The sequence below is a fragment of the Camellia sinensis genome, chromosome 10 (genome assembly GCF_055761805.1).
Source record: "Camellia sinensis isolate YWXY chromosome 10, ASM5576180v1, whole genome shotgun sequence".
Classification (NCBI taxonomy): domain Eukaryota; kingdom Viridiplantae; phylum Streptophyta; class Magnoliopsida; order Ericales; family Theaceae; genus Camellia; species Camellia sinensis.
Window position 1 is genome coordinate 58,176,993 of NC_138970.1, and position 60,948 is coordinate 58,237,940.

The 60,948-nt window shown below is 34.8% G+C and overlaps 1 protein-coding gene and 1 pseudogene across 18 annotated transcripts; one reads left to right on the plus strand and one right to left on the minus strand.

The window, feature by feature from the left end:
• Positions 1-22,764: 22,764 nt before the first annotated feature.
• LOC114300101 (uncharacterized) lies at positions 22,765-39,908 on the minus strand. Of its 18 annotated transcripts, none has more exons than XR_014342050.1 (10): positions 39,614-39,908; positions 38,486-38,683; positions 34,768-36,754; positions 34,331-34,638; positions 34,184-34,249; positions 33,890-34,088; positions 33,647-33,740; positions 26,400-26,619; positions 24,456-24,589; positions 22,765-24,085 (listed from the first exon to the last, which is right to left on the minus strand). XR_014342050.1 is itself a non-coding variant. In XM_082891450.1 (9 exons), exons 3-8 carry the CDS (start codon positions 38,486-38,488, stop codon positions 33,670-33,672), a joined length of 2,628 nt encoding a protein of 875 aa, XP_082747576.1. In that variant the 5' UTR covers positions 38,489-38,683; positions 39,333-39,492; positions 39,614-39,828; the 3' UTR covers positions 26,357-26,619; positions 33,647-33,669. The 18 variants fall into 18 exon arrangements, 9 of the variants coding, with proteins under 9 accessions (XP_082747576.1, XP_082747574.1, XP_028100750.2 ...); XR_003642543.2 differs by having other exon boundaries at positions 34,184-34,252; XR_014342052.1 differs by adding an exon at positions 39,333-39,492 and having other exon boundaries at positions 22,765-24,589; positions 34,184-34,252; positions 34,768-36,745; positions 39,614-39,828.
• Positions 39,909-58,096: 18,188 nt separating this feature from the next.
• Positions 58,097-58,915, plus strand: LOC145800411 (sodium/calcium exchanger NCL pseudogene; annotated as a pseudogene).
• The last annotated feature ends 2,033 nt before the right edge of the window (positions 58,916-60,948 follow it).

Sequence of the window (60,948 nt, forward strand, 5' to 3'; positions counted from 1 at the left end):
TTACACTAGCCAGGTTAGCCAAGGCATCGGCATGGTTGTTGTCATCTCGGCTAACCTGCTGTAGTTGGCAATCCTGAAATAAGGCTAGCAGCCTAACAACTTCTTTAACATAGGCTATCATTCTTTCATCTCGGGCTGCATACTCGCCTGTTGCCTTGTTCACAATAAGTTGGGAGTCACGAAAGACTACCACCTCGTCGACTTCCATTGTTGCTGCTAACTTCAATCCTACGATCAGTACTTCATATTCTGTTTCATTGTTTGCGGCCTTGAACTCCAAATGAATAGATTGTTCCAACATTCGCCCATCTGGTGATACCAACACTACTCCTGCCCCTGCTCCTTGACAGTTTGAACTCCCATCAACAAACAGGCGGAAGAAGTCGCCAATGTAAATATCGCAGGGCTTGGGTTTCTCTTCTTTCCTCTGTTCTGCTGTGGGGTTTTTCATTCCCAATTGGGTCTCTTCTTGTTCCCCTGGACACCCTAAGTCGTGGCTCACCGGAGCCCGACGTGGGATTGCACCAGGTGTGAACTCGGCCACAAAGTCGACCAGAACCTGACCTTTGATTACTGTTCTGGGCCTAAACTCTAAGTCATACTAACCCAAGACCACTGCCCATCTAGCTACCCTGCTTGTCAGATCTCCTTGCTGCAACAGGGACTTCAAGGGATGCTCAGTCAATACCACAATCTTGTGGGCTTGGAAGTAATGATTCAATTTTTTAGAAGCCATCACTAAGGCCAGTGTCAATTTCTCCAAGGGTAAGTACCTGGTCTATGCGTCTATTAGGGTTTTACTCACATAGTATACTACCTTTCGTTCTCCATTCTCTTCTCTGATTACGACCGCTCTCACTGCATGCTCTGAAACGGCCAAGTATAAGAATAACTTCTCTCCAAGTATTGGATTTGACAGAACTGGAGCTGTTGTCAGGTACTTCTTCAAGTCGGCCAAGACGACTTCGCACTCTTTTGTCCACAAAAAATCTGTGGCCTTCTTTAATAAACTGAAAAATGGTTTACATTTATCTGAACTTCTACTTATAAACCTATTGAGGGCTGCGGCCCTTCCTGTTAACATCTGCACTTGTTTTGCCGACGTTGGGCTTTTCAAGTCCAGGGTAGCCTTGATTTGATTTGGGCTTGCCTCAATGCCCTTTCTGGTAACCAAGTATCCTCGGAACTTACCAGACCCAACTCCAAATGAACATTTTGAAGCATTGAGTCGGAGCCGATATGTTCTAAGGATATCGAAAACTGCCTTCAAGTCGGCCGGGTGACTCTCATGTCCTTTGGTCTTCACGACCATTTCATCAATGTATACTTCCACTGTTTTACCAATTAGATGTCTGAACATCTTGGTCACCAACCTCTAGTAGGTTGCTCCTGCATTTTCAACCTGAAAGGCATCACTTTATAGCAATACAGCCCTTTTAGTGTGATAAATGCCGTCTTCTCCTCATTAGGGGGGTACATTGCTATCTGATGGTACCCCCTGTAAACGTCCAGGAAGCTCATCCTTCCATGCCCTGAAGTGGCATCCACCAATTGATCGATCTTGGGGAGTGAGAAACTATCTTTGGGACAAGTCTTATTCTGGCTAGTGAAGTCTACGCAGACCCTCCACTTCTCATTCTTCTTTTTCACAACAACTGTGTTTGACAACCAAGTTAGTTAGTTTACCTCACGAATGGCTCCAGGTCGACTACCTCCACATCGACCAACATCGGCCTCCTTGCTCGCTGAATGACAAGTTTGGCTGACCTGTCTACATTTAGTCTATGGCAAGTGACCTTGGGATCAATGTCAGACATCTCGTATGGCGTCCAGGCAAACACCTCTATGTTTGCTCGTAAGAATGACTCTAACTCCTCCTCCTCATCTTCTTCCTCCTCCTCGGCCAAACCTGAGCCAAGAAAGAAGAAGCGTTCTTCATCCCCTTGTTGGACCAGGATCTTCTTTAAGGCGTCCTCGCTTTTGTCGGCCAACTCTTTACCGACATCATCCAGGAGCTCCATGTCCTCGTCCTCAATCTCTATTGTTTCTGCTTCTCGTACATTGCATGTGGATTTCATTGTTGCCATGGAGCAATTCTTTACTTGCACTTGATCCCCTCTGACCTCCTCAATTCCATGCTCTGTTGGGAACCGCAACAGCTGGTGCAGTGTTGAGGAACAGCCCTTACTGCGTGCAATCATGGCCTTCCCAAGATAACATTATACGGGGAGGGGGTATCAATTACTATGAACTCTGTGCCTACTTTTTTGGTGCCTGCTTGCACCTCCAAATTTATTGCTCCTAGGGGCCATGTCGGCATTTCATTGAACCCGACCATTGGGCTATTGGACTGCTCCAAATCATCTCGATGAAGGCCGAGCTCCTTGTAACATCTGACATACATTATGTCACAAGAGCTGCCTTGGTCAATCAGAATATGCCTTACCTAGCATTCTCCAATCTTGAGGGATACCACCAGAGCATCGTTGTGTAGATGTTGTACCATGTCCAGATCAGCTTCCGTAAAGGACACCATTGGTCCCTGGTACTCGTCTGTCCTAGGCCTCTTTTGCTAGACCTGATACACGTGCTGTAAGTGCTTCACCCTCTGAGTCTTCCCACGTACCTCGTTCTCATTGACCCTCGAGTGAATCACATTGATCACTCAAGGTCTGTCTGCTTGCGGTTGTGTCGCTGGTGGAGGTGGTGCTGTCGGTGCCTGGGGCAGCCTTGCCTACTCTTTCCTCATTCTGGCTTTATCTACTAGATCTCTTAAGTGACTTTGTCTAACCAGATCTTCCGGATGCTTCTTCAGGGCTCTGCACCCCTGAGTCAGGTGCCCATACTCATTGTGGTAGGCACAGTGCTTCCCAAGGCTTCTTTCCATAAATTAGCCAGGAATCTTCTCTGGTGCTCTATAATATGGTTAGTTCCTGATTCTTTCCAAGACCTTATACACTGGGATCCGGAACATAGTGGTGACTGTCTGTGTAGCCCTCAGTCCTATTTCTTATCTACTAAAATTTGTATTACCTCGGCCTCGCTTCGGTGAGCCGTTCCTCTTCTCTTGCTTTGACACCTTTGTTCCTAGCGTATCCTCTTCTGCTCTGGCATATTTCTCGATCCTTGCCATGACTTCTTCTATACCCTTTGGCAGCGTCTTCGCCAGTGACTTTTGAAGCATGCAGTCATCCTCCAGGCCATTCTTAAAAGATACAACCGCTAACTCCTAGTTGCATCCTGGTATTCGATTGAACACCTCATAATACCTTTTGCATAAGCCCTAAGGCTTTCACCTTCTCCAATTTTCTAAGCCATTAAGGAGTCCACCCTCAATGGCTGCAGTTTGTTTATAACAAACCTGGCCACGAACATCTCAGCTAGGCCTTCCTAACTTTTCACAATTCCTTTCAGCAACTTATGAAACCAATCTGATGCAATTTCCTTAAAGGATGAGGGGAACACCTTGCAGAGCAATGGTTTGTTCCCGGTATATAGTGCCATTGAATTCAAATATAAGCCAACATGAAAGTTTGGATCGGACTTACCGTTACATATCTGGAACCTCGGCATGTGAAACCTTTTTGGGGCCTCAAACTTATCCAACCCTACTGAGAACGACGTTCTTGGCTTGACCAGAGATGTGACCTCAGCATCTTGTCACTTCCTCTAGAGGTAGTCCCTCAAATCCTCCTTAGTTCGACCAGGAGCTCGGCTATCAACAGATTTCAGCCTTTTTGGTGCGCTACTTCCGGTGTCATTATGAGTCCTCTTGGACCTCCCTTCATTCGTCATGTCAAAACAAAACTCATTCCCTTAAACATGCCGATATTCCTTTACATAAGTTCCCTTGGCATGAGGTGTCCTCTAAGACTCTCCTTTCATTAACTCTCTTTGCCCGACCTCCCACGAAGGCCAGTGAGAATGTTCCTTTGTCCTATCATGCTGAGGGACTGTAGGGACTGCTTTCTGCCCCCCTTTCTGGGCATCATTCTTGGCCGCTGGAATTGGCATGTCCTTCAATGGAAACGGTGGTTGTATAACGTTATTCTGCATCATGAAGTTGACAACCGATTGTAGGTCTGCCAACTTGTTTGCCATTCCCTTCATCTCGCCGTCCCTCCTTAGGCATCTATCTTTCCATACCTGGGGGTTGCTTTCGTTGTAATACTCGCCTTGGCCTACTTTCTTTGGTACGTCTCCCTGTTAACCGACGCCCTTTTCCCCGAGATTCTGATCCCGAGGTTCTTCATTACAGTTTTCCTACTCAATGTTAGGATCGGCGTGTTTACCACTCCCACTAGGGATGTCGTCCATAATCTTCTCTTTTTGCCCGCCATTGGCCATCTATTCTCCTTACGATTCCCACAGACGGCGCCAAATTGTGGGTGTTGATTTTTGACCACACAACCAAACAGAGAATACTCAGCAGGAGAGCACCAGCAGAATAGATTAAGCCCGAACAACCTTTCACAGAAAGATAAGAATCTGGCGGTGGTTCGTCCACCCGGGGGCACTCCAACGATCAAGTTAGTGCCTTACTTTTATAGCCAGCACTAAATTGATCCCTATAGAAGCCTAGCTTCAATGGATTTTGGTTCAATGCTCATCTTGGACTCCCAGCTAGATAGAGATAAACTCTCTAAGACCTCTATCTTTATCCAAACTGAGGTCCTACCCTATTCTAGGACGCTTGTCCCCTATCCGAATATCCTAAATTCCGATATCTCCGCAGATAACCTCGGCCTAGCCGAGATCACCTCGGCATCATGACCACGCCACGTGGCACCTCGGCTGATTCTTCAGCATCACCTTAGCCACGTGCTGTCACTCTCAAAATATGTCCCCACATTATGTTTTAAACCTTCAACAAGTAAAATATTTTCTATAATAGGAGAAGGATTTTTACCAATACTATCTGCACCAATGATTTTTCCTTTACTATTATCGCCGAAGGTTACATATCTGCCAGCCTTTTATTAAAGTATGGCGAACATAACTTTATTTCTGGTCATGTGCCTTGAGCATACACTGTCGAGATATCATCTATCGTTACTGAATTTTGTCTTGAAACATATCTACAAAAATTTGATTTTTCTATTGGTACCCATATTTTCTTGGGTCCGTAAAAGTTTGAATTTGACAGAGTTGAAATATCTTTAGGTACCCACATCTTTTTTATTTTAGCAAAGGGATTTCTTTTAATAGGACATGATGGTAAAATATGACCTTTTGTACCATAAAAATGCATGTGAGATGAGAAACACTAGAAGATGCATGCACAAAACCATTTTTGGCAGTTTTTACTTTTGAAAAAAGTTTATATCCAATTTCGGCTCAACCAAAAGTACGATTTTGATTTTTAAAATTTTTATCTAAAGTCTCTCTACCTTGAGTGAATTTTGAAAGAATATTTTTCAAGTCTTTGATATTTTCTTTCAAAACAATTTGCTCCTTTTTTAGACTCATTTTCTTCTTGCAATACAACTAATCGTTTCTCGAAAATTGAAGGCTCTTTTCGAGTTAAAATATCATTTTCCTTTTTCATTTTCATAGCTTCATTTTCTAAAGCATTTATCTTTGAAGTTAAGGATTCATTTTCTTTTGATAAACTTGAAATCACTTTCTTTTGATAGATACTTTTCAAACTAAGTTTTTTAATTTCAACATGTAATTCATCAAAAACTGATTGTAATTCATCAAACATAAAAGATTCGTCATTTACCTTATCTTCGTTTCCGAGTGCCATTAAGCATAGATTAGTAACGTCGTTTTTGCAAACTTTGGTTTCTAAGTCGCTTTCATCGCTATCTTCTTCCCATACTACAATCATGGCTTCTTCTTGTCCTTCTTGAATTGTTTGTTAAGTTCCGGACATTCTGTTTTGTAGTATCCAGGTTTGTTGCATTCGTAGCAAGTAACTTCAGACTTTTTGTGATTTTCTCCCCTTTGAAAATCCCTATTGTTGAAGTCTTTTCTGAAAAAATTTTGCATGCAATGTTTCTTTTTCACAAACCTTTTGAACTTCCTAGTGATGAATGTCATTTCCTCATCATCATCCGAATCATCTTCCTCATCCTCTTGATGTTTCGAAGTGGATTTGAAGGCTATTTCTTTCTTCTTGTTGTTGTCCTACTCTTCCTTTCCTTCTTGTATTATAAACTCATGAGTTAAGAGAGATCCTATTAACTCATCTAGACTTAGCTTTGATAAATCCTTGGCTTCAGTAGTGGCAATGACTTTTGTCTCCTAACTTTTTGGCAATGACCTAAGCACTTTTCTTATAATCTCAGCATTAGTATATATTTTGCCAAGAGAAGTTAAACCACTAATAATATCAGTAAAGCGAGTAAACATTTGAAGAATAGTTTCATCAGGCTTCATTTTAAAGAGTCCATAATTATGGACTAGCAAACTGACTCTAGATTCTTTAACTTGTTCAGTTCTCTCATGAGTCACTATAAGCTTATCCCAAATTTATTTTGCAGTTTTACATGTGAAAATTCTGTTGAACTCGTTGGCATCTAAGGTGCAGTACAAAATGTTTATGGGTTTGAGATTAATTTGGGTCATTCTAGAATCTGATTCATTCCACTCATCTTCAGGTTTTGGTACCTTAAGGCCATTTTGTAACAGCGCCCGCGGGCCTCATGCTACAGTTCGGACTCGATTTGTGTCACGGTTCTTAATCTGAACCAAAGAGTCCAAATCTGGCAAATCGTTTTGAGAAACAGATTTTTGAAAAAATAGTGCCAAACATGGACTGCTTTGCCAGATACAGAGTCGCCACCTAAATATTTTTTTTATGGGAGAATTTAGGAAACCCTGACTCGGTGCCGAAGGCCACATGTCCGTCATCACTGGAGTTGTCTCGGCTCGGGAGCTTGGGTACGATCGGGGAAGGTCAGCTATGAGCACCCCCTTTCGCCCGGTCCGAAGACCGGCCTCTACTAACCGTGATATCCAATTTTGAAAACGTTACGTGTTCTTAAACCGGTTATTAGCCTAGAATTACTATGTTGTGCGCGCAGCAAACAAGTATAGACCAAATCACCCAAATTGGAACAAAACATTTCATGTTTGTTTTGAAAATGGTTTGCTACTCGCAAGTAGGCTAAAATGCAGATTTTGCCACCCTCAAGTGGGCTTTTAGAAAAGATGATTTTGCCACTATCTAGTGGGCTTAAAACTCACAGTTTTAATGCATTATTCCAATTTAGGTAATTCAACCTCCATCCACAGGCATTCAAGCAGTTATATCACATAAGCAGCTGGCCTCATGGTAATCATACTGTCATGGCAACACTCACACGCATGCGATATGCTAAAGCATAAAAGCTTACCTAGTACTTCGTGCCAAAATAATAAACTAGTTAGCAAACATGCATGTCCTAGTTCATGTTAGATTGACTAATGCAACACATACGGGATGCAATTGAAGTAGGCTCGGCTAACCTAAGCATAGCATGTGAGATGCAATCAATTGATGCACATATTCAATTTTGAAATTAAAGTACAAATGCAGTTAGCATGATGTTCCGAGCCTGATGCATGTCAACAAATGCATGAATGCACGCATGCATAGCATAAGGTATGCTAAAATAAATGTGCCCTAATCTACCATCATAAGCAGGTAAATAAAAGGGAAGAAAGAAGTGGGATTGGAAGGCGTACATCACACGCACGCACACTTATTACAAATATGCCCTCACTCGGAGGGACCAAATAAATATTACAAATTAATTAACTACGCAAGCTAATTAAATATTACAAATTAATTAATTAATTAACAAATTAACTAATCTAGGAAAACAGGTAAACCACCTCGGGAAATGCGCCGCCATACATAGGCTGCCTCTGTTTTCTTTCCTCTGCTCCTCTAAAGGCTACCAAAACCTCAGGACTGCTTCCTTGGACACTGAGGAGTGCCACCGGCTGAGTAGAATTGCCACCGGCACTGAGATGTTGCCACCGGCACAAAATTGAAGCTGTCGGCAGAGAAAAGATTGCCGGCCGGCACCTTACACTGCCGGTCGGCAGAGTATTCCTGCAGAACCTGCAACCCACAGCAACAGAGGACAAGGCAAAGCATGGCAGCACATTTCAAGGCATATATGCACCAATCATGTCTCTTATCACTGTAATGACTCAAAGGGACATGTGCCTCGATTCTCGGACCACCAATCACGCATTTCCATGCATGATGGCCCAAAGAACCAAGTATGCAACTTTGATTTCAAATGCAATGCAAACCAAATAAACACACAAGGAGGCCTAACCTCTATCATACTCATCTCAAGAGGCAAGGTGATGCATGCAAGATGCAATGCAACTTAGGCATACGAGCTAAGGATGCAACATGCCGATACAAGCAAACATGCAAGATGAGCATGCCAATAAGCAAAGGATGGTCTTAAACATGAATTAGGCAGCTCTAGTTAGGCCCAAAACAGTGGCCATAATATGAAAATGAAGTGCCTCGAAACGCGTGCACACGGGCACGCAAACCGAGGCAATGGCATATGCAATGCAATGGCTAAAACGGCATATAGAATGCAACATGGACTTATACTAACATGAGAGAGCCTCAGCCACACTCACATAAGAGGCCGATGAATGAAAATGGAGTGCCTCGAAATGCGTGCACACGGGCACGCAAACCGAGGCAATGGCATACGCAATGCAATAGCATGGAAATGGCATGCAATCATGCTAATGGAATTTCAGCACTGAAATGTGGGGGAAAACAGCCCCGAAATGAGGCGAAAACACAACCGATACATGGAATAGTCCCGAAACATGGACTTTTGGCACCCGAAATGGCTTACAGCTATACAAAGCATGCACAATATGGACATGGAGCATGAAGACAGAAGAAAAACAGCTTCAAAATAAGCATTTTTATAGTACAAGTCATGGCCAAACAACAAGCAAAGATAGGGCAACAATGGCATGCAAAAATGGCCCTAAACATAAGGTTATGAAGCAACTCACGGATGCTAACTCCGAACAGGTTAGGGCCCTTCAACAACATTGAAGAGGGGACCAAAATAAGACTATTTACAGTTTATGGCAGCCCCAAAAACAGTATACAAATATATTAGAAATGCAATGCAAAAATGAGGCTCAAAAGTGGCTATAACATGAGGTATACAAAACATTCACCAAACAGCCAAAGACCCTTAATAAAACATGTTAAGAAGGTCAAAATAAAGCCACTTTTAGTTCGGACCAAGGTCCAAAAACAGAAACATCAGGGGCTGCCAAGACATACAAAAATGGGACCAAAAAGAGGATATAAAGGGAAGTACAATATGGAAGTCCCAAACAGTGTTGATCCCTTCTTCAATGTTGAAGAGGGGCTCAAAATAAGCCTATTTTCAGTTTACATCAGGCTCTAAAACAGATCACACGCAAGACAAAAATTCTATGCAAGATTATGGCATTCAAGGAGGATATTGAAGCAAGTGCAAGCTACTGTCCTCAAACAGCAAGAGGTCCTCAATCAAACATGAAGAGGACCTCAAAATATGATGATTTGAAGTTTAGGTCGGAGCCCAAAAGTGCAAGAAACTATGGCTTAGATATAGGCCAAAAAAATGCGCAAAAGAGGAAAAATGAGACTCACCCTTGTAGAACCAAACTTTAGCAACCTTTGGACTGAGTTTGGGAGCTTTTAACCTCTGGAGGACAGCCTCAAGCTGCTGGAATGGGCGTTGGATGCCTTGTGCTATGAGTTGATGAAGAAATGGCCCAAGAACAAGGGTATTTGATCACTATAACACTCCCAAATGTAGAGAGAGAGGGAGATATAGAGAGAGAGGGTGATATATATGTTATATGTATGTATTAGGTCTGGTTTTGCTGAACCAAAACAAAGGAGGAGGATGGCTTCCTTATATAGGCAATACTAAGCTTCCAAGACAAGCTTCAAAGGGTCAAAGGGGTTTAAAAGGGAGGTCAAGGCTTATTGGAGAAGCTTGGACAGCTGGTAGGCTTCTTGAGGAAGCCAAGATAAGGGGTCAAGGCTTCCTCAAGAAGCCTTGAGCAAAGGGTGCAAGAAAAGGGGCCAAAGGGTGTGCAAAGGCTCAAAATAGCCACATATATGCACGTGGAGTAGGGTCTGTGCATCCCAGCTGGCACAGCTGGGATGCACCAGGCTTGGAGGGTGCAAATGGCGCAAACCGGCCAGAAAATTTGGTCGTCGGCCAAAATAAAGTGCCGGTCGGCATAATATTTTGCCGGTCGGCATAATATTTTGCCGGTCGGCAAAATAGATTGCCGATAGATGATGTCAAGGTCAAAAAAATGCCGGTGGGTGTCCAAATTGAAGCCCCGGAAGTTAGCTTTCCAATGGCGCAAACCTTGCATTAAAATTTCTCCTGTGGAAAAAGTTATGCCCTTTTCCGTGAAGCCGCGCAGATTCGATCCAACCGGGATGATGCCCAACTTCAACCAATCATATCTCCCCCACCCGGACTTGGCTTTAAGAGATTCTTGAGTGCAAAATGAAGCCCCGGAAGTAATCTTTCCGACGGTGGTGGCCCCATAGCTAAACTCCAAGTGTACAGATAGATAAGCCCGATTCAGCGAGGGATGCTCGACTCGCTTCTACCCGGATTCATGCCGAACTTCTCCCAAACTAGTTTTCTCCTCTCCTTTCCTCTTTTCTTCAACTCCAAAACCCTAAACAAAGTGTTTTGAAAGATTTGCCTCTCTTCTAGCTGAAGAAACTGATTCTTTGCCCTGCACATCTCTCAACACCGAGCAAACCATCAGTAGTGCCCAAGTCTTAAGGGCGGTCAAAAATGGGGTGTCTACACATTTACAGTTTTAGTAGAAATTTTTAGACCATTGCAAATAATTTTTCAGCATTCATAATCATTAAATTGAACATATAGGGTCATCGTCATCCTAGTTTTCCAATAGCTAAAATTTGTGCTGCTAAATAGTGGTGGCGTATTGGATGTTTGTCCCTCAAGTAAGAAATAACTAGGGGTTGTCATGATCTACTCTAAGACAGTTAAGTCACACAGACTAGAGTTTTGGCTCTGATACCAATTGTTATCCCAGGTAGGCAATCTAACAGGGAGGTGAATTGGGTTATTAAAAAAGTTTACAATATTAAAAAATAATAAACACAATATTCAAAATAAAAAACAAAACAATAATTATCAATATAAAAGTAAGAGAGATAGGGAGAGAAAATCAAACACTAAGATTTATAGTGGTTCGGCATGCCGGGTCTACGTCCACTCCCCAAGGAACCTTCTTGAGAATTTCTTCGCTATCAAAATGAATCAATACACGACCAAGGCTTCATCCAGCTTGTGGATTTTACACAGGTCTTATTTTTATCTATTGAGCCTCACTCAATAATAAATGTCTTACCCTTACAAAATTTTCTCACAAAATAATGAATAAAAATAAAAGGTACTTTAACCCTCTTTTATAATAATTCTCTCACAAAGAGTAGATATAAAAGTGTAAGAACAAAGACTGCATTTAGATCTGAAAGTGAAAGAGCAAAATACAATACACTCAAAATTTTGGAGCATACAGAATTTTTTTTTTTTTTCTTCAAGTTCTTAATTTTTCTCCACACACAATACTTCTATTTATACCCAAAAATATATATCTGTTAGAGGAGGTGACGCTCTTCTTCTGACTTTGGAGTCCCTTCACATGGGTTTGCAGCTGGGGCATGCTCAATATATGGCTACATCTTTTCAAAAAGAATAGCAGCTGGTTGTTGGTGCTTTTCAATTTTCAAAAAACAAATCAAACACTTTGAATAAAAGGCTATGGGTTGCTATCAATGAATAGTAATAACTCATTTTAAAACATTTCACATAAGAAACAAAAAAAAAAAAATGCACAGTGATTGCATAGTAATTTTTATATTAAAGCATTTGAATGTACATTGTTGTTTTTAATAAAATATTTGTATGTATAGTACAATCCCTTTTGAAAAAATATTTATATTAGACATACAAATATATACCCTTTTCTAAAAGTTTTGTAATTATTGAAGAGATTATAAATAAACTCAAATAAAAATAACCAATCATCCCATGTGAGTATATCAAAAGGAAACAATTCATCAATATCACATTTGTCAAAATAATACAATCAATTAATCAATTTTAAATTGATCAAAAAGTGAATAATGATAGCCAACCAATCAATCAATTTTGTCAAAATAATACAACTAATTAATTTTAAATTTGTCAAAAAGTGAATAGTAATATTTTCAAAATATTTCCATTTAGATAATATTTATAACAAATATATCACACAACCTATATTTTAAACATATAATATTTTGTGTCAAATAATATAGAATATGTATATTAAAAAAATCTAAAATTTTTAAATAATATTTTAGATATCATCAAAATTAAACAACATGATTAACACCATTAAATAGGAGAAATTACAAAACAAAATTTCATTCAAAAAACAAGCTAAGCAAAATTTGAAAATTTGAAAACTTGAAAATTCATTTTTCACTTCTATCAATTTCATCATTGAATAATATATATTTTATCTTTGACATATAAAGGCGCTGTTTGGGAAGCCTCTTGAGAGGCTATTGTAGCCTATTTTCAGAAAATAGCCCAAAAGTAGTTGCCAACTTTTTCAAAAAAAAAAATATATATATATATATAGTCTGCTGCCCGGACAGTGTAGGCTGTGTGCCTACACTGTCACAGCCGACAGTGTGACAGCAAGGGCAAATTACCATTTTGCCCCTTTATATCAATTTTAAAAAATAAAAAGTTAAGGATAAATCTGTCATTTTAAATTTAAACATCATTTCAACACACTTTTCAATACAATAACTCAACTAAAAAATCATCTCATCTTCCCAAACACAAAAACTAAAATAGCCACTAAAATAGCCAAAAAGCCAAATAGCCTACTAAAATAGCCACTTCCCAAACGAGGCCAAAGTTAATGATTTGCAATTTTAAGTAAATAAGAACTCTCTAATAAATTAAATGTACATGCACCAATGTCCCATAACTTTGTGTACTCCCAATGTGCCATAAAGTATCCACGAAGTAACTATGGAGTACCCAACTACCAAAGATCATATAAAAAGTACTTGGTACGTATTTCAAGTATTTGGTACGCATGCAGTCTTATCAGTACAAGTACCAATACCCCATAAGTGGTCGGTATGACTACGACACAATCGTAATCTCAAATTCGACACAATCGCCCGAGCAATGAGCTATAATACAAGAGTATGATTTTCAACAATCTTCTCTAGTCACTCATGTCAATTCACTCAAACTTAGCCGCTTTCCTAGACATGGTTCTCTGGATCGTATTCATTGTGACCCCTGGATGACATACTAAAGTAGCGACATCAAATCATCACTTCATGACATAGTTCCACATTCAAGTGCATAGTGTAGGCCTATTATTAGCCTAACAAGACTCACATAGTGCTAGAGCAAGGATCCATCTAGCCACTCCCTTAAGTAGTCGACGGTAGCACATACAGTATGATATGTATGTTACAGGGAAGCACCCACTAAATTGGGTCTGCCACTCTTTAACGCCATACAAATCTTAGTCTAGTTGCTATACAAGCGCCTAACTTGAGTCTCTTAGCATATTCGCTTATCAAGCGCCAATCTAAGATCTAACATTCGGCTATATTCAAGCTTCATAAAGTTGTGGATAACTTCATGTTTGACTTTTTAAAGTCTCATCTTAGCCAACGCTAAGGTGAAATCTAATAATAAATCAGTTTTGTTCACTTCTCAAGTTACAAAACATTTACCTTGCTCACTCTCTAAGCGCCAAGATAATTAATGTCTCATCTCACTCGCTCTATAAGCGCTAGGATGATAGCCTGTGAAAAGGCTGATCTAAGCCTGGTGACATCATATACAATGTGTGCTAATAGTATCAATTACGCCATAAAACCACATGAATAAATAATTATGTATAAGATACTCAAAAAAAAAAAAATCCAACAAAGTCAATGAGGTATCCAAAAAATACATCAAATCCTACGAAGTCCTAAACTCCTAACATGAGTTTGGAAAACATCTCTAACAGTGGCTTTATTAGGTGGATCAGCCACCATCATGGTAATGGAGATATGCTGTAGGACTACCTCCCATTGTACAATCACACCTCGAATAAAGTGAAAATGAATGTCAATGTGTTTGGTCCTACCAAGACACTTAGGATCCTTAGAATATGTCAAAGCTGCCATACTATCAATATGGATATAACGATTTCATTTGTAAGAGCCATGATCCCTAGATGCTATAGGAATCTCCTCAACCAAACAGCCTCAACTACTGTTGCTGAACAAGCAGCGTACTCTAACTCCATCATGACCAAAGACGGAGAAAAAAAATACTCTTCACTGCTTGCCAGTGAACAAGTCTTGTGTTAGTCTAGTAACAGCTGACCACACCCACTACAAAGCATATGTCCAGTCAAGTACACACCATAGTGTACATCAGACTACCAACTGCACTCGCACAGGGAACCATTGTCATTTGTTTGTTTTCCTCATCTATTTTTAGGGCAAGAGTCAATGCCCAGATTACGTCCCTTCTCAATCAAATTGTCAATAGATTTGGAATAGTGCATCTAAGACCATTCTAAGATCCTTTTATGTAAGTCTCTTGAGACAAACATAGAAGTCTCTTAGAGCGATCTCTCAAGATCTTAACTCCGAGCACATAATTTGCCTCTCCCATATCCTTTATTTCAAAGGTAGAGAACAACCACTTCTGAGTGGCAACAATCATCTCCATGTCATTTCCAACTAACAATATGTCGTCAGCATACAACGATACAATGGTCTTTCTCCATCATCTCAAATCCAATCAAAACGATAGTTTTTATGGAATCTAAATACCATTATTTAGACGATTGTTATAGGCCAAAAATGGAACGTTTGGGTCGACATGCTTTGTGCTTTTGTCTATTGATAAGGGTGTAAAAATGGCCCAAGGCCCGTAGGTGGCCCGAAGCCCTCCCGTGGCCCAAGGTGGCCCCAACCCATTTCAACCCAATCAGGCCTAAGCCTGAGGCCAGCCCAATCCCTTGGGCCAGCCCAATCCCTTGGGCCATGGCCTTCCAATTTTGGCCCGGCCCGTTAGCCCAGCCTGGTCCAAAAAAATTTCAAGCCCCGGCCTGGCCCATCCATCTAGCCCTCTCTCTACCAATATTCAAATTTCAAAAAATAAAAATAAAAAACAACTTGCAACAGTTAAATAATTAAAAATAATAATAAATAAAATAAATAAAAAGATTGATCTTATAAAAATAAAAAAAACAAAGACAAAATAACATAATAGTTAATAGTTAATAATTTGTACAATTATCTCTAATTGAATTACAAGAATTGAAATTTATATAATTAAATAAATAACATTAATAATCTAAAAATAAAACAAAAAATAATAATAGTTATTAAATTAGAATCAAATTAACTTTGTTTTTTTTTTCTCTAGCCAGCCACAAGAACAAGAGATGAGAGAGAGAGAGAGAGAGAGAGAGAGAGAGAGAGAAATGGAGTGTGGGAGTGGGACCCACTAGCTGCTGTAACAGTCGAAATGACATTGCATTGAAGAAAAGAAGAGCCTGTCGTTGCGGCGCTGCCCCACCCCTGCTAGCCTAGCCTACTCTGGTCTGTTGCATCTCATTAATCACTCAACTCACACTCTTCTTCATTCATTGAAAAAAAAAAAAAAAATTCAAACGGTCATAAATTAGTAGAGACGGACAGTCATAAAAAAACTCAAACGATAATATATATATAAACGGTCATAATTCAAATGGTAATATATATATATATATATATATATATAAATTGATTTCACTCTTTAAAACTACTATAAATATCCTTTATTTTTCAAAATAAAACTCACAAATAATTCTCTCTCTCTCTCTCTCTCTCTCTCTCTTAAACTATCTCAATCTCTCTTAAACTCTCAATCTCTCTCGACTCTCAATTAATTTTGAAGTGTCATCCCTAAGTGATAATTGCAATTGTGCAACAAGAAACTTTTATCAAAAGAAGTTAATTTCTGTATTGCATTCGCCAGTCAATAACATTAATGAGTTTAATTTAATTTATTAGCTACTCATTTTTTTCATTAATTATTTGTGCATGTATATTAATTATTATTTTTTACTGATTGTATTTACACATTATTTAAATTAATTGTTAATTTTTATATATTGTTTTACATACATTACTATGGATCCTAATATTTCTAATGTTTATGTCGATGTTGACACATATATTACACAACATGAATCTGTTGATTCTCCTTCTAATATCCCTCTTCTAACAATTGGATCATCATCTAGAAGCAGAAGTAGTAGTGTTTAGAAACATTTTGAAAACATATCTATAAATAATTCTAATGGTATAATTACATTTAAAGAAAAATGTAAATATTGTGTACATTTACTTTTACTTAGTGTTGCATCTGCAGGGGGTACTAGTCATCTAAAAAGACATACTAACAAACATTTACAAAGTCAACAACCTGATATTCGAAGTCAAATGCAATTAAGGGTTTCATCAACTGATAATTTGTAAATATTTTTATATGATTCTATACCTTCACAAAATTCTGTAGTTGATTATATTATTAAAAAAGAACAACCTTTTACTACTAGTGAATGTCCGATTTTACCGAAATGGTTCACGAAAATTTTGCCCCACAATCTCAAAATTTTTCAAGAAATACTACTAGAAACAAGATTTTAAAGAAATTTGAGAATATTAAAAGTGAATTATTTGACATATTTAAAAAATTGAATGTAAAAGTTTGTTTAACATCTGATCTGTGGTCAAATAATGGTTTTAAATATCAATGTATCACAGCACATTTTATTAATAATGATTGGAAATTAAATAAAAGAATTATTTCATTTAAATTAGTTGAACTTCCATACACTAGTCATTCGCTTGGTGTAGAAACAAGAAATGTATTATATGAGTGGGCTTTACAAAATAAAACATTTACGATTAGTTTAGATAATGCAACATATTATAATCAAACTGTAGCTTATTTAAAGCCAACTTTACAAATACTTATTTATAGTGATTTATTCCATGTTCGTTGTTGTGCCCATATTTTAAATTTGATTGTTAAAGAAGCTATGCATGTATACGAGACTTCTGCACTTGTAATAAAAAATATAGTTGTTACTATTATGTCTTTTGGTAATCGAATTTCGGAATATAGAAAAATTTGTCAACGAGAAAATATGTCATTTAGAAAATTAATTTTAGATGTAGATAGTAGGTGGAATTCAACATATAATATGTTAAAAATAGCTTGTAAACAAAAAATAATAATAGATTTATTTTTTGCAACAACATCAACAGGAGGAGTACTAACTCCCACAGAACTTAATTAGCGCCAAGTAGCCTTATATAAAGATTTTTTAAAAGTTTTCGATACTTCAACAAAATTATTTTCTTATATATATATATATATATATATTCCTACTTCACCATTTGTTTTACATATGCTAGCAAAAATAATTAAAATTTTCGTAAAATATATGGGTAATGAATATTATGTAACTATTATTACTTCAATGAAAGTAAAATTTGATAAATATTTTGATCATTTGCCTCATCTATTAGGTTTAGCCATAATAATTGATCCTAAGTGTAAAGAAATTGGTTTACAAGAATTTTTAGAGCGTCTTTTCATTAATCAAACACAGTTTGCCCCTACTATGCAAACATGCAACGGATTATTTGAAAAATATAGGACAGCTGCATCCATAAATACACCTATACACACTGCACTAGCAGTCTCATCTTGAGGCAAGAGATTAAGTATTTTTTCAGCAATAAAAAGTAGAAGAATATCTCAACATACAAGTGTAAGTAGTTCTGAACTACAATATTATTTGAAAAGCCTGTCAGTGGATGATTCTCATAATTATGACATTTTGGAATAGTGGAAATAAAATGAAACTATGTGGCCTGTGGTTTCACAGATGGCCCATGATATACTAATTGTTCATATTTCTACAATTGCTTTAGAAACAGCTTTTAGTGTAGCTGGATGGATGCTAAGCGATTACCGGAGCAGACTTTCACCCCAAATGGTTGAGGCACTGATAATATCCAAAGATCCTATGCATGCGCTTACAAAAAAATAAAATTATAGTAAAAATGAGTGAATTCAAAATGATTTGGATAACATATCCTCGAGCAACACGACTGAAATATCTGTCTCCTCTGATAATTGATCAACAATTTATTTTTTACTATTTCATTTCATTTCTTTTTTCTTTTTCTTTTTTTTGTATTATATTATTGAGGTGGAGTATAATGCAAATGATTGGTAGACTAGTAGGTGCCAACCTAGTTGGGATGTGTTTGACCTATAATAATGCAATTGTTGTACCATCATCAATAATCTACATCTATTTTATTAATAATATCAATTTTTGTAATATTTTATTTCATTTTGAAATAAAAATTATTCATTCAATAAATGTTATATAAATAATTTAATATTGTAATATTGAAGTTTCATTTTTCATATATATAAAATTATGCATTTCGAAAGAAAAAAAATTACATAATTGCATACTTTTTTAGTTATAAGTTCATAATTAAAAAAATATAAGTCATACATAATTAAATTTAAATATCACCATGAAACATAACCAAACAAAACATCTTATTAATTTTAACTAAAATAATCTAGTATAAATTTTTTTTCTAATATTAAAAAAAATTAAAAAAGGCCCGACTAGGCCCGGCCCGCAACCCAAGCCCTAGACCCCATTATGAGTAGGCTTGGGTCCCACTTTTTGGCCCATGAGTCAGCCCGGCCCGGCCCACTAAAAATGAGTGAGCCAACAAGGCCCACTTGGGCCGGGTCAGGCTATTATTACATCCCTATCTATTGATCTCAAAGCCTGCTGGTTGATCCCTATAAATCTCCTCGTCTAATTCTCCATTGAGAAATACAATCATAACATCTATTTGGAAAAGTTCCAAATCCAAATGTGCAATAATAGCTAGAATGAGGGTAGATCTCACCACTGGGCAAAATGCCTATAGAATGTCTAAATCCTCTCTTTGGTTATAACCCCTCGCCATGAGACGAACTTGGACTCATCAACCTTGCGCTTAACTTTTAAGACCCATTTGTTGTCAATAGTCTTGCGCCAAGGTAAAAAGTCAACCAACTCCCAAACTTGATTCCGAGTCATAGCACTCATTTCATCCTTCATAGCAATCATCCACTCCATAACATTCGGTGAAACTAACGCTTCCTCATAAGAAGTAGGCTCATCATAATCCAATAGAGCACACATGAAACATTTCCCCTCAATCTCATAAGACGACAATAAATGATTTTTCGTTCACCTCTACCTAACTAGGATCCTCATTGAGTCATTTTCTAGTGAAACACTCTCATTAGAAGGTAAATCACTCCTACTATCTTTGGCGATTTCAGGATGAGTCTCTAATTCTCCACCCTCGCCAAAAGATGGTGTGACTTTCTCAGATTCCTACAACTCAAATAGCGCAAGATCTTTCTTTACTTCACTAATACTAGGAAATTCACTATCAATGAAATTGACATCTCACGACTTACCTTCAGTCATTCCACTATCAGGATGTTCACTATACTTTACATAACCCTTTGAGCATTCTAAGCATCTAACAAACACTTGTTTGTTTGCTCTAGAGCCTAACTTTATATGCCTATGAGAAGTACTGTGAACAAAACCGACACAACTCCAAGGCCGCAGATGCTCCAAATCAGGTTTTGCGCCTTTCATAATTCATATGGAGTCGTTGGAACTGACTTTGAAGGCACATGGTTAAGGATGTAAGCAACAATCATAAAAGCATCCCCCAAAAAAGATATAGGGAGGTTGACTTGCATCATCGATCTAACCATTTCAAGCAAAGTGTGATTCCGTCTTTCCACTACACTATTCTGTTATGAAGTGCCTGGAATTGTTAACTGCTTGCATGTCCCATTTTCCTCACACAGTCCCTAGAAGTGATGTGATAAATATTCACACCCTCGATCTGTTCGAAGGATGCTCAATTTCCTGTTTGTCTAATTCTTAACCAGTACAATAAAGCGCTTAAAGCAATCCAATACCTCAAACCGATGTGAGATCAAATAGACATAATTGAACTGTGAATAGTCATTAACAAATGTAAGGAAATAAGAAGCATCATAGCGTGCCTTTACATTTATAGGTCCACAAATATCATAATGGACTAACTCTAGAGGATATAAAGCCCTAGGTGCCTTTCCTACAAGCCTTCTTGCCAAACAAGACACACACATAGGAAGACTTACATTAACAAGATGCCCCAACAGGCCTTCTTTAGCTAGTCTAGCCATTCTATCTTATCCTATGTGACCAAGTCTAGTATGCCAATCAACAGAATTTTTTAAATCTATCATTATCACAAGAAACATAAGGATATGAGGAAAAATCCAAATCTAGCATAAATAAACCATTGGAAAGAAAAACTTATCCATACAAGCCCTTATTCAAATAGGAATCCAATTGACTACCACTAAAACCAAAACCTAGCAAAGTAATAACTGAAAAAAATTACATTAGACACCAAGAGTATAAAACACATCATGGAGGGGTAAAGTGCGCCCCGAACGTGTCTTGAGCTGATAAGAATCAACTCTAAGGACATCCTCTCGAGTTCCATTACCCAAAGTAACGTACTGCTTGCCCACAAGTATCTTTCTGTAATCCACGAGCTCAACTCTTTCTTTAACTATGTGGCGGGTTACTTCTGAGTTCTACAATCTAACCATTGAGAGAATTAGCAACACATACATGTGAACAAACACAAGTATTTAAATAGTTATGTGAAAGGTCTACCATCTTTGCATCAAGGCATTCTCAAACAAAGTGACCTCGCTTCCCACAGTTATAGCACTTGACTTTGCTCTTCCTTTTATTTCCAGCGCGCTTGCCTCGATGACTCTTTCCCATACTACACCTCTTAGGACCAAGATTACCAGTTGTACCACCATGTTTTCCTTGTCTGTTGCGCTTAGGCCTAAATGCTGACGCTGCCCTGCTTGGGCGACCAGGACAGTGCTGCGATGCAACCCCAAGCGCTCTGTTTTAAGCCCAAATTGCTCAAATTTCAAAATAAGAGCATGCAGCTCAGTTGTAGGTGTGGTCCCATAGGTAATATTCAGTTGATTCCACAATGAGCAATGGGGCTTGTTTCAAATGCCCCCGTGAGATCATTGTGCATGCTACTAAGCATAGTATAGCGCTCGCATCGATCTCCCTTGGCCCAATTCTGATGGATCTCCGTGTCACGATAATGTTGGGCAATGGTCTTTTCTTCAAATCGGATCTCAAGGGTGGTCAATTTTTTTATGACTTCTTATTCATTAATCATATATTGGATTTCGATTTTGGAGGTTGTTTGGGATATCCTAAATAAGTGCACTTTTTTACTTTTTAGACTAAAATGTAGAGAAAAAAAATATGGTTATTTGGGATAACTTTTTTACTTTTTATGAAAAAATGTGTATTAAAATGTTGTATAAAATAGCAACATTTCCATTTTACCACTACTATAATGAATTGCCTACTGACTTGGATTGTCCAAGAAGTCAGACGGTGAGAGGAAACAAGTATAGGAGCAGATTGCCTACAGTCCGAGATCGGACTGGACGGTACTGTTCGACCCGTGGGGGCCCACCACGGGTCCCGTTTTGATAATCGAAACCGTTCAATATGTAGAACTCATCGAGTATTATATGCTTATAAAAAATCATGTTGATCGGATATCGATAGCTATCTGATCAAATTAATTTTTTGTCAACCGTTAATTTCTTCACCGTTCATTTTATTTTACAAAACTGATTTGATCATATAGTTATCGATATCTAATCAATGTGATTTTTTATAGGCATTTAGTACTCGACGAGTTCTACACATTAACGGTTCAGATTATTAAAACCAGACCCGTGATCTCCATAGGCGAACAGCACCATCCTATGCAAAATTTTTTATACACCCGCATGACTTGGCTTGCGTACTTGGCCTATGTACCATCACTTCAATACTGATCAGATGACTTGTATTTGGCCTGTGTAAAGGGATTTTTTTTTTTGTGAATATTGATAACTTTTTTACTTTTTTAATAACTTTTTGACTTTTTGTATTTTTTTGTGTATGCCAAACCAGGCCTTGGTGAGGTCAGTAACAACATTCTTAGAAGCCATTTCACGACATTTATTACATAGAGTTTAACATTAGCACACTTTAAAAAATTTATTCCCAAAAACATAATTGGCACACAATATTTCTACTTACATAGAGAGATCAAAAATTTTGCTAAACTCATAATCATCTCCCCCTATGTGAGCCAAAATATGACACTCAATTAACAACATTCTTAGAAGCCATTTCACGACATTGATTGCATAGAGTTTAACATTAGCACACTTTAAAAATTTTATTCCCAAAAACATAATTGATACACAATATTTCTACTTACATAGAGAGATCGAAAATTTTGCTAAACTCATAATCATCTCCCTCTATGTCTCCCTCTATGTGAGCCAAAATATGACACTCAAAATTATTTAAAAGGCAAAATCATCTCTTAATTCCGCAACATCAAATTATGCATAATATATATAAGTCCAAAAAAAATACACCATATAATTTTGCGCGGGGGCTCCACTTGAAGCCCTACTGGTAATATGGTGCAACATGTTAAGGTAACCTTGAAATATATTGATGACGGGGAAACACATCCCCTTACATGGCTACAAAAAAAAATACATCCAAAAAATAAATAAATAATTACAACCCAAAAGAATCCTAACACATTGAATCTAATAAATAAATAAAAAATAACATCAGGATACCACCTCACCAATAAATTTGTAGGGTCTATCTCTAATAACACAAAAATAAATAAATAAACACATGCACAAAAAATTATCAACATTACCTCCATCCATCCAAATATACATCAACAATAAATAAATGGTCAAAAGATGGGGGTCAACCTACAATTCCTACTAAGGAAAAAAATTATAGTAATGAAGATCTAGGACTAAAAATATATATATTAGTTCTCAACTAACATATACTAAACAATTAATAAATTAATTCCACAATTTAATAGCACAAAAATAAATATCAAAACAACCAAAAGGAATTAATAAATTATGCATGATAATTAATATAACAGAAAAATAATTTTCCAAAATTTTCTTAATCTTTTTGCAATTTTCAAGCTTACACTTCTAATTTTATGTAATTGTCAGAATTAAAATATATATATAAATATGTGAGAATATCTAAAAAAAAAATTAATATAATTAATACTAAAAAATAGTGGCAAACAGATTCCAGAAAAATAACCTTACTTGTTTTCACTTTTCAAAAAACACTTTTCAAAAAATTTTACTTTCTTATTTTTTGTGTTTTTTTGTTTTTACTGAATTTTTTTTAATATTTTTAGCAATTTTTTTCTTTTTAGACACACCTAACATAAATACACATAAAAAGTAAAAAAATTGTAAAAAAAATCTTTTAAAAATTCATTAAATACCAAAAATATAAAAAAAATACAAAAATTCAATATATTTTTTATATTTTTATGTATTTATTAATTTTTTAAAATATTTTTTGATAAATTTTTTACTTTTTAAATACATCTAAATAAAGTGCATCTAAAAAAGTAAAAAAAAATATTTAAAATTTAAAAAATATTCACTAAAAACAAAAAAACACAAAAACCAAAAAAGCCAATTTTTAAAAAGTTTAATTCAGAAAACTCAAACCAAACACTGAATACAAACTTCCAAAGAACAAACGTGTCCACGTCAGCCATGCGTCGCGACTGTTGGTCTGCGCTTGTGGAGGCGCGTCCACGCGCGCCACGTGCACACTGTCACATACGCGCGCGCCTTTCACACTGATGACGTTAGCCTCGCGTAATGCGTTGACGTCATCATCGCACCGCATCGTGCTGCCGTCAATCACGCCGATTGCGTCATGCTGACATCACTTCGACTTCCAAAATCTGTGTTCCTCCCCAAAATTCCCAAAAATAGCGATTTTGACCCAAAAAACTTTCAAAAGTCATAACTTTTTCAATTTAACTCCAATTAAAATTCATTTTATATGGATAAAAAGAATACTTTCAAAAATATATAAATTTCAATTTTTGAAAAGAAATTTTTTATGCTGATTTTTGAGATAAAAAATCCACTCTAATGGAGTTTTATAAGAACTAAACTTTTTTAACATGCCATGATATATAACAATATTTAAACATGTAATATTCAATTAAACATGAATAAATGCAATTTATGGCATGCAAATCATGAGGCGAAAACAAGCAATATAGCTCTGATACCAATGAAAGAAAAATATGAGAGTAATCATATTACCTGAAGCGAACACGATTTGGATCAGATGCTTGGGTTACAAGCCTCGTCTGAAACACCCTCCGCCAATTGAGAAACAACCAAAGTTTCTCAATGTTGAATCCACACTCCAAATCCATAAGTTCTATAACGGTGACCTAAGAAGGAATAACAAAGAGAAGTTCTACAAGAGATTTTTGGGTAAACTCACAAAATAATAATCCGTATTATTGATTTTCTCTATATCAAATAAATAGAGATTCTCTCCTGACAAAAGTGGAGTTATACCTAAAAGATAATCTCTTAATTATCTTATTTATTAAGAGTTGGTTTGACATGAACTAAATAATACAAAAAGTCAAAAAATCACTATCCTATTTAAGTCACATCATCTTATTTAAATCACATCACCTCTCTAACACATCACATCAAACCCAACCCAAACCATATAAGCTAATAAATCAAAAAATACACTTTTTTAAAACATCCCAAACCAACCTTAAATATATTAATTATTAATAACCTATGTGAACACTCCATAAGTAATGGGTTGGGTCAAATCTAACCCAATTTCCAACAGGTTCGAAAGTGAGCTCGTGGTGAAAGTTAGTTTTTTCTTCTTACTGAGAGGGTTCATGATCAAAATATGCAAAGCTACTTTCCTCAACAAAGAGCCTTATCAAATGAGGCCAAGTCTCTGAATTCCCAACCTCCCCGAGTCATCACAGCCTCAATCTCTTGGAACAATTTGTTAATGTAACATTTGCTCTGGGAGAACACTTCAAAACCATAAACACATCCGAACAATATTAATTTTATATAGCTAGAGCTCTAAAAACATATCAGCTATAACCTTCTCAACTATCAAAACTAACAGAGAACATCAATTTACCCCTCATATATAAATCCATATATTTCAACCCCAACTATAAAAATGCTAAACTTCAACCCCTCCAAATGGGAAAAATACTTTCGTAACAAATTTTTTATAATTGGAGAGATCAAAATGTATTTCATAAATGAAGGGAGTTAACGGATATTCGCTCATATTTAATGAAATTTGGGTGGTAATTAACCCTTGTTTGAAACAACCACCTTCTGCAAACTGACCATACCACATTGCAATATAAAGTTCTTCACAACTAAATTCTTCTGTTAATAAATAGAGTTGGAAGGATTTGGGTCTCAACATGCTTGAAATAAATTTCAAATAATAACACCACTCAAGCTTAAAACATAAAGAATCAAGATAACATATTATAAGACTTGCCTTAAAAGAACAAAATAAAAAGGCCCATCTCCAAGCTGCATGAAACTGACAGGTACAAAGAATCACTTCTATTTTCTTCTAACAGAACAAACAAAGATAGAATCAGACCAATTCCCCATCACCAGGGGTTTGTTTCTCAAACGTCATGCCTGACTTCTCTAAGTTAGATGCGTGATGCATCCTATATGTGTTCTATGGACATCCCAAGTCTAAAATATGTCTGAGAAGAGTATAAAATTGATGACAACTTGTACCAAATGAAAGACATTTCAAAAATGAACTAAACATTCCCATATTCTTTTGTTGGAGCTAAAGGGATCCATCTGGACCCATACATGTAAAACTCTACCATTGAATTTTTTAGGTTTCACCCTCTATGCCCAGCAATCAAATACACATACGCATGTGCACAAACACACACACACTTGATTGCACATATTCAAAATCCAAGACCCTACAACATCTACGCAAGCACCAACATATCAACGGCCAAACCTTATCAATGGGAGTTCCAAATTGGATGTGTGATGTCCAGTGCCAACAATAAAGCCCAAGTGCACAGTGGCATTTGAGTTACTTGTCCACAGTGCATGATGCATAGCGACTTAAACCATGGTCTTGGCTTCGAAGTAAAAATATCAAAGCATTGGTAAAATGTAATTAAGAGGGAGGGAATTTTCTATTAATTAATGTTTTACCTCAACATTGGTAATGGCATTGATGTGAACATGATGCAAAACCTTCTTATCACCATCTTCTAATTTACAGCCATTCATCATCAAAAAAAAATATTACATATCTTCCCAATGGAGCTTACTGAGAGCTGTGAGCTCGCACAGAAATGGCTTTTGCTCAAGACTACAAGACCTCTGCAGCCACATATGCAGACGAAACCAATTTACCTTGGACATCCAATCCCTGCAGATTTAAAATTGGGTCAATTAAGTATATATAATAAAGGAAACTTGAACTATTGAGTTCAATCTCATGAAAATGTAACTATGACCCAAATTGGAAGCATAATGACATAAGTAGGTCAGAAGAAGGGAATCGCTTTAGGGATAACAGGCTAATCTTCCCATCAATCTTCTCCAAGAGAACTTAAGTGGCATCTCCAGATTTGAAATACGTTGAGAATATCTGACTACTAAGACATCCTATTGAAAAATAGGTACGCAATACACATTTTGATTACACCACTACTTGAAAACAACCGTATGGGACAGATCCAGTAGAGGCGATCGTATTACCGTTTGATTGGGTGTGTCCTTAGTCACCCTAGAGAAGTCATACCCTAAGGGAGCTTACCCAACTCATCACTGAACTCCCAAGAAATGAAGACAAGACAACCCATGTAAATCATGCATATTTGAAGATGAAGGATTCTCTAAAAGCCAGCTAGAACGCTGGATATGAGAGGCAGGGAGCAATGAAAATCAAGGTACCAAATTAGCATATATTTAAATCGTCTGATAGGCGATAGGATGAAGCCTTTCTTTGATATCAGTGATGGATATCAGGGATGGACATCCTTTCTAAGTATTAAAAGGGGGGATCTCTCTCTCTCTCTCTCTATACGCGTGTGTGTGCATGCATGCATGCATGCGTATTTCAGTATAATCATCGTCAACTTCATCATCAACATCAATAAGTCTGGTAGAAGTGTTTGTCACAAACAGCACTAAGAGCTCACAAGCATTTTCAACAGGAACATAAGGCCAAAATGACTCAATCTTCACCAAAATTAGTCAAGTAATTTCCCCAAATTACTGGACTTGAAGTTTCCTCATAATTCCTCATGCAATGACCATCTAACCAGGTACTATATCTCTTTTTGCAGACCAGTCATTGACCAGAACCTGTAGTTTTGGGTATGAAATACACAACCACGAACCAGAGTGCCCAAATCCCTCTATCCCAAATCACTCACAACCATTAGATCATGTTAAAATTTCAAAGTACGACAATCTCAAGACATGATCAAATGGCTGTCAATGTTTTGGAAGAAGATGATAGAGGGATTTGGGACAAAGGTTCCATGCTGAAATACACAACAGCAACATTTGCAGCCACTATGTGCAATGTTTTTCCCGCCATAACCTTTATAATGGTTTGCATCCTTAGGTAACCAATATGCATGTCACTGAGACACTGACGTTGTAGCTGCAGAAGCTTCCCTAACAAGAAAAAACTGTTCAACATTCCCCAAGAGAAAATTGTTCAACATGCATTTGTACATGCCTGCACACAAAAACATATTCTCTTCAAAACATGTCAGACATGATATTTGTATCTCTGCCGTAGTTGGGTCTTGGGAGATTATCGTGGAGATGGCAATGGGTAGGCATTAGGCATGATAAGAGGTGGCTTGTCCTCAGATCGGCAATCTAGAGGTTTCAACCACCTATTGCCATAGTCGGGGCTTAAGAGATTATCATGGAGATGTGAACGGGTGGGTATTAAGTATGATAAGCATAGGAGATCATTATCATTTGTTTTAATTATCAGGAACAAGAGGAATATTATTAAATTAAATTAAATTAAATAAATAAAAGAGTACATGAGAGTGGTGAACAATAAGTTCGCCATAGTTGGGTCTCAAGAGTTATCATGGAGATGTGAATGAGTAGGTATTAGGTATGATAAGCAAAGGAGAACATTATCATTTATTTTAATCAGGAACAAAAGGAATATTATTACTAAGAAAATAATAATAATAAATTAAAGAGTACATGAGAGTGGTGGACAAGAAGTGTGACATAGTAAACAAAAGAAATGAAAAAAGTAAAAACTCATTGAGATCACAAACTATAAATCTCCAATCCCTAAAAATCAAACAAAAAAAAACAAAAAAAAATTGAATTCCCTTGAAAGGTTTAGAAACATAAGTCCAAAAAGAGGATAAATAACACACTATATCCCACAAAGGATCAATGTCTTAAAATTTGTCCTCAAAAACCCTCAAATTGCGCTCCAACCAAATAACTAACCCATAGAAGTTAAAAGAATACACTGTTCCACAAAGACTTCGCTTTCTTATGGGTACCAAAAGCTCTAAAGTCGACTAAAAGCAATTGGGAGCAAGAAACTAGAGCCATCCAGCACATATCCGTCAATTTGAGTAGCCGGTGCCATAAAGACAAGGCCAAGGGACAATGCAACCATAAATAATTCAATGATTCCTCATTCCTCCTACACATATTACACCATTGAAGGCAAATATTGCAATTAGGTCTCCTTTTTTTAGAGATGTCATAGGTCATGAGACTATTATGAGCCAAAGTCCACACCAAATCCATAGAGGGGTGGTGGTGATCATAATGGCGGTTATGGAGTGATAGTGGTGGTGGCCGCAGCGATGGTGGTGGTTCGACAATGAGTGAAGATTGTGTTGGTAGTGATATGATGGGTAAGCTGTGACGACAGTGGTGGTATAGGTGGAGGGGGGCAGTGATGGTAGTGAAGTGGCGGCAGCGGCGGTGTACAGTGGCGGTGGCATTGATAGGGTGATGGCAATACACCTCATTGATGACATAATCATAATAGATTAAAAATTTATTATTCAGCGTTCAAATTAAGTAAGAGGTTTGTGGCTTGAGATTTCAGCCTATTTCTAAGAGATGCTTAGTATTTTAAGTGATAGCATTGTGGTTATCAAAGATTTAACTTATCTTCACCTAACACATTTGATTTTAAGTGTTGAAATGGGTTAGAAAACACCAGCTTAAAGATGATATGGATGGGAATATTCTAACCTAGGCATCTAACTTCATGATTTCAAATACCATAGGGAGCCAAATATTTTGATAGGCACTTAAACTTGTTGAATGCTTGAGTTGATGAACTCAACCTAAATTTGGGACTTTCATGGTGGGTCTCGTTTTAAGTTTCATAGAATCCCTTAAAATAACCACAAAATTTAATTATTGTGCACTTCAGGACAATCAAATGAGTACAAACCCATACTGACCAACTCCCCACAAGCAGGACTAATTTTATGAGTTCAAAGTTCATTATAAAAAAATAAATAAATAAAACGAACAAGAAGAGTAGGCAATTCAAGCGTGCACATCACCAAGTTATCATGACTTCACAAACATATTAATTGTCAAATTCGACCAAAACAACCCTTACTTAGTTGGCTAACATTTTTAACAAGCCCAAAAAATCATCTTTTGTATCACGTTCAACCAAAACCATATGTTTTCTTACAAATCAATTCATTGGCCTCTGTGTAACATAATGAAACTAAATTAGCCAACTTCCTTTTATCCCGTCTCCAATTACCTTTATTTCTAAGTACTCATGACTCTTAAGCTTCACATAGTCTATCCTTCTCATCCACTTCTGCATCAATCTCAGAATCTCAATTTATCAAGATCCTGTTGACCCCATCACTATGCACAAGTCTTTCCTTCCAAGGCACAAGGGGACTAGCCCTTTCAATTTCTTATTCTAACATTGATTAACTGATATGTCAAAACAATCTTCACATGTTATCCTGACATGCTCAACTCATGCACATTGATTGATTTGGGTGTAACAGATTCTAAATTAGTCCAAGTAATCCGAATTAAACCAGACCCAGACACCAAGTGAAAATTATAAATAAATCAACTTAAACACTACAACCCAATTGATAAAAGGTTAATTACGCATTAGTTGTTAACAAGGTAGAGTCACTCTCGCTCAAACCCAAATCTAAAAATAATGGTCATGATATAGTAGAACAAATACCTAGTGTATGATTAGGTGGGCTATTAGTTGCTTAGTTGTAGTCTATACATACGTGATGTAATGCCATTGTACTTAGTTTTTTGGATTAAAGAATATACATTTTGATTGGAGTAGAGCCTTGGTTTCTCTCTTTAAACCTTAGGGGTTCATGCCCTAAATGGGGATTTGTCTTCTCTCTCTCAATTGATCTTTGATTTGCATTTTGATTGCGTTAGTTGGTATCAAAGCATCAGGTTTTGTACCTGATTTCTTCCTACTGGAGCATTAATTCATCAGATCAGTTTTGTTTGCCCTAAATTTCGAGTCCTGATTGAGTCAATTCAATTGACCAAATTGAACTCGAAATCAATCACCAGAGAGAGAGTCAAACCTGAGTTGAACTTTGATCACCAGGGAGAGTCGAACCCTAGGTTGTTCAGCTTGACTCCGATTTCGAGCATAAAAGACAATATCAAACCTCTAGGTTGAGTTCACAAGTGTGAATCCAGGATGATTTAGACCTGATTTGGCAAAGATTATCCTGATTTGAGAGTGCGAGGCTCAACCTTGATGAATAATAATTGATTTGATAGAGATTCACTCTCTAGAACCCTTTCGGTTCCTCTCCCTACAATTTCTCTCTATTGTTCTTGAATCCCATCAGGTCACCCGTCGTTGCAACAAAGCACTGAACACTACATCCTTCAAACAGTCCCTAGTTAGGTACTAAATTCTCACAACCTGAAAATTTTGCATGAGAATGTAAATGCTTATGAAAACAAGAAAATAATTTCAGTCAACTTAAATACACAGCATGTAACAATAATTATCAACTATATATAATGTCCACTCAACTGTATAGGTAACCTAGTTAGACAGTAGGAGTAACCCTTAAATGCATTTATATGCCATGAAATGAAACTATGATGTACGGACACGGACATGTAAATTTTCAAAAAAATAAAGGACACAACACACTGGGACACGCTTAATACATTTAATTTTATTTATTTATTATATGTAGAATTAAAAAAATATTATTTATATAAATAAAATTATATATTATTTATAAATAAAATATATTTAAAAATCCATCTAAAAAAATTTAAAAATATATATTATTTGTTTATTTTATTTATTTACTTTAACATCAAATTTCATTCACAAATTATTTTTTTATAAATAAAAATAATTTATTTCAGATTAATATCCAAAAAAAAAAAAAAGAGGGGAAAAAAAAAAGAAACGAAGAGAGATAAGAGGGTGAGTCAACACAGAGAAAAAGTGAGAGAGAGAATCGAACGCAAAGAAAGCGAGAGAGACAGTCAAACACCGAAAAAGCGAACAAGAGAGTCAAGCACACATAGCGAGGGAGCTAGAGAGAACACAAAGACATGCAGAGACAGACAAACAGGCAGAAGAATCGATGAAAGAAGAAGAAAAATGAAAAAAAGAACATACCTTAGATCTAAGGCATAAACAGGTTCTTCTTCACCCTTTCTCATTCTCTCTGTTTCTCTGTCTATGGGTTAGGGTTTCTCCCGCTTTGTCTCCAACTATGAAGCACCGACATGTGCCCAGGGCCTGCGTACGAGTGTCAAACACATGTCGGACACGAACATGTGTCAGACACACTGGACATGTGTCCGACACTCTCTCTAACGTGTCCTCTTTTTTTTTTTTAATTTTTCCAATCAGACACACCATGACACTTTCCGGACACGCGTGAGGTGGATCAAAGAAGCCCTAACTGTTAGAGAGGAAAGAGAGAAAGAGATCGAGGAAGGAAGGAGGCAGAGAAAGAGATCGAGGGAGAGAAAGAAGCCCTAAACTGTTCAGATCAATCGAAGAAGCCTAAGGTATTCTTCTTCTTCTTCTTCTTCGTCTTCTCTGTCTCCTTCATCTTCTCTATTCTTCTTCTTCTCTTCATTTTCTTTTTCTTCTCCTCCTTTTTCTGTTTCACTCTCCCTTTTCGTCTTCGTCTTCTCTAATTCTCTCTCCACCTTTTCTGATTTGACTCTCCTCTTTTGTTTCTCTTTTTTTAATTTTTTTGTTCTATCTTTTTCGTGATTCACCCATTTCTCTCTTCTTCTTTTTTCCTGTTTCTCTCTCCTTTATTTTCCTGATTTCTCCCCTCGTTTTTTTTTTCTTTTTTCTTTTTCTTTTTTTTTTTATCCTTGTTTTTGTTAAACCTAAAATTCATAAAATAAATTATTTTTATCTAAAAAAACTCATTTTTTATTAAAAAAAATTAAGAAATGTGTTTATTAATTTCATTATTATTGTAATTGTATAAGAATCAATGATTTTCTTTTTATTTTTGACATATAATAAATAAATAAAATTATACATATTAAACTTGTCCCCGGCGTGTTGTATCCCCATTTTTTGAAAAATTGCGTGTCCACAAATCCGTGTCGTGTCCCGTGTTCGTGTCCATGCATCATAGGTCTCCAATGTGTCCGTCAAGTGTCCAAGAGTGTCCCAAGCGTGTCCGGCTGAAGAAATTCAAAAAAAAGTGGGGGACACAGCAGGTAGAGTGTCCGACACGTGTCGGACACCCATACGTTGCCTGCAGAGAGGTGTCCATGCTTCTTAGCCATGAAATAAACTAAGCATGGAAAGAACAAACTGGGCTCCAAATCAGAGTTCACAGCAAACCAGTAAGCCATATTTCTCACTGCCATTATGTTTCCTTGTGTAGGACCAACAGCAGATCATCACTTTCATAGAGAACAAACAGGTTGTCACAATCTAAATTCCACTGCAAAACCAGCTCACATTCATAAAAAAATATAGGTACCCCTGATCAATTACTCCGCTCAAGGTAACCCTGCTCAAATACTCCTCACAAGGTTAAAACAAAAGTAGAAAACCCAAACAGAAGCAGAAGAAAGGCTTCAAGCAAATTGCGAGTAGTCAGTCTAATGGATATCAAAGACTAATCAGACGGACCAAATATGTATCGAAGAATTGACATAAACTGCCTAAACAATAGCAGTAACAGCCATCTTGATTTTCATTTCTCCTTGAAGAAAATTTAAGATGGCGTAGTGGAAACTTGCATTGAGTGACTAGATAAACGGTTCTTTCTGTGCTGTGTAATGTTGATTTCCTAATTCTACAACAAAACCTCGTCTTTAAAACATAAGGATACATGACCTCTTAATACTTGGATTCCCAAAAAGGCATGTACATATATATTTAAGCAAAATAAAGATTTTCCTACCTTTATACTTGAGCTAGGCAACTTTATGACAATTGTTTCCCTTCGTCCTTTCCATATATACGCTGAAGTTCACAAGTAGCAGCTGCGAATGATTCTGAAGAAGAGGAAAAGGAGTGCATATGAAGAGAAAAGTACAGTATATCACAATTTGCGATTCACAATAATTTTGAGAAAACGGGAAATACAGTAGTACAAAATTAGATTAAACTGTAATCGGTAACTAAACCAAATAAGATGAATTACCTTTCCAAAGACGGAAATATTTCTGGTTAAGGGGCGATCCAGTAATTGTCTGGATAACTTCAAACAACAAATTCTGAGGCGTGTTCTTGAGCTCTTGAACTATGCCATAAACAGTCTTCCCATTCTCGAAGTATATGTGATTATTTGGGTGTTTTGTTTTACACCCAGCATGACGCTCAAACTCATACGCATTAATTGCCTAAACACACCAATTGATTGGAAATTAGCTTAACAGGATGGGTTTATAAATTCACTTTGTATAACAAACCTAATACCCAAGTAAACCCAACTGACCTTGGAAAAATTACATGACTGACAGCCACATAGAAAACCAGAATCTTTTATGATACCGTGAAGCTCCTTCTAACATGCACAGAAGAACCATGAGTCACCAAATCATAAGCATATCGGAAAGATGAACACATGTACACTAAAATTTACCTCCTGCGACAAGGCAACATACTTCACAGGTAATCCATCCAGCATACCAGTTGCAAGCAAACTTTTTACATTTGAAGGGAAATTGTTCGAAGGAACCTTTTTGGACCCTTTTTGATCCTCCTTCTTAGAAACAGTTTCACTTGCAGAGGAAGTTACCTTAGTGGCACTTTCAAGGGCATCAACATTTGATTCCCCCAAATCTTTCTCACTTGGTGCTTCTGGTCTTTGAGCTGAAGACTGACCCATCAACAAGTCATAACCGCTTATAAGCCTTCCAGAAGAATTTATATCATCGTTGTCCTGAAAGCCTACAAAGGATATGATATTACTTTCTCCCTTACCAAAAGAGTGACTCATTGATAAAGTATTGTTTTCAACATTGTTGTAGATGTGGCCCATTAATATGGCACTGTCATCCAACTTGTTGAACGACTTACCTATCAGAATAGTTTTACCATCATCTTTGTTGAAGGTTTGAGCCATGGATGGGATAGAGTCATCACCCTTGCTGAAGGATTGACCCATCGATACGCTATTATTGATGTCCTTGAAGGTATTGCGCATTGATAAGTTATTACCATCCTCCTTGTTGAAGGTTTGACCCATTGTTGTGATATTGTCCTCACCCTTGCTGAAAGACTGATCCATCGATATGGTGCTGTCATCCCCTTTGTTATATGGTTGAGCCATGGATATAAAATTGTTGTCCACCCTATTATATGTGTCACCCATTGATATTATGTCATCATTGCTTCTGTTAAATGAGAGGCCCATTGATATGGTATTGTCATTTGCCTTGCCATAAGCATGAGGTGTTGACATGGTATTGTTATCCCCTCTGTTATAGGCATGTCCCATAGATGCTGACATAAAATTCTCAGTGTCCTTCACCTGGCTGACTTTAACTTTTCTGATCCCACCATAGTTGACACCTGATCTAGGATTCTCCAGTGTATGAGATATAGACAAACCAAATGAGGAATGGCTCCCAAATGGATCCTGAATGACCTTTCTTCCCATATTGATATTGCCTGTGCCAACTGATGGAATGCTCCTGTCATCAAAATTGATTCCATCCTCCTTGTTGAAAGTTTGACCCATTGTTGTGACATTGTCCACACCCTTGCTGAAAGACTGATCCAAGGATATGGCATTATTAGTCCCCTTATAGGAGTGACCAATCGATATGGTACTGTCATCCCCTTTGTTATACGGTGGACCCATGGGCATAAAATTGTTTTCCACTCTATTATATGCGTCGCTCGTCGATATGATATTGTCATTGCCTCTATTAAATGAAAGGCCCATTGATATGTTATTGTCATCTGCCTTCGCATAAGCATGAGGTGTTGACATGGTATTGTTATTCCCCCTGTTATAGGCATGTCCCATAGATGCTGACACGAAATTCTCCGAGTCCTTCACCTGGCTGACTTTAACTTTCCTGATCCCACCAAAGTTCAGTCCTGATCTAGGATCCTCCAGTGTATGAGATATAGACAAACCAAATGAGGAATCACTCCCAAATGGATCTTGAATGACCTTTCTTCCCATATTGATATTACCTGTGCCAACTGATTGAATGTTCCTGTCATCAAAATTGATGACATCCTCCTTGTTGAAGGTTTGACCCATTGTTGTCATATTATCCACACCCTTGTTGAAAGACTGATCCATTGACATGGCATTATTGTTCCCCTTATAGGGGTGACCAATTGACATGGTGTTGCCATCCCCTTTGTTATATGGTTGACCCATGGATATAAAATTATTGTCCACCCTATTATATGTGTTGCCCATCGGTACAATGTCATTACCTCTATTAAATGAGAGGCCCATTGATATGGTATTGTCATCTGCCTTGCCATAAGCATGAGAGGCTGACATGGTATTGTTATCCCCCCTGTTATAGGCATGTCCCATAGATACTGACATGAAATTCTCAGAGTCCTTCACCTGGTTCACTTTAACTTTTCTGATCCCACCATAGTTAAGACCTGAGCTAGGATCCTCCAGTGTATGAGATATAGACAAACCAAATGACGAATCTCTCCCAAATTGATCCTGAATAACCTTCATTCCCATATTGATATTCCCTGTGCCAGCCGACGGCATGTTTCTGTCATCAAAATTGACGGTCCTTGCAGTTTCAGGGTCAAACAAGCGCTCAGTAAATTGGCCTGTAGCAGAGTGATAATTGGAAGCATTTCCCCAAGGAGAAATGCTTGCATTTAGAAGTCCAGGAAATGAATTGTGGCTTGGAACTTCAACTGCTTGTTTCTTGTTGGGGAACAGCTCAGCCTCAGTACCATCCATAAACCACTGATGAGAACGCTTTGGCTCAATTCTGGAGGAATTATCATAGGCCATCTCACCATCAGTTAAACATCCCGGACCCTTTGCCATCCAAAAGTTCTGAAAAGACTACCCACAAGTAATAAATTAGATGTGCTCACTTACACCTGTTTTTTGCAGAATTAAATAATGATAAAAATAAGATTAAAAAAATAGAATTTTTAAGGCCTATATAAATTCCGAGCAGTCACAAGCAGCCATGAAGATAATACGCATCCCTCTTATTCCTTGCCCAGGCCATGCAGCTAATTCAGTCTTACCTCCAGAGATGCTTGTTGAAGAAATTTTAAAATTGCTACCTTTAGAATTACACATTGATGGGTGACTGCAAGTTCTAATGTAGCCTTTTCCCATTTTCGTCCCCTTCTTGTTTGATAATTTTGAAAAACAACCTAATTTTTTCTTATTTACAGAAAAAAAACACTTCTATATTTGCATTAGACCATACAATTGAGAATAGACATTAAACTTCACCACCCTAATAATATGTAAACTGAATGCAAATCAAACAAACTTTTTAACCTCATCCTCAGCAAAAAATGCAAAATATCCACAGCAAATGCAAAACCACAGAAGACAAAGAACTTAGAATACGCTTAAATTAGCTACAAAAGGTCGCCATTAGCAAGAATTCAAACTCAAGCATTCTTTGGGTTCTCAAACAGCAACAGGACACTTAAAATCCACAACCTCCAAATATCATAGAGAACAACATAATTCTACCAAGAACTTTGAAACATCCAACAGTACAACTTCTTTGCCACTCTCAGCTTACAAGTTTTCATTAAGAGTTATAAAGCTAATTTTGTGGTAGAACCATACTTGTTTGGAAACAGAAGATTTTAGCATCCAAAACCCTACTTGTCTGTATTAGATATCAACTTTCTGCATTTAAGCAATTAAAAGAGGCCAAATCTGCTAAATTTTGAAAATGACTACATAAAACATGACAGCAAATTCCTCCCCCGTGCATTGGTAAGAAGAAAATTGGTTAAACAAGATAGCAAATCCATTGAATCACAGTGGAGTGGATAAAAGAAATTTCGAAATAAAACTTTTAAATTTCAAAAATTGCAACAATTACTGCTACCAACCAAAGCTTGACAAGCCTAAAACAGCTAGAACTAGAAAAAAGTAAACTGTTACTGAATTCAAAGTATCCAACATTTCTATGCATTCTTAAACAGCAACACATCTGCACACTTATTTTCCAGAACTTCCAACCCAAGACTGTAACTAACTTTAGCAACTTTCCACTTAAGAGTTCAAGGCTAATATGTTAAGCAAAATTCTAAAATTTAGTACTAATCAAAAAATTTATACAATTTACTGGTAATAAATGCATATGAACTTTTACGAACAAAAAATAGTAAGATAAAATGTGAATGAAACTACTTCTACAAGACACATGATTTTTTATGATCTGCTTAATTTCTATTATCTACATTAGCAAGAAGTCGCATCATAGTGCAATGACAATAGCTTAAAGCAATAATGTTAACTTGATAACTAAACTACTTTTAACAAATGCAGAAAACTTTCATCCATGTGCTTGACGTTAATTTTATTCCACTGGTTCTAGGTGTTAGTCAAGTTATGCAAGTCACACCCAGATGTGACTTTAATTTTGGTAAGTAATGAGGAAACTTTGTATTACAATAAACACCCAGATGCAAAAATAAATATATAAATAAGTAATAATAAGTAAAAATGTATTAGAACTCAGTATATGCAACGACTCAAAAGACAGGCGCTAAGCTTTGTGAAACCCAAAATTCCAAAAAATAATTCAACACGTACCATGTCTGATTTTCTTCCTTCCACTACCTCTCCCGTCCAAGTAATAAATTAAGAAATTCACAGTCCTCACACACATTTACCAGTGTATTTCTAGCAATGGTAAATCCACTCTGATAAGTAATTTACAAAGTTGCAGCAGCTTATTTCGCTTATAAGAGCCATCACGGAACAGCCCCAGATTCTTTCCACAAGCTCCTTCTGCAGAGAAGAAAGAAGAAGAAGAGGCAATACATATCAAATGCAAATTATAATAAAATCACCACTTCTTCAGTTTAAAGAAAATTCTGATTACTTAAATCTTTATTTCTTTTACTTTGGTTTCTGAGGAAAATGTCCAGGAGTAAAATAAGCCGCAATTTGTATATCATATACTTTTGTTCATTCAGGGATTAAAAACAATTACAAACCAAAAAATCACTCACTAAATCACACTGAATTCAACACTAGCCCAAGAACTGAGCTGAACTAAACTGTACTGAGTATTCATTTGCTGAAAATTAAAACAACATAAGACAGAAAACACTCAGCTCTACTTGCTAGTATTTTCCTCGTTTTCTCAGCAACCAAACGCTGCATTGGTGGAGGACCATAATCTTATTTCAATCAACACCACAGACACAGAGAGAGCCGGAACCCTAATTTATCAAAAGGGAAACACTAGCAAACTAAGCTGAACTAAGTTCTTCATAATCTTAGTTCAACCATTACCAGAGAGAGCAAAAAACCAGAACCCTAATTTAACTGAATTCAACACTAGCAAACAAATTGAGCTGAACTAAACTGAACTGAGTTCTCCATTTGCTGAAAATTAAAATAACATAAAGACAGAAACACTCAAAAAGCTTACTTGCTCAAATTTTCCTCGGTTTCTCAGTAACCAAACGCCAATTTGGCGGAGAACCCCAATACACTAACTAAGCCTTACTAAACTGAACTTGAGTTCCTCATATGCTCAAAAGCTCTACTTGCTTAAATTTTCCTCGTTTTCTCGGAAACCAAACACCTTGCTAGTACAAAACCATAATCTTACTTCAACAAACAGCAGAGAGAGAGAGAGAACCAAAACCCTAATTCATCAAAACGATTAAGCATATACGTATATGGATATGTACGTATATGTAGAGATACCTGTGATGGAGATACTGGAAGTTCAGGGACCGTGCGATTTGAAGGAAGTTCCGGCGATCGTACGGCTGAGGAGAGCGGCGAGATCTAGGAGATGATGATGATGAAGGAAGTGAGGTTCGATTTCGATTGTGTATAAGAGATGATGTCCTTCACGATAGCAATCGTGGACCCTGATCTTTGCGTACACGTATGCTTGGTTTAATCCGATCTCGTCCGTTGGTTTTGTTGAATGGGGTTTGATTTGATCGATTAATTCACAGGCACCTCAAAACTAAACTTAAAATTTTATCTCTTCGAATTTTTAACAATAGTTTTTAAGTTGCATAATGCATATTTTTATTACTTTTTTTAATACTTTAGTTAAATTTTTTTATTTTTTAAATGCATTTTAATTTAAATGTACTTAGAAAATAAAATATTTGTAAAAAAAAATTATAAAAATTCAATAAATACAAAATTGTACTCGTTTTTTGTAAATTCAATAAATACAAAATTGTACTCATTTTTTGTATTTAGTTATTTTTTTAAATACAAATTTTATACTTTCTATGTTTATTTAGAATAAGTGAATCTAAAAAAACATAATATATATATGTATTAAGAAAATTCAGTAAAATTCAAAACCAATTTGTTTTAAATACAATTATTATGAATCATAAAACAAAAGAATTTGAGGTAATTAATTGTCCGTTAGCAATTTTTTTTCTTTTTTCTTTTTTCTTTTTTTTTGTTAATTACAAAAGTATGGAATGAACAAGTGTAATAACCAAATTGCCCCCACTCTCAATTTTTCTGTAACCATTTTTAGCCCCCACCCAACTCTTCCCGATCTCATTATCACCTCCTCTTTTTCATTTATGATAAAATCCGCTTTACCTACACAATATTGTGAGAATTAAAATAATTTTAATTCATAAAGAAGAATACATTCTGCCATGATGTTCAAAACTTTGAATCTTTATCCTTGAACGATCGAATCTTAAATGTATAAAGAAGCCCACTCACATAACACTTTTACAAAATCATATGAAAAATGTGAAAGGGACAGAGTTTCAAGCCTATTGAGGTCAGACAAAAGTGGAGAATATTATGGGAGGTACACAAAATTGGGACAATTACCAGGTCCATTTGCTAAGTTCCTTACGGAAGAAGGCATTATTACACAATATTCAATGCCTGGCACACCACAACAAAATGGTGTTACTGAAATAAGGAACCGAACACTTGTGAACATGGTAAGGAGCATGCTTAGTTATTCTAATATGTCTATAAATTTATGGAGTGAAGCTTTGAAAACCGTCGTGTATATGTTAAATAGGGTTTCATCCAAGGTTGTTCCTAAAACACCGTTTGAATTATGGAAATGATGGAAGCCAAGTTTAAAACACTTACACGTTTAGAGTTGTTGATGGCTATCACAGACATATATATAGATAGGTTTTGACCCATATCCAAGTGTAACTCCTTATAACTTTCCACCATCAAGAAAGTTGTAAAGTCCCATAAAATCACCATATGAGACAGTGAACAGACATTAGTTACCCATTAGTCATTAAACCAATTAAATATATGTAATATAAATAAATAAATAAATAAAACATACATGTGGCATATGGGCCACTTTATGGATGTTCTTACAAATATTTGCACTCAACACACACAGACTTGCACCCCATCTCTCCTTTACTCTTTGTTTTTCTCTCATTTATCTATTTCTCTTTCATTTGCGCCGTTTACTCCACTTCCTAATGATGAATACCATGCCTATGCCCTCTATAGTCATCACCACCCCTCCTTAACCGTCAACAACCACCGTCGGCCTTCGCCTCACCTTCATTGCCCCCAACTCTACTATTTTCATTTTCGATAAAACTAATCTGCATATACAGAACTTGTACCCAACACACACAAGATTTACACTATACAAACAAAAGACTTGCAACCACACATGCACATACTTAGCCTTTCATTCTACTTTTACTATCTCTCGTATCTTCCTTTCTTTTTCATTATCATCGTCTTCTCCACTTCTCAATGCCAACTACCACCTTTACGTCCTCTATAGTTGTCAACCACCCATTTCCCACCATCAACCCCCACCTCACCAACCCCCGTCTTACTTTTCCTATCGTTCCTATGTTTTTATTTATGATAAAATCAATCTTTTATATAGGATGTGCAACCCACACGCGTGACTTGCACCTAACCGCGGTGATGGAGATCATAGTAGTGGACTTTAATGGTGTGTTTGGTTGGAAGATTTTGGGAGGGATTTGGAATGGGAAAGGGAAAAGGTGTGTGAAACTATGTGAAATTTAGGCATGTTTTATTCATATTTCACCTACCTTTTCCATTTTCATTTCCAAATCCCTCCTCAAATCCATCAACCAAACACAACATAAGGGGTTTTGCAAATTTGGGAATTTTACAATTTAGATGTGGCAGTAGGGTTGAGGTTTGACGATGGTGCAATGAAGAAAAGATTGAGTGTAGCAGTAGCGATAAAGGACTATAAGGGAATAGAGGGATGTGGAGAAGGGTTGGGAAGGGTAGCGAAGAGAAAAGATAGGCTGGCTGTGGCGAGGTTGGGTGAATAAGAGATCACCAGCAACGAGGTTAAGTTGATAAAGGGTGGTGCTTGCAAAGAAAAAAATAGACAACTAAGGACAAAAATGTAAAAAATACTATGAGTATCAGTATCTAATTAATTTTTTACTCTCTACTGCTATTGCAAATTTGGGTTTCTTCTGATTGATCTGTAAGAACCCTTTTTTCCCATTGAGGATAATTCCCCCTTATTTTTGTCAACATTTCTTTTGTTGATTATTAATTTTTAGTTGCTTTAAAAAAAATAATAAAGGCGTTTTTAAATTATATCAAACTAGAAGATCCCAATAATGAAAAAACATAGAAAAAAATTAGAAAAAAAATCGACTACAGTAAATTTTTTTATTTTAAGTTTTAAATTTGACATGAATTTTTATATAAAAAAATTTATTAAATACTAAAAATATATTTTTTTAACTGTTGCTATTGCACTTTAAATTATAATGGAGTGTAAATATTAATATAAAAATAAAAGTTCTCTCTGCACTTCTTAAAATTTGTATAAAATTTTGTAAGAACTCCTACAGGCTACAACTAGATTGTCGATTGTTGATTATAAAGTACCACTTGCTGGATTGTTGAGTACGCTAAATTAATTTGAATCTCGAGTAGACGAATAAGTGATCGTAACGAGAATCAATTACAACGTGCGCTTTGATGTCGTGTGTTTTTAAGTCATGTGATGACTTTAATGAAAGTTTTTCATTCGTTATTTTCTCTTTCCGTAATAAATGGAAAATCAAACAATCCAATGTTTTTTATTAACACGAGGAAAACAATCAACTTGTTTAGTTTTGGTTTGGGCAAATTACATATATCTCTTTTAAAGTTTGACTAAATTACAAATACTTCTTGAGGTTTTAAAAATTACATCATGCCTCCTAAGATTTGTATTTTCATAACAATTTGTCCCCTGAGATTTAAATTTCATAACAAATTATCCCCTAATTTGTTATACAAATATAGCATTCAGGGAGAATTTGTAATTTTTCAAACCTGAGAGGGATATTTGTAATTTAGCCAAACCTCGAGGGGTACATGTAATTTGCCCTTTTGATTTTTAGAAAAAAAAAATATTTATTTATTTATTTATTTTTGTATTTTTTTGTTTTTAATGAATTTTTTTAATATTTTAAATAATTTTTAAAATTTTTAGACACACCTAATATAAACACACTTAAAAAGTATAAAAGTGATGCTACATGTACCAATTAGTGTATTAACTATTGTACCAATTAGTGTATTAACTATTGTACCAACTCTAGTTATGACATTATTATTGATCTCACTCATTATACAAATTATAAATATCAAAAACATCTTAAATTATGCTACATCTTAAATTGGTACACTAATTAGTGTACTAATTGGTGCATATAGCATTAGTCAAAATATAATATTTGTGAATTTTTTTTTAAAACTTCACTAAACACCAAAAATATAAAAAAAATACAAAAAATGCAAAAAATTAGTAAATTTTTCATATTTTTGTGTATTTATTAATTTTTAAAAATATTTTATTATTTAATTAAATCTAAGTAAGGTGCATCTAAAAAAATAAAAAAAATACTTAAAATTTCAAAAATATTCATTAAAAACAAAAAATAAGAAAAATAAAAAAATAATAATTTTTTAAAAACAGAACCAAACACACTAGCCTCCGTTTGGGAAGTGGGTTGGTTTTTTGACTTTTTGGCTTTTTTGGCTATTTTAGCCTGGGCTAAAAAGCTTGGTTTGGGAAGGGCTTTTTGGCTTTTTTGACTTTTTTTGTGAGAGAAGAATGTAATGATTATAGGTTGGATGTGATGTTTTGTTTGTTATGGCTAAAATAGCCTATTTTGTTTTTTGTGGCTAAAATAGCCAAAAAAGCCTGAAAAAGCCCTTGCCAAACACAGGCTAATTAGTACCTTTTAACTTCAAAAATATATATTTTCATTCTCGTAATTATATAATGAAGACACTTTTAACTCATGGACATTTTACAGGAATTTGTTGAGAAAATAAAAGGGACCCCAATGTCCAACATCTAAATTTTAGTCTCAGGTTAAAATAGTCAAAAAAATTAAAAAGTTAATCCACTTTCTAAACGAACAATGACTCTTGTTTAATTTTTAAAAGAGAGTGATATTAGGAATACTAAATTTTCTACTAAATAAATGATCAAATATCACATATAAGTGTAATTTAGAATCTATATCATTTTTTCTTAAGGGATCTTGTTAACATATATTTTAATGGTACCTGTTAAGAAAATAATAAATGACTTTTAACTCTTCTACTTGCATGGGAAATAAAAGGGTACGAGAGAAATTATAATAATTTTTAATAGTTAATTTTTTTTGTCCATACGGACATATTAATATTTTTTGTTTTTTTATATAAGAAGGTACTATTATTTTGTTTTTATTAACTGACACTACACGTTAATATATATATATATATATATATATTTTATCCGACTACACATTAATATTTGAATTTTATAAATAGATTAGTTTCATTATTTTAAAAATGAGCAGATTGGGAGTGGGTGCTGTGACAGCACCCATGTTGTCACACCTCGTATGGTTTATTCTAATCATATTTTAATAATTTAAATCGTTCATATTATAAGATTTGTTGAATATATTATCCTTATAAAAATAAAATTAATCGAACAAATATAATCACATGATCAAGACAAATAATAACTCTAAAAAATTATTAAAATCATACTAACTGTTTATTTTTTTAAACATAAACGTAGCTTTGTCGTGAGTTACAGATGTCTAATTGACTTGAATTTTTTTATGGATGATCTACTTAACGAACCCTACACAATAACTATTTTGTATCATTAAAATAAATTCAAGAAGTGCCTTCACGGGCTCACAACACGGTGTTATACTTATAAGGCACATCACCAATCTCATTCCCAAAATGAGCATATTTGTGTCCATGTAAAAAAGTGTCTAGTTTTTGAAAGTTACCATATTTATTTCTACTTAGTATATTTTATATTCTCTACACAAATAGAGGTAGTTATTGTCGGACAATCTTCACTGTATTTAAAAGATTTAATTCTATTGTGTACACAACAACAAATAGAATTTAAAGAAATAAAGAAAATGAGAGAATTTGTTTGATTACAAAAATCAAACTCGAAATAAAAATAAATAAATAAAAACAGATTTTATTTTGTTACAAAAACAAAATTAAAATCTGATTTAAATAAATAAAAACAACACTGAAAATAAATTAAATAACTTACTTGATTTAATTTCTTTGAATTATTTTCTGATCAAGTCCAGTGTTTGACATTGTGTCCTTAAGACAGATTTGTCCTCTCCACGTGCTTTCAGAATTTGGACGTCTATCTCCCAGGATGAAATGATCTACCACAAACAATAGCAGCACTACAAATTGTTTGCCTTACGAACACACTAAGTGTTTACACTCTTTCTTTCGAAAATAAAAAAATGCAGCAAGATGAAGAATATAATTAACAGAGGTGAAATACGAAATTTCTGAATTTACAAAACATCAAATGAGGGTGGTCCTATTTATAGATGTGAAGGTGGCTCTTGGATTTGAATTGAACAGGTATGTGGCTCTTGGTTTTGAATTGAACAGGTATGATACCTGTTGGGTTTTGAATTCAAACAGATTCAACAATTCAAACAGATAGCAATTACGGGAAGGGCCCTGTTTGGGTGTGCATTAATTCCAAAACAGTTTATTTCGGTTTGAAACTGGGAAGGGCCCTGTTTGGATGAACAAAAAATCCAAACTAATTTAATTTGAATTCTGGATTTTATTTTAATAAAAAATAAAATTAAATTCAAATGTTTTTGGCCCAAAAAGATTAGAAGCCCAACCCAACCACGCACCCGCACCCAAGCCCAGCCCGCCCGGACGGACGGCGCGCGTGGTGATTTTTGGGTCCAATGGGTCTAGCCCATTTTGCCCATAACCTCTCCCTCTAAAACACTTGGGTACCCCTTGGGGCACACCCCAAGTATCTCACCCTAAGCCTTATAAACCCTTTCAAAACCTCCCACCAAATCAATGTGGGACAAGCCAATTTACAACCTTAAGGAATTTCCACCAAAACTCCATTTCCATGGAGCACACTTTGGCTTCAATTTCCCATTCACTCGGTAATGGTTTTGAGCAACCAAATATACCACGTGAATCACAACGCGGCATAGAACGCGTTACCACTTTGACCCGAGTAAATCGACACTCGGGGCCCACCTAAAAAATAGACCGAACTTAGGAAAAAATTCTGGTTTTATCCAGAATTTTATAACCATTCCAACAGTTATTATCATTAATTACATTCTTAACATGTACTCTTAGAACACATGTTAACAAAGAATAATGTTGTATGTTCCAATTAATATACTAAGAGCATATCAAATTTTTCATCAAATCTGAGTATAAAAAAAAAAACGATTTCCTCTATTTGATATTATCTGCTCCAACGGAGAAATTTAATTTTTCATCAAACTACATGTCGACTGGACAGACGACCGGCCAATGTAAAAAATGAAAAACTGAGAAAACAAAGAGGTGCCCGACCGGGTCTAGGGAGATGTTCGGTCGGTTGTCCGGTGGGACCCACCTCCAATGTAAACGTACAGTATTTTGGTGAAATCTGTTTCACTTCTCATTTTGGTGAAACTTTTGATGAATTCTCAATTTGATATCCGCTTGGTGAAACCGTTTGAGCCATAAAAGTGACATTTTTTCACCAAATTCAAATATGATGGTAAATTTGATTCACCACATGCATAATTTAAGAAATTTTTGGAATTTATAACGTGATTAATGAGTGGGGTCAATAATAATATTCTAACTAGTATTGGTACACTAATTAGTACACTAATTGATGTATGTAGCATCACCGGTTAACAAAACCCATAAACATAAAAGAAAAAAATTGATATACCCATAGCAAATAACTGAAGTTTAGGTGTTAAGAGCTCGTGGTGTTTATAAGAATATTATTTGAAGTGTTCAAAGTAATCAAATAAATTTTATATTTTAGACTAGAGTGGACTTGTAATTTATGATGTCCGACCAAACTTTTAGAGTGCATTTAAAGCCTTCCAGCGTTTTAAAATGTGAGATTTAAATTTGAACAAAAATACCTTCCAATTCAGTTTGGAATAGGTAATAAAAAATAAAAACTTGTACACAGTCTCCCACGTGAGTGAGAAAAATAAAATAAATTATTGTGTTTTGTCATTACCATGAATGTGAAATAAAAATATGGCTGAGATTTCTTTTTCTTGCTTTGTGTTTTAATGGGAAATTTGGGCTTTTTTAAAGTTTTAAAACTAATCAATTTTGATTTCTCACTCAATCTCCTTTTTTTTTTTTTTTTTTGAAAGAAACAAAAATGGCATAACAGGGTAGTTCTCTTGCTATCCATTTATTACTTAATTTGTAGGAAAATTTATTGGAAAGTCATATTATTTTGGAAATTTTTGTAAACCAAAATTATCTTTTTTATTATTTTTTATTGTTTCTCATCAAACCATACAATTCAAATACGCAGTAACTAAACAAATTCATTATTTAGAAACATATGTCTCCATTTATCAAAATAAATATAAAAAAAAAACATACATTTGTGCATGATAGATTAAATATTAAGCGGTGAGGAAAATAAAAATTAAAAAATAAATAATTGTTTCCCAACTTAGAAAAAAGAAAATTCAATTCAAATAGCATCATAGTTGTCGTAAGTTTGGATCAATGGATTGGAATTGACAATTGCCTTTTTATTAATTTTTTGCTTGAGTTTCAACATTTAAAAAAAAAATTTAAGGTGCGTTTGATAGAGCTTTCTAACTATGATTTGAGAGTAGGAGTTGTATTTTGAGTTTATCAGTTTTAAAATTATGATTTGAGTGTGAAATTTTTATTTGGTGAAAAAGTTTTAAAAAGAATTTTGAATTAAGTGGAAAATTTTTGATGTGACATATGATATTGATACAAAAACTCACAACTCATAACTAAACATACAACTTAAAATTCTATTAAATCACATAAATTTTTTTTAAAAATTCAGAAAATAATTTTTTGAAATATAAGAATTAACATATGTCAATTGGCCAAAAAAAAAATTTGCACTGTTCCGGTCAACAGGCCGGACGACCGGTTATGCCAAATTTTTTTTAAAAAAAATTAAAAATCGCATCTCACACCGAGTTTTCTGGAGAGTTGTGAAAAATTAGTTCCAAATACCTATCCAAACATCATATTGGAACGTGGAGTAGAATCATAATTTGGAAATCGTTCTAAACGCAGCCTTAAAAACTTTACTTTCAATTCCTATTAGACTAGATATACTTTTAAAAAAAAAAAAATTGAAAGAAGTTCAAACTTTTTTTGGATTTTAAAAAAATACTTTTTAAATCTTTTTAGATTGTACGAACCTTAAAAATAAAAACTTTTGATACAAAATTACAAAGATTTTTTTAAAATCTTTGTTTAACTGTTCTCAAACGGAACCGACAATCAAATAATAATGAAAATGTCTTTTTCACGGAAGGGGGACCAACCTACAAAATGACAAGAAGTTTGCAAACCCCACCCCCACATATACATATTAGCGAATGCAGATAACTGTGTGCTAGTCAAGTGATTACAGCTTTATTTGACAAATTCAAGATTCATGATTCGAGTCCTGTTTATCAGTTTTTTTTTTTTTAAAAAATTAAAAAATAAAGGACATGCGGCAGAAGTTATCAAATACTTAAATAGCGTCGGTTAACATTTACGTTTTTTTTTAACATTTATAAAAAATTTATAAATTAAATTTTATTTATTTTTAAAAAAATAAAAATTATAAATGCGTCTTAAAATTTGAATAATTAAATATTAAATTAGGACTAAATCCCAATCAATATTCCATCATTCAATTCTTAGGGATGAAACAAAAAATTATACGCCAACCAAATCATCCACCATAATTTTATAACTAACTAATACCTCCAACATTAAAGTGACAATAAATAGTCAAAATAACTTAAATAATGTATGATTACAAACCATGCTAAATTATCTCAATACTAAAGTTATAAAAAAAATAATAAATACATAAACTAATATCAACCCTAAGTTCAAGAAAACAAAAAAAGTCCAAGAAATATGTCCAAAAACTATGGTTACTCCACGTCACCACCGTAACCCTAACTAATCCTGTAAATGAAGCTCGGTTGCGCTCAAACAGAACGCACCGGAGTTGTCAAGAGACAAAACGGGTCAGTATATATGAGTACAAGATTTAACACTCACGCGTCCACCAGACAGAAACAAAAATACATTTAATTCTTGTTACAGAACAAAACAAGTATTTCCAACTGCACCAAGACGAATGGGCAATTTCCCAAGATACGATGACATTTAGTTTCTTACCCATATACAACGAAATATAAATTGATTATAAAATAAACAAAATAAAAATAAAAATGTGGTGGGTCAGCCATACATAAAAAAATTAGTGAAACCCACCGTCCTACAAAAAAATTAAGTTAATATAATTTAATCATAAGTAACTTGTTGAAGAAGTATAAAAATGCACCGTTTCATATTTAAATAATTCGAATTGACCAAAACTCAAAGAATGAAAGTTGTACATAATCAAATTTCCTAAAAAGTATGGCGAACGAATTTAGTAGAAACTGAACAGGTTAAGAGAAAAACTTAATAGAAAATCCTAATCGAAATTCGATCGAAAAATCTAGAACTGAAAACAAAAAGAAGCTGCTGTAAGATGAATTTTTTCTGAAAAGTTCAAAACACGAAAAATGTTCAGAATAACGTTTTACTATAGTTTACATGAAACCAATAAATATTAGCTCGTTTCGTGGGTTAAAATAGTCTCTAAAATCTGCATTGTCAAAATGAATTAAAACTACTATAATCAAGATCATTCAATTATAAGTTATAATCGATCTTTTTAATAAAAAGTTTAAACACAAAAGTTGTCTAGAATCACGTATACATACTTCTGCTCAAATTTCATAATTTATCGAGGTCGTTTACTATTTTTCAAGATATACAAATCAACACAATTCACACTATACCAAATAAACTCGTAATTATATTCTTTGTATCTTAACTCCACCACTTCGGCCTCCACTTCCATCTTACACATATATCTCATGTGCCTCCCGTATACCTAACACCGCTTCGAAGCCAAACTTGCATGGGGATATATACCAAATAAACTCGTAATTAAATTCTTTGCATCTTAACTCCACCATTTCGCCCTCCACTTCCGGCCTACACATATATCACATGTGCCTCCCGTATACCTAACACCGCTCCGAAGCCAAACTTGCATAAGGATATCGTCCCGAGTTTGACCCACACTCCCCGGATGGTTAACATATACGTACATGCATAAATCAAAGCAGTCGTCTACTCATAAGAACGAGGCAACAATACATATATACAAAACATCTCACTCGTGAGAACAAACATAACAATGTCAATCCTAAGGCATTTAAATAAATCTCATAATCCTCACTTTTTTTTCCTTATACACTTTTTCTCACCATCACTCAAATAAAAACAACAATCCATGGAGTCATGGTGGAGTATAAGGAATTTCTCTATGGATTTCAAGTTTATTTTAATTTCATATATTTATGAGTATGATTACAATTATAAAATAAATACATATAAAAATTCTAAACCTTACATACACATCTAACTAAATAACGAAATTAATCCATCATCTACATGCAAATACAAAATCAAACCAATATCAAATAAATAAAAATAAATAAATAAAAATAACAAATCAATCCATGATCTAACCAATATTTATAGATTCTAAGTTTATGTCAATTTCATATAATCATGAGGGTGATTACAAGTATAAAATAAACACATAAAAAAAAATCTTAAATCTTACATACACTACTAACCAAAATAATTAAAATCAATCAATCATCTTCATTTAAATACAAAATCAAACTAACATCAAATAAATAAAAACAACGAATTAAACATAAATCAAGGGAAGTGAGTTTTGTACTCACAATTATTTTTTGAAGATCAACAAATTATTTGAAGAATTAATAAAATCCCAAAAATAAGGCAAATTTTGGCGAGTTGAAAAAAAAGTCAAAAAGTTATTCAAAAAGTCAAAAAATTATCACTATTTATCAAAAGTCAAAAATTATGGTTGTACAACTCTCAATCTTAATTTTTCACTACACACTAATTTATACAATTTTTTAATACACATTTTTTCATAAAAAGTCAAAAAATTAACACAAATATTCATATTTTTTTTCTCTATTTTTTAGTCAAAAAAGACACTTATTTAAGACAGCCTAAACAACTCCTAAAACCCTAACCCTCTTCCTTTTTTCTTCGCTCTCTTCTTTCTCGGGCCATCTTTTGCTCTCTCTCTCTCTCTCTCTCAGGCCCCGCTTGTTTGGGGAGATAGAATGGAGGGGATTGATAGTGAGGGGATTAATAGTGAGGGGATTGATAGTGAGGGGATTAGTAGTGAGGGGATTGATAGTGAACGGATTAGGAGTGAGGAATTGTTAAATTATTTTTATATAAAATAATAAAACAAATAAAAAATATAAAAAATTTAAAATTATATTTTTAAAAAAATTTCCAATATATAAAAAATAAAAAATAAAAAAAATTCTAATCCCCTCACTATTTTTCTAATACTATTTCTACCTCCTCATTACCAATCCCCTCTCAAAGGGTATTAGTAATACCAAGGGACTAATAGTCCCAAGGCCTTCTTCCAAAACAAACAAGGCTATTACTAATACCTTGGTATTAGCAATCCTAATACCCTCTCTTTCACCCAAAACAAACGGGGCCTCAGGGCTTTTTCAAATTGATCACAAAGTCTCACGCTCTCTATCTCTCTCTCTTTCTCTCTCTCTCTCTCTCTCTCTCTCGGTTTTTTTTTTTTTTTTTTTTAACTTGAGCTACCACACACCTTTTGTGATAAAACCTAGATCTAAGTATATTATACCTAATGTACTATTATATTATATTTTACAATTATTACATAAATATAATATATATTTTATCAATATATAAAATGCCTTATATATAAAATTAAATATCACATTAAATTAATTAAATAGCATATTAAATTCTCATGTAATCACAATTAATAAAGTTAAAAATAAAATTAATTAATAATAATAATAATAAATAAATAAATAAATAATGAGTTATGAAAAATCAGGGTCGCTACACGTTTGGTTTGAACAAAATGTTTAAAAAAAATTTAAAAACATAAACTAAAAAACATATTTGTCAAGACCTAAAATATTTATATTTATTTTTTTATTATTTATGACAATGGGATCATACACATTATAATTGGAAAAAAATTATTTGAAAAAAATAATTCAAAAAAAGTTATTTGAAAAAAAAATTAATTAAAAAAATTTTGTTAGTCAAATTTTTAAATTTCTGTTTAAAAACCAACGTAAACTCATTTTTTGAGTTTATAATTTTTTCTCAAATTTATAAACTGAGACAACCATTTATAAACCAAAAAAATTATCAAACAAGTTTTTATGAATGTTTTGTAAATTTTTGTAAATATAAACTGAAAAGTGAAAACGAAATGGTTACCAAACAGACCCTTAGACATCAAGTCTAATATTCACATATATAATAATATAGATAGATAAATAGATTAAATAACAAATGCAATCAATTTATTAGTGTAAATTATTATAAATTAAAAGGTGATATTCAGAAATATATATATATATATATATCTTTTTTATAATTTTATTTAAATTATTTTTGCCTAATAAACGGTAAACATGCCCCTACATACTTTTAGAGTAATAAAAAAAAGGACTAGTTTGAACTTGAGGGTTCTGTTTTAATAATTCAAACCGTTTATTTTGTAAGATTATTTGTGTATATTATTTATGAAAAAATCAAATCAATTCGATAGTTGTAATCTTTTTTAATTTATTGTGTTTGCATCCAAAAAAGGGATTGTTTATTTTAAAATATATTTATTTTTCATATTTTTAGAGACAAATAAAATAAAATATAAATATTCACCATGTTTGTTTCTAGTTTTTGAAAACACTTTTCAAAAAATTATACTTTCTTATTTTTCATATTTTTTTTTTAATTTTTACTGAATTTTTTAAATATGTTTAAGCAATTTTTTTAATCTTTAGACACACCTAACATAATTACACTTAAAAAGTATAATTTTCTTAAAAAAAAATCTTTAAAAAACTCACTAAATACCAAAAAAAAAAAACAAAACAAAAAATTAATATATTTTTTGTATTTTTATGTATTTATTAATTGTTTAAAATATTTTTTCACAACTATTTTACTTTTAAGATACATCTAAGTAATGTGCATCTAAAAAAGTAAAAAAAAAATGCTTAAAATTTTAAAAATATTCACTAAAAAAAACAAATACAAAAAATAAAAAGCTCAATTTTTAAAAAATTAAATTCAAAAAATTAAAACCAAACACACTAATTATGATTATTAGATCGATTTTTTTTTTATATATATAATATATACAAATAACCTTATAAAATCAACTACCAGAATCCTCAAAACTGGACTATAGTGAATCCTATAACTAGAAGCAATTTAGATAATTTGTACCCAACAGTTATGCATCTTAAGCCTTGTTTTGAAACAGATATTTTTTTTTTGGTAACTTCTTAATTTTTTATTAAAATATTATGTAAAAAAATTAATATATTTATGATAATTTTTTAATTTTTTATGAAAAAATGTATAAATTTTTTAATTTTTTAGTATAAATTATTGACTTTTTAATTTTTTTAATAATTTTTTAATTTTTTAATTAAAAGGTGATATTACCAAACAGGTCTTACTATCTATTTTTTTTTTTTTTTTTTTTAAACATTGATTTTTGGTCATCTCTTTCAAACTTGATGTGGAAATTACTGGACTGAAACACTGAGATAGTGGCATAAGAAAAGAGACGGATCTGAAGAGATTCTCAACATCGGTGTAATTTATCGCATAACGACATAAGGTCCCTAATACCTATCAAAAAAAAAAAAAAAAAAAAAAAAAAAAAAACAACAAAAAGTCAAAGTCGGCAACATAAATTAAAATTTGCATAAAGTGCACAAAAAGCTAGGTAATTTTATCTACATGTCACTCATTTTTTTTATTACAATTTTATCGCTCAATTAAATTATCTTTTGAGGCATACACATTACATTTAGTCACCACTAATCAGGAACGGATTCAAGATTCGATCATCGGAGGCTCAAAAAAAAAAAAAAAACATAAAAGACAAATTCTAACATAAAGATAAGTAGGGTTAGATTTAAAAGTAAATGATTTTTATGCAATTACACCTGTGATTTTTCATGTTATTAATTGGAAGTAAATAAACTATTATTTTTGTTAAATAGTTTATAGAACGGTAATATCACGTAAAAATATCACTTATCCTTAAGAGTTTTTACATTGTTGTAGTGAGAAATAATGATTGGATTAGTGTAAGATAAGAATTGTCAATCTAATTTCATTTATGATTTTTTTTTATTGGCTGAGACACCGCATAGAATGGTGTCGTTATTACACTTAAGCCTTCCACCTTTTATAAAATGAATAATATAATTAAAAATATATTTTAGAACATAATATATTAGGGAGTTACTATGATGTGCACCCTTAGAAAGGTATATACCATATACATGTATCACAATATACATAGTATAACTATAACAAATTGTAACTTTTTTTACCAAAATAATTTGTAACATTTCGCATCACAAATGGTTTGTAAAATTTACACTATATTGTTCATTACATAATTATAATGGCTCATAATTTTCACTTTTACTTTAGAGATACACACTGTAAATTCACTGTAAATCATTTTTACCACAAAAATAACACTACAAATATATTAACTTTTATCACAAAAATTCATATATTTTTTATGATATGCATGTACATATAGCATTCTCGTATATATTATAGGGATATTGCTATTATTGTATAATAAAGAATGGTTAAAGAGAATAGTTAAAAACATGATCATTAAATGAAAGAGGGTTACATAGAAGAAGTTACTAGTATGTTGCACCAAATTTATACACAATAACAAAGCATCTTATGTAAAGATGGGGCCAGGGCCCCTGTAGGTCTACACACAGTTCTGTTCCTACCACAAACCACCTACTTCTCAGCCTTCGTCACACCTCCTACTTCCCTCAATCTTCTTTTTCTTTCGGCATCAATCGTCTCTCTCTCTCTTCTTCTGTAACTTGCATCGTGCCCCCCTTCTGCAGCTGCTACAACCCTTCGTCATGACCTATTCTTCATATCCCCTCCACAATGTGACCTAGCTCATTCACCGTTCGATTCAATCATTGTTTGCCCTGTGAAATAGAGATAGAGGGATTGATTTGGGTTTCTAGATCTAGGGTTTGAAGAGAAGAAGAAAAAAAGTGAGTTGTGAGTGGAAACATGCAAGAGGGGAAGGGTGATAGGGGTGAATGTTGTGGATGATTGCGATAGGAGAGGGTGTAATAGTGAAGTAAGGAGCTACGGAGGAACTGGGGGTGGAAGATGGGAAGGGGGATGTCGTTGACAAGAGAGGGGCGATGGAGAAAAGAGGTTCAAAGGGGTGATGTCGAAGGTTGGGAGATGTTAGAGTTAGGGTTAGGATTAGGGTTAAAGTTGGGAGAGTTATGATTGAAGAAGATGGGGATATTTTAGAAATATTTTAAAACTAATGGCGTGCATTGAGCAAAAATAAATTTTAAAAAAAAGATGTCAAAATTGTATGTGATGTACATAGGTAAGTGGTGTTCTAAATGGATATAATTGGGCAGGTTAATGAATTTGGATTGAATTTGTCACCTCTAAGAATTACCTAAAAAATTGTTTCTTGAACAATTAAACAAAATATATATCTGAATAATTAATTTTCAATTATAAATTTATGTCTAAATATTTAATTTTTATTTGAAAATTTATATATGAACACACAAATTGCATGTAGTGAAATGTTTTTTAGTGTGTGAATAGAATTTACCTCTAAAAAGTTTTTTATTTATATTTTTTTGAATAATTTACAAATACACTCTTTGAGATTTATTAATTCTTCCTCGTGTTTGATAATTATATATGTCACCTCTTGAGTTTTTGAATCACATAACAGATGGCTTCCTCTGTTAATCAACCGTTAAGTTAAACTAACAAAATGTATATGATAAACAACTATTTTTTATCCTTCAAAAATACCTATATTAACCTTACTATCATAATTTTTCACAGTATGTAGTGTGCTGCCAAGATGATAGGAGAATATTATAGTAATATAGAGAGAGATTTGGTAGTGAGTGGATTAAAATGAGAATCGAATGGTAATTTCATTTTAGTATTAGAGATTATTTGGTGTTGTTTTTTTCCTATTAGGTCAATTGCAAAAAAAAAAAAAAAAATTATGACAATAAAAATTTTACAATTTATAAAATATGAGAGCGAATTCATATTTTTGTCAAACTTCATGCTATATTTGTAACTTATCCAACTATTTTTTTAAGTAGTTTTAGCTTAGAGCTCCCTTATTACAAGATTTTATTAGTACGAGGACACAACAAAAGAATTCCTAGTGAAAAAAACAAGACAGAAAAAGGTATCTATATTCGAATCTTTTTGATCCTTTGACAATGTAGCTGAAAATATTTAGACATTATATGTGCTTTATAGATATTTTTATTTATTATTTTATTTTATTTTATTTAAATGAAGTGAAATCAATCTAGTGGGAAACCTGCCAACCACGTGGCAGGTACACATGCTTTAAACGTGGGCTATCATCAAGTGTACCCAACCCATAAACACATGTCATGTCAAGTAGCAATCCATAGTGAGCCTAGTCAAAGACCCTTTGCGTATAGCCAAACAAATGTGTACTCTCTTGCATTGTCTTGGCCTTCAGGCACCGTTGGAGAAGATGATTTGGGAGTTTTTTTTATTATTTTAATCGTAAAAAATAAAATAAATTATTTTAATCATAATAAATAAAATATCATATTTAATTTATAATTATTACATTATTCTTTTATAAAAAAAGTTAAAAAAATTAAAAAGTCAAAAAATTCTTCTCAAATTAAATTTTTTAGTGTCGGCTTAAAAAAAAAAAAAAAAAAACTAAAAAACCAAAAAGATAACCTACTTTCCAAATGAAGCCTTCGTTTCTTCTACAAAAATTCAGTTGAGAGTTGATCCATGATTCTCTTCCTCACTCCACTCAATCTCCAATCCAATGGTCCTCTAGGAAAATCAACGGTACTGTTAATGTAAATTGTGTAAATGTAAATTACAACTACCACCCACTCCACCTACCACCTCCACTACCACCTACACCTACTACCATCTTCTCTTCTATATATAGGAATTGTAATATATAACATATAGATCAATCAATAATAACATCTATCAATATATACACAATTTATTCTATCTCTATACATAATTATAATATGGTATCAGAGCTAGGTTAACAACCTAGTCATTCTGCTTCACCGGCGGGCGGCAGTCTCGCCTTGGCCGCCTGCTGGACCTCAACACATACCTCCTCTCCTTTCACCTTGGTCTCACCTTTCCGATGCTCTAGTCCATACCATTGAGGTGCCAAAGGGCTATCTGGTGGAACCCTTGTAGGCACTTCATTCATGTCGAAAGTCATTTTCGCTATAATATCATCACCACCTCCATCGGTGTCGTCCAAGTCGGCAACGGCAGCTTCGGAAGCTACCCTGTCATCTCATCCTCCTCACTCACCTCGGTTGCTCCATCTTCTCATCCACTCTCCAGCACCACTCACTCTCAAGTATGTTGGTGATTGATTCAACACACTTTCTCCAGAGTCGACAAGTCTCAGGCATACAATTCACATTCGGGTGATACACAAAGCGAACTTCAATCATGGCTAACAACACCCCACCCCTCATCTTCCTCCTACTCCTTTCCGGCGTCTCCTCCGGCCGACTCATCTTCGACGGCGTCCACGACGGCTCTCTTGCTCCGCCGCTCTTACTCCGCCTAAACAACCCCTTCCGATCATCCGACACCTGCGACCAGACCTATGACTTCTTGCCCTGTTCCACCACCGTATTAGGCAACCTCTTCCTCATCATCGTCTACGGCTATCTCATGTTCTTCGCCGCCATGAATCTCTCCAATGGCAGCGAGCTCTTGCTTGCGATCTTGGGCCCTGGTATCGTCGGCGGCCTCTTACTTCCCATTCTCGGCACTCTTCCTGATGCCATGCTCATTCTCGTATCTGGACTCTCTGGAACTACAGAAACTGCTCAAAGTCAGGTCTCAGTTGGAATGGGTTTACTTGCTGGGTCTACAGTCATGCTCCTTACAGTAATATGGGGAACTTGCGTAGTTGTTGGCAAGTGTGACCTCCAGGATTCAATTGCAAAAGATGGAGAAGATACAAAGGGATTTAGCTTAACTGGATCTGGTGTAAGCACTGACATTTGGACTAGCTACGCTGCAATGATCATGACTGTATATGTAATCCCATTTCTTGTTGTCCAAATACCACAACTTATGAATTCGACTTCAGCAAAACGCTTAGCAGTCTTGATTGCACTTCAGCAAGACGGCGAGGACCTCCGATCGTGGGAAGTTTTGGGTTGGAGCTGAACACCTACACGGCACCGAGCCACCAACACACACAACACAGACCCAACCCACACACCATACACAACACACCCAGCTACACATCATACATTCACACCCCCATACAGACAGCACGACACAGACCCACACCACTCACATTTTTCAAAGCTCTCTCTCTCTCTTTCACTTCCCGTGGTCTCCCACATGCACTTTGTGATGAAAACATTTTTCTTTTTTAATCAACCCACTCCCTCTCTCTCTGGTCCCTTTTTCTCTCTACCAGACCCACTTTAATCATATCCATCATTTGCCTTAATTTCTTTCACCCACTAGCGCACCTGCTTTTCCCATTAATACATTATTATTATTATTATTTTTATTATTCTTATTATTCTTAACACCAAAAAAAAAAAAAAAAAAAACATTCACAACCAACTCGTTTTTCATTCCACAAACTTGTCATTTCTTCTTGTCGGGATCAACCCCGATCATAATTTTACACCACAACCGACAAAAAAAAAAAAAAAAAAACAAAAAAAAAAAAAAAAAAACAAAATACAGACCAAAACAATCTCCACTCACAACCAACAACCACCACATTCACAGGCGGGATTTTTCTTCTCTAATCTGCCGCCGGTCTCTTCTTCTTGCCTCCGTCCTGGGCAGCCCTTGACGGTGTTGCCTCCGTGTTTCCCACTCCACTGGGCACGATCACTACTCCCTGCTCCTCCACTGCAGCATATGGCGGCCCTCCAAATCGGAACATCACGGTGGCCTTCCGCTTCAGCTCCTTATTTTCTACCTTTAGCACACTTATCTCTGCTCGCGCATCCTTATAAATGCGCTGGAGCAGAGCCAGTTGGGCGTTTATGTAACAACCCTCGTCACTGTTTACCAAATAACCACTGATTATCGTTAAACTGAATTGATTATGACTGATAATTGAACTGATTATAAGTACTGAACTGACTGACTGAAATTGAAAACCGAATTGACTGAGTACATGTTAGTTAATTGCATTTTATCTGTTGACAGTATGGTTATCTGTTCATGTTCATATGTTTAAACTGCTAATTGAAGGCCTTATCGGCGGCCGAATCCGAAACCGATTAGTGTTCTATGATCCTTAGAATTAATGTGATTTTATAGTATAATTATCTGAAAATTGATTAGGTATGATTAAATTAGATTAAATATCGATTAATCGCATAGTTTGAGTTAATTACCGTTCCGCCACTTAGTGGACCACTATCTCTTGAACCTTGTATACACTCCACGTATTGATCAAACAAACATTTTCTTCTCCTCTTCTTGCCTCAACCGACCCAAGTTAGAGAGTGAGAGAGAGTTGAGTTGTTCTTGAGAGATTTGCTTGATCTTGCTTGGAATTGAAGTGTTGATTGCTACTTTGAGCTCCTAGACCTTGAACACAAGACTAAGGTAGGACATCATCTTCTTGTTGTTGTCTTAGAATCCATTCTTGCACAATTCATGCTTTAATTGTAGAGTTAAGCCATGTTTTGGTGCATACATGTTGAATTGAAGCTTGATTGTTGCATGCATGTACATATATTGAAGTTTTGAGGTTGTAGTTCATAATTCCTCACATGCATGTTCATAATTTTGTAATGGTCCATGTTTTCAACTTGTTTTTGGATCAATTGGCTCCCTAGAGCATCAAATTGAAGCTTTAAAAATGATTTAAAGATCATGCATGTCATGTTTGAGGATTGTCCTTGGAAAATGGTTTGAAATTGGGTTTGAATAAAACACCATTGGGCTTTGATTTCTCAAATTGAGTTTTGAATCATGTTTAACTATGAGTTTATATGTGTTTTCTGGAAATTTAGCCAAGAGGTCGAGTTTTGATGCTTTTGAACTTGGTTTTGGAGCTTGGAGGTGCAATCTGGGTTTTCCAGATTTCGCACTTCCGCTTGAGCGGGGGAAGAGCCGCTCGAGCGTGGAATCCGAGCATCTAGCATCTCTCTGCACTGTTTTATAGTCCGCTCGAGCGGAGGATTGGGCGCTCGAGCGGAGTCTTGTCTCAAGCTCGAGCG

What these genes read in the sequence shown, in the direction of transcription:
- LOC114300101 (XM_028244948.2), bottom strand. An exon ending in AGTCATGTAATTTTTCCAAG is followed by an intron (nt 34,089 to 34,183) that starts GTCAGTTGGGTT and finishes TGGTGTGTTTAG; the next exon opens with GCAATTAATGCGTATGAGTT. An exon ending in ATATTTCCGTCTTTGGAAAG is followed by an intron (nt 33,741 to 33,889) that starts GTAATTCATCTT and finishes CCTCTTCTTCAG; the next exon opens with AATCATTCGCAGCTGCTACT.